Source organism: Thalassophryne amazonica, chromosome 22 (genome assembly GCF_902500255.1).
Source record: "Thalassophryne amazonica chromosome 22, fThaAma1.1, whole genome shotgun sequence".
Lineage (NCBI taxonomy): Eukaryota > Metazoa > Chordata > Actinopteri > Batrachoidiformes > Batrachoididae > Thalassophryne > Thalassophryne amazonica.
Genome location: NC_047124.1, coordinates 1406898 through 1467845, shown reverse-complemented (window position 1 = coordinate 1467845; position 60948 = coordinate 1406898). Strand labels below are relative to the sequence as shown.

Below are 60948 nucleotides of genomic sequence, written 5' to 3'. Positions count from 1 at the left end.
AACTCTGGTTACAAATCATTAAAAAAAATAATTGTGACATTTGACACAGAAATAAGAAGTTTCAGTTTGTCTCCACTAGGAGGCAGTATTGTCAATCAGCAGCACATCATTCAGAACTCTCAGAAGTTTGGAGAATTTCGATTCATTTTAAGAAATGATCATCTTCATTTGTTTCCTCAAACAACAGAAAAGTGAAATCTGATGAACTGACGACCACAAACGCCTCACAGACGCACAGTGACATCACAGCTTTAGTGCTTGCTGCAAATTTACATTTTTTTTTTCCTCTACAAGTCAGAAGCTCCGCCTCTGAATTAAACACTATCTTCACTGGAACATCATCTAAACCCGAGGTTCCAAACGGGTGGGCCGGGGGCCAGAATGTGAGAAACACGTCTGAATAATCATAATTTTAACTTTAAATCTCAGGACGCTGATTTAATCAGCATCGACCGCGACATTAAAGAAACAAAATAATCAGGGATTTTCTAAATAAAATGTTTTCCCCACATTTTCTTTTGCTCCTCTCTTTCTTGTGATATTTTGTTCTTTAATGAGTCACCAGGTCACTGAGGTTAAGGCCGCACCATGCGCTAAGAGCAAATAAACGCCTGCAGGTCGACGGATGCCATATGTTTGGGCTGAAATAGTTGCCATGGCGACTTCTTCACACTTTCAGGCTACTTTTACAATTTATTCCACCAAAAACAATCATCTTCAATTCATCTCTGTCTCAACTTTGCTTATTCCAACCAACCAACCTCCAGAAAACACCCAAAGGTCAAAGGTCACAGCTAACCAAACACGTCATCATCCAACAGTTTGCCACTTTCTTCTTCACTTGTCTTTTTCCACCTGCTACATCCCAACAAATGCACACTTTGTCCCCACATCACATAAAACTTACACTTTCAGTTCTCTGTACTTTCGTCCATCATGTCCAGATTCCTGCAACTTTGAGGAAGCAAAATTTAAAATGGATAAAAGAAAAAGATTTTATTATTTGCTGTTCGTGTCGGCTCCAGTTCAAAGGTCACTTTGCGTCTGGCCATATTCTCATTTTAAACAAAGCTACAATTACAACAATAAGGCAATAACTGGAATTAAGTGGAGAAGAAAGTCATACTTTTACTTTTTTTTTTGCCTGGATGTGGATATTGAAAGAAAAAATGCTTCAGAAAAAAGTAATTTATGGCCAATTTGTGATCAATGAAGATAGGCCACTTGAAGCCTGCAAAATAATTTATATGTTGTGTTTACTTTCTGCATTCAAAATTACCACTTAAAAATATATACAAATTAATTTTCTTGGAGTTCTGTCTTTTCTCAGCTGAATGTTGGTGAATTTGTGATATTTGGGACAAACGATTCCGTTTCTGTGTCAGCAGTCAGAAAACACCTCCAATATAAGACTTTAGAAATGAAAATGCTTCACCCTCATAAATTAAGACAAAAATATTTACAGTCCTTAAAAAAAAAAATAAAACTTGATGTTTGGCCTGAAGTCGTTCAAAAGTTTAAATTGGGAAAAAAAACAGACAGCAAGACAGAGAGAAGGAAGAACCGATGAACAGATGAATATGGCACAGTGAGTGTATCTTTGGTTTGTGCAGAGACACGGCAGAGCAGGCGACACGTCTCTAATCCAGGACAAGTCCACGTCCACCTGAGTCTGGTTCTTTCAAAGGTTTTCAGTCTTCATCTCTCCTTCAGTTGGTTCGATCCTTCGCTTTGTCTAAAATTTATGGAAACAGTCTCCTGCAGAAAGAGAAATACCCAGCTGTCCCTCTAGGGGGAGGTAGTCCTATTTAAAGGAGGCCATTTCTCTAAGAAGGCCCTCTGATGTCCAACAGCGCCTCCTGCAGTTTCCTGCGGTAAGTGTTGTAGCGGCGAATGACGGCCTCAGTCTGCTCCTGCTCCTCCTTCTCCAGGATCCGCAGAAAGTTACACAGCTCAGGGATGGAGAAGGCGTCCCACTGAGGACGGGGACAAGAGGGCCAACATGAGGACAAATGAGACAAGCAGGGGGAAAGAGGGGGGCAGGAACAAGGGCAGAAAAAAAAGAACAAATTAGAGACAAATAATTGGCGCCGTTATTGTCCAACCAGACAGACAGACAGACAGACAGACAAAAACATTTCCGCTGTGAACAAACACCGTCCAGGAGGACTTTACAAAAGGAGGACAGACGGGTTCGTGTCCTGCCGTTTATTCCAGACGAGTCGCATCCTGAGACCATCGGTCTGTAACATCTCCAGCACGTTCTGGGTCCAGCCGAGGCTTCAGAGTTGACTGATTTAAAAAGTCCCCTCCACATGGAGGAGTCCAGTTTGAAGGTGTCCTCGTTAAGTTTAATAATTAACAGGTTCAGCCGCGTGTGCGAACTTAAAGCTACAGGACTTACAGCCTTCATAACCACGCGTGTGTTAGCGTTTAATTACCTGCAGCAACGAATCGTCATGTTTTCATAAATTTACAATCAGCCATTCATATCCAGGAGGAGGCGGGCCCCTCACGGAGGCCACCATGTTGGTACAGTAGCCCAAAAGGGACATAATTACTGTCATTTGCATTTTGCCTAAAGACTGAAGAAAAAAAAAAAAAAAAAAAAAAAACACTGAGCGGCTGCTCCTCGATACGCTGAGAGACTGGTTGACTGGTTGCTAGCGCAGGCTAAGATGTTTTAGAACCCTAATGTTTGCATACTGATGATCACAAGAGAAGGTGAAGAAACATGAATCCCCGTCGCTGAGGAAACAAAAACATGAAGGGAAACAAAATCCTGACAGACGACTGCAGCATACAATCTGTGTCCTCACCACTCAATCTTACACACTGTAGCTTTAATTTCACACATTGCCAACGCTGTTTTTAGGAAACTCCACCGCAGGTTTTAATAGCACAGAAACTATTTACGAGCTCGCAAACGCGCTGCGCTCTGTACCGTTTCACAGCGTGTTTGTTCTCAAAGGCCTTAAAAGAGAGAGTTGGCATTTTAGAGGACAGAGGCGGCGTTACCATGACGTCACCGGTCTGCTGCTCCCTCAGGACCAAGCTGAGCGTGTCGGGGTCGGGTCCCGCCACCAGGCGCAGGAACAGCGGCTGCTCTCCCTCGGCCAGCTTACACACATACACTGCAGAAAACACACACACGTTACACACGGGCTGCGGTTCCTGGTCTAATGACTGGGCGCATAAAGAGACCTGGCAGAAGATGGAAGGATGAGAAGATGATGACGACGGCATGGTTTCTGGACAGATGTTTGAACCAGTCTGATAGCAATGTCAAATTTCTTTTTTTAAGGATTTTTATGAAGAAACATTCACAGTACTTTGTAACATTTGGTTATTTTTCACCTGGGCTGCAGAATCACTGGTGAAAATAACCAAAAGTATCACACAGACGTCGACTCTGAACAATAAAACTAATTTTTTTTAAATTATTTCTCAGTTCAACACAAAATATTAACATTACATATTAATTAGGGATGCAGCAGCATCTTCAATCTTCTACGAGTACTCGGTCTGGAACAAAGTACACATTGTACACGAGTACACATACATTTGTGTACTCGTTCATACCGAGTACTGATACAAATACTTAATACCATTATAATTTTATGATGACTTTGAAAACATGTTTTATTCATCAACTGTTTCTGCTCCCAATATCATTAGCTTTGTTTTCCTTTACAAACTGCACTGCAAACATTTCACTTAAATCATGTTACTTCACTTTTTGTCTCCAACAAATTGGCCTTTAACATCAACTGTGTATTTCTTAAACATGACGCTGGCAGACATCCGACTGAAATGGAACCTGTAAAATATACACCACCAGGAACTGAAGTGAACCTGTCCATCAATAATTTTTTTTACTTTTTATTAAATACATACTGGTAACATACACCAATACGTAGTACCATAAATGCTGTTTTTTTTCCTGAATGGGGAACACTTAAATATTGGGGAGCAATTGGCATCGAACACACACACACACACACACACACACACACACGTGTCTCCACACGGAGGCAAAGCTGAGTAATTTTAACATTATTTTACTTCATTTTTTTTCTTTGTGCATCATGTCTGTATCATCTGATGGTAACTGAGACATTAATGAATGAGTCACGATGTGACTCTTTCAACTTGGTGCAAAGAGCGGCCAGTGGGTGGGGGGGTTCCACTCGCAGCACCACAGACGGACACCCAGCAAACGGATCACTGAAGCAAACCGAGTCGGTCTCGCATCGGCCTGGACGGTCTCATGAAGTGCTGCAACTCAGCAGCCTGACATGGACGAGCTCCGGTGCGTAACGATAATCTGATCATCAAACAACTGTCGTGCAAAGTGCGGTGTTACAGATCAGAACTTTTCTTCAGCAACATGAAGGAATTAAAGTATTTCAAATGTTGTTTTCCAAACTTTATGTGGATAATTGTTTTCTTCAGGATGAATTCCACTGAAACAAAAAGGTAATTAGACTTTATTTACTCTACATGAAGACTGCAGCTTTCAGCCAATGTCGCCGTGTGCAAAACATATGAAAAAAGTGCCATAGTGTTCAAAACATAAAAAGTTGCAGCTTATAGGCCGGAAACTACAGAGCGTGTGCATGAAAATCCCCCACTGAGAGGTTGAGGTCACGCTGCTGTAAAGTGGTATCAGATCAAGAAGTATCAGACTTTTTATGAGTACAAGTAAATGAATACTGGTATCGGGCTCAGGTACATCCCTAATATGAATATTAGAGTTGGTAATTTTATATGTTAGATTACAGTATTTTTAGGTGTCCTGCAGATATTGGAGTTGGGCTCTCAATCTGCAGACCCAGGTTTGATTCCTGCTCTGTCACGATTAAATGATGACTATTCTTGCTTTCTGTTCCATGGTCACAGAAATTGTGCTGTTAAGATCACACTAAGTGTGCGATGCTTTATTTAATCAGTAGACGTCAGTGGTCGCTGTAAAATGAGGGGTCTCCTAATGAAGCTTCTGTTGAAGCCTTTGGCTGGGGAACTTGTTCTTTGTTGTGTAATGTTTGTTAACATGAATTAATCATGAAAACATCCATCTTCTGAGAGATGCTACGAGCACACACACGTCATCAGCGGCTTGGCAAGTACAGAACCTGACTAATAGAGGACACCTGCTGTCTGAACAGCTTGTCCACTTTTCCTGGGCAACTGTACACGTGCTGATATCAAACCCTGCCTACAATCCCTCCGGACCTCAACCAGAGGCTTCAAGTACTTGAATAGCTGCAGCCAAGACGTGACATTTCTTGTGGGTAAAACCACGACTGTGTTTTTGTAACACCGGTGCCATCAGACAGTTGTCTAGACGCCATCTTTTATTAGCGTGCCAAGACTCAAACTTCTCCACCAGTAATGAGGGAAAACCAGACAACAACAGTAACACAGACCCCCACAAAACTCTGTCTTCAAACAAAAATGTCCCACAGATTCATTAAATCTACAATTAAGTCTTAAATTTCTCATAAAATAAACTTCAGTCGGTCTTTTGCTGACAGATAATATCTGACACCCAGCAGCAGCTGCTGCTTCACACACTGCCGTGCATGTGTCTGTGTGTGCGCACGCCTTCCTGGTGAAGTGACCCGTGGCATCCGAAAACCAGCTCTGCGAGGGCGAGGCGCCCAGACTGGACGGTGAAGGCAGATCCACAGACTGAAAACAATCAACTCAACGGAAGTTTGACATTAAACGTATGAGTATTTGTGAAGCAGGATTTATGAACACACAGATTCTGGATCTAGTCTATAAAAATCGTGATCAGATTGATGTCAGCGCCTTCTGTCAGGCTGGTGTCACCAATCAAACAGTACCACCCCCCACCCCCCCCCACCCTGTCTTCACTGCACATGCGTCATTTCTGAGCGTCAGCAGCGATTCACTGACTCTTCACCTCGTTTCTGCTTCAAACTGCCTCCAGTCATCATCTGTCTCAGCCACAGATATCTGCAGCTTTTCTACTACAATCATTTCCACATAAATTCAGCATTATTTCATCATAAAAGAAGGAGGAAGCGATCAGAGTGCCACGGCAGCACGTCTGAGTCCGACTCTCTGAGTCTGACTGTCTTCACCCAAAGCCATCAAAGGGATTAATGTGATGATTAACCATCAGATGACAAAGTAAAACCTCTTAAATCTCAAGTCAGCTTTAAATTGAATTTTTTTTTTTTTAGGGGGGACCGTTCAGTCAGTGACACCGGTTTACGCCCTTCCTGACGTAATCCCACATTTACAGGGAGAAGTGGCACACGAGGTCTTGAACCCGGAACCTTCCCTTCTGGAAACAAACGTGCGCCACTTGTGCCACTGCACTGCCTGCGAAAGGCAAAGTGCATTATGGGAAATGTAGTTTGTTTAGGACTGCAGCCATCACTGCCCACAGTAACCTTGTGATGCAAATAGGGAGGTGATGGTCTAGTGGTTAAGCGTTGGGCTTGAGACTAGAAGATCCTTGGTTCAAATCCCAGCCTGACTGGAAAATCACTAAGGGCCCTTGGGCAAGGTCCTTAATCCCCTAGTTGCTCCCGGTGTGTAGTGAATTCCTTGTATGGCAGCAGCCTGACATCAGTGTGTGAATGTGTTTGTGTGAATGGGTGAATGCGAGGCATCATTGTAAAGCGCTTTGAGCATCATCCATTTACCATTTGTAAAAAAAAAACAAAAAAAACAAAAAACAAAACCACACCAAACAGCTGAAGCTGAGAGTGAGGGGAGCGACATGGAAGCAGTGACGGGGAGGTGACAGTCTCGAGGTAAAAGCAGTGGACTCGTTACCTGAGAGTCCCCTGTTTGATTCCCCATCAGACATGAAAATCACGTAGATCCTTTGGACAGTCCCCAACTTAACCCCCAAGCTGTTCCCAGCGTGCATGTGAGCATCGTACATGAAGACGTCAGTGTGTGAGTGTGAATGTGAGTCCTCACTGTAAAGCACCCCATGTAGTTGTATCAGTCTTGAAACAATGACATTTTTCTGATCTCAGGTTGTATCCGGCTTGAAAGTGAGAAACAGTTTAGCATCAACTATTGTAATAATTACAACAGTGGCTTTATGTGAAATTTCACCCCTCCCCCCCCCCCCCCCCCCCACCCCTCCCCCTTTAGTGTGATTGAGTTGCCTCAATGCACTTCACACAAGTCAAGTCTAACCTTACCAACCCCCAGAGCAAAGTGGTAAGAAAAAACTCCCTCTGAGGAAGAAACCTCAAGCAGACCAGACTCAAAGGGGTGACCCTCTGCTTGGGCCATGATACAGACACAAATTACAGAACAATTTACAAAATGAATATACAGGAAATGTTGCTGGCACACAGGACAGGAGGGTTACACAAACAGACACCACACCCATCTCTGGATGGAGCTGCACCTCAAACAGAGAGAAAAAACAGAATCAGGCATCAGAAAGACAAGAAATACAATAATTTATCAGCATTAAACAAGAAAAACAGAAGAAATACTAAGGTGATCGCCGGCCACGAGCCCTAAACTTCACTAAAAGACCCAGACTTTAGATAAAGTTGAGGCCGCGACACGCTCCATTTACTAACAAAATGAATTAAAAGAGTAAAAAGTGTAAAACAAAACTGTACCAGTATGCTGCCATACGAAGGGGAAAATAAGTGCATCTTAAGTCTGGACTTGAAAGTCTCCACAGAATCTGACTGTTTTATTGACGCAGGGAGATCATTCTACAGAACAGGGGCACAATAAGAGAAAGCTCTGTGACCCGCAGACTTCTTATTCACCTTAGGGACACAAAGTAGTCCTGCACCCTGAGAACGTACAGCCTGGGCCGGTACGCAAGGTTTAATTAGGTCAGCTAGGTAGGGAGGTGCCAGTCCATGAATAATTTTATAGGTTAGTAGCAGAACCTTAAAATCTGATCTCACTGGGACAGGAAGCCAGTGAAGAGATGAGAAGAGATAGACTAACATTTAGCAGTCAGTTTACACCCACTAGTGTTGTAACTGTTATAATACAGGCCACATTTCCTGAGCTGTTTGTCCCAGCGTGGTAATAATTGTGATTAAACTGAGGACTTTTACAGCAGCAGTTGTAATAATAATTATGTTGTGTGTGGATTTGACGGGTTAAATAAGTAACTGAAGTCACACAGTCAATCTTTTTCCCCAAATACTTCATCTGTAAAGAAACAAGAGCTTGCAGAAGGATGATTCTGATTTAACATCACACACTCAGTTTTATTTAGACATAACGCAACAACGTCTTTCATCCCGCTTCCTGCTTGTCAAGTATATGATCTTACCCTGCTCCTCCCTGCGATAGCGCTTGTACAGCGCATACTTGGCGGGGTTATCGGCTACCGTGAACTTGTTCAACAGGGCGACGATCACCTGCACAAACAAAAGCAGAAAACACTCAAACATGAGCACGCTACAATAACTGATCAAAATCTGCCAATACATCTGTAACAATTAGCTAGCCAGCTTAGCAAGCCATTGTAGCGAGGGGCGCTAGCTCAGTCAACAATTCAAATTTATTAATTTATATAGCGCCAATTCACGACAAAATCGTCTCAAGGCACTTCACACAAAAAACAATTAAAAAATTAAAAACACACACACAAAAAAAACGACCATAAAAGAATACAAGAATAAAAACACTTCATAATACTAATGATGAAACAGAGAAAACAAATGTCTTTAAACGTGACTTAAAATTCCACTGAATCATTCACAGGCAACAATCTAGAGTAAATTTTTGAAGTTGTTTGTGGCAGGATTTTCTTAAATTGAATCACGCAGGTCAAATGATTGATGACGTTCTGTGCTGGAAAGGTGCTTTTTGATTGACATAATTGGATTTCACTGATCATCTACCACATCATCTTAGAAGGCTGTGCTTCAAGATGTCGTATCGGTGCAATGTTTGGTGGAAGCTTTATGTAGTATGAATGAAACCGGTGCGGTGCTCACCTGCCTGACCGTGTGAACAGAGCTGATGTGGAGGGTGTTTGTAGCTCCTTTCGGGAGATAAAATGCCTCCTCCACCACGGCTCCCCCTCGAGCCCCTCGCACCGTCACTGGCCTCCTCAAATCCAACTGGACCTTGATGAAACCAGTATACACACCGGAGGCCCCCTACAGACAGAGAGGTGTAAAGAAACAATAAAAAACAAACAAACAAACAAAGCTAAAAGAGCAACATAATGTATTTTTTGTGTTAAATTATGGTATTTACCAAATGTAACCTGCTGTCTGAATTCAGAAACCCAGATTTACTTCCCCCCCTACAGGCTGACTGAGGATCAATCCAGTTCACCCAGTTATCCCAGCGTGTCTGTCAGGACAGATGGCACCAGCCCGAGACACAGCGTTTTAATCTTATTACTCCATCCGGGGCCTGGAGGCCTGAGACCTGCCACGGGGGCCAGTCAGAAACACAACTCTCTTGCTTGCCTCTACTGGTGGTTGGCTCTCACTGCGGTATTGTATCACTTCCTGTTCCGGAGCACAGCGGTGTTTTTCTGTATCTGTTAGCTGTTTAATCTGCGCAGTTAGATTAATCTAGTTATCTAGATTATGATTTGTTTCCCAGTGTAATCTTTACGTGCCTTAACTAAAGCACTCCTTCTGCTGAATCACCTCTAAATTATTTACACATTATTCACTTTGTGTGTTTTTAGGAATCCGCTAGCTTAGCGCAGCTACTAGCTCTTAGCCGGTTTAGCATGGCGGCTTCTCCTGTCGCTCCCGCACTTTTCTGCTCTGGGTGTGAAATGTTTAGTTATTCCTCGGCCTCCTTTAGCAGTAATGGTACTTGTAATAAGTGTAGCTTATTCGTAGCTTTGGAGGCCAGGCTGGGCGAATTAGAGACTCGGCTCCGCACCGTGGAAAATTCTACAGCTAGCCAGGCCCCTGTAGTCGGTGCGGACCAAGGTAGCTTAGCCGCCGTTAGTTTCCCTCTGGCAGATCCCGAGCAGCCGGGAAAGCAGGCCGACTGGGTGACTGTGAGGAGGAAGCGTAGCCCTAAACAGAAGCCCTGTGTACACCGCCAACCCATTCACATTTCTAACCGTTTTTCCCCACTCAGCGACACACCCGCCGAGGATCAAACTCTGGTTATTGGCGACTCTGTTTTGAGAAATGTGAAGTTAGCGACACCAGCAACCATAGTCAATTGTCTTCCGGGGGCCAGAGCAGGTGACACTGAAGGAAATTTGAAACTGTTGGCTAAAAATTCTTCAAAAATTCTTGAAAGGGTAGTTGTAAAACAGCTAACTGATCATCTGCAGAGGAATGGTCTATTTGAAGAGTTTCAGTCAGGTTTTAGAATTCATCATAGTACAGAAACAGCATTAGTGAAGGTTACAAATGATCTTCTTATGGCCTCGGACAGTGGACTCATCTCTGTGCTTGTTCTGTTAGACCTCAGTGCTGCTTTTGATACTGTTGACCATAAAATTTTATTACAGAGATTAGAGCATGCCATAGGTATTAAAGGCACTGCGCTGCGGTGGTTTGAATCATATTTGTCTAATAGATTACAATTTGTTCATGTAAATGGGGAATCTTCTTCACAGACTAAAGTTAATTATGGAGTTCCACAAGGTTCTGTGCTAGGACCAATTTTATTCACTTTATATATGCTTCCCTTAGGCAGTATTATTAGACGGTATTGCTTAAATTTTCATTGTTACGCAGATGATACCCAGCTTTATCTATCCATGAAGCCAGACAACACACACCAATTAGCTAAACTGCAGGATTGTCTTACAGACATAAAGACATGGATGACCTCTAATTTCCTGCTTTTAAACTCAGATAAAACTGAAGTTATTGTACTTGGCCCCACAAATCTTAGAAACATGGTGTCTAACCAGATCCTTACTGTGGATGGCATTACCCTGACCTCTAGTAATACTGTGAGAAATCTTGGAGTCATTTTTGATCAGGATATGTCATTCAAAGTGCATATTAAACAAATATGTAGGACTGCTTTTTTGCATTTACGCAATATCTCTAAAATCAGAAAGGTCTTGTCTCAGAGTGATGCTGAAAAACTAATTCATGCATTTATTTCCTCTAGGCTGGACTATTGTAATTCATTATTATCAGGTTGTCCTAAAAGTTCCCTAAAAAGCCTTCAGTTAATTCAAAATGCTGCAGCTAGAGTACTGACGGGGACTAGAAGGAGAGAGCATATCTCACCCATATTGGCCTCTCTTCATTGGCTTCCTGTTAATTCTAGAATAGAATTTAAAATTCTTCTTCTTACTTATAAGGTTTTGAATAATCAGGTCCCATCTTATCTTAGGGACCTCGTAGTACCATATCACCCCAATAGAGCGCTTCGCTCTCAGACTGCAGGCTTACTTGTAGTTCCTAGGGTTTGTAAGAGTAGAATGGGAGGCAGAGCCTTCAGCTTTCAGGCTCCTCTCCTGTGGAACCAGCTCCCAATTCAGATCAGGGAGACAGACACCCTCTCTACTTTTAAGATTAGGCTTAAAACTTTCCTTTTTGCTAAAGCTTATAGTTAGGGCTGGATCAGGTGACCCTGAACCATCCCTTAGTTATGCTGCTATAGACGTAGACTGCTGGGGGGTTCCCATGATGCACTGTTTCTTTCTCTTTTTGCTCTGTATGCACCACTCTGCATTTAATCATTAGTGATCGATCTCTGCTCCCCTCCACAGCATGTCTTTTTCCTGGTTCTCTCCCTCAGCCCCAACCAGTCCCAGCAGAAGACTGCCCCTCCCTGAGCCTGGTTCTGCTGGAGGTTTCTTCCTGTTAAAAGGGAGTTTTTCCTTCCCACTGTAGCCAAGTGCTTGCTCACAGGGGGTCGTTTTGACCGTTGGGGTTTTACATAATTATTGTATGGCCTTGCCTTACAATATAAAGCGCCTTGGGGCAACTGTTTGTTGTGATTTGGCGCTATATAAAAAAAAAAATTGATTGATTGATTGATTAAGGCTAAGCGTAAATTTGGTAAGATTGTAATTCACGTCGGCAGTAATGACACCCGGTTACGCCAATCGGAGGTCACTAAAATTAACATTAAATCGGTGTGTAACTTTGCAAAAACAATGTCGGACTCTGTAATTTTCTCTGGGCCCCTCCCCAATCGGACAGGGAGTGACATGTTTAGCCACATGTTCTCCTTGAATTGCTGGCTGTCTGAGTGGTGTCCAAAAAATGAGGTGGGCTTCATAGATAATTGGCAAAGCTTCTGGGGAAAACCTGGTCTTGTTAGGAGAGACGGCATCCATCCCACTTTGGATGGAGCAGCTCTCATTTCTAGAAATCTGGCCAGTTTTCTTAAATCCTCCAAACCGTGACTACCCAGGGTTGGGACCAGGAAGCAGAGTTGTAGTCTTACACACCTCTCTGCAGCTTCTCTCCCCCTGCCATCCCCTCATTACCCCATCCCCGTAGAGACGGTGCCTGCTCCCAGACCACCAATAACCAGCAAAAATCTATTTAAGCATAAAAATTCAAAAAGAAAAAATAATATAGCACCTTCAACTGCACCACAGACTAAAACAGTTAATGTGGTCTATTAAACATTAGGTCTCTCTCTTCTAAGTCCCTGTTAGTAAATGATATAATAATTGATCAACATATTGATTTATTCTGCCTTACAGAAACCTGGTTACAGCAGGATGAATATGTTAGTTTAAATGAGTCAACACCCCCGAGTCACACTAACTGTCAGAATGCTCGTAGCACGGGCCGAGGAGGAGGATTAGCAGCAATCTTCCATTCCAGCTTATTAATTAATCAAAAACACAGACAGAGCTTTAATTCATTTGAAAGCTTGACTCTTAGTCTTGTCCATCCAAATTGGAAGTCCCAAAAAACAGTTTTATTTGTTATCTATCGTCCTCCTGGTCGTTACTTTGAGTTTCTCTGTGAATTTTCAGACCTTTTGTCTGACTTAGTGCTTAGCTTAGATAAGATAATTATACTGGGCGATTTTAACATCCACACAGATGCTGAGAATGACAGCCTCAACACTGCATTTAATCTATTATTAGACTTGACTGGCTTTGCTCAAAATGTAAATGAGTCCACCCACCACTTTAACCATACCTTAGATCTTGTTCTGACTTATGGTATGGAAATTGAAGACTTAACAGTATTCCCTGAAAACTCCCTTCTGTCTGATCATTTCTTAATAACATTTACATTTACTCTGATGGACTACCCAGCAGTGGGGAATAAGTTTCATTACACTAGAAGTCTTTCAGAAAGCACTGTAACTAGGTTTAAGGATATGATTCCTTCTTTATGTTCTCTAATGCCATATACCAACACAGTGCAGAGCAGCTACCTAAACTCTGTAAGTGAGATAGAGTATCTCGTCAATAGTTTTACATCCTCATTGAAGACAACTTTGGATGCTGTAGCTCCTCTGAAAAAGAGAGCTTTAAATCAGAAGTGCCTGACTCTGTGGTATAACTCACAAACCCGCAGCTTAAAGCAGATAACCCGTAAGTTGGAGAGGAAATGGCGTCTCACTAATTTAGAAGATCTTCACTTAGCCTGGAAAAAGAGTCTGTTGCTCTATAAAAAAAGCCCTCCGTAAAGCTAGGACATCTTACTACTCATCACTAATTGAAGAAAATAAGAACAACCCCAGGTTTCTTTTCAGCACTGTAGCCAGGTTGACAAAGAGTCAGAGTTCTATTGAGCCGAGTATTCCTTTAACTAGTAATGACTTTAAGACTTTTTTTGCTAATAACATTTTAACTACTAGAGAAAAAATTACTCATAACCATCCCAAAGACGTATCGTTATCTTTGGCTTTCAGTGATGCCGGTATTTGGTTAGACTCTTTCTCTCAGATTGTTCTGTCTGAGTTATTTTCATTAGTTACTTCATCCAAACCATCAACATGTCTATTAGACCCCATTCCTACCAGGCGCTTTATATTGTAAGGCAAAGCCATACAATAATTACGGAAAAACCCCAACGGTCAAAACGACCCCCTGTGAGCAAGCACTTGGCGACAGTGGGAAGGAAAAACTCCCTTTTAACAGGAAGAAACCTCCAGCAGAACCAGGCTCAGGGAGGGGCAGTCTTCTGCTGGGACTGGTTGGGGCTGAGGGAGAGAACCAGGAAAAAGACATGCTGTGGAGGGGAGCAGAGATCAATCACTAATGATTAAATGCAGTGGTGCATACAGAGCAAAAGAGAAAGAAACACTCAGTGCATCATGGGAACCCCCCAGCAGTCTAAGTCTATAGCAGCATAACTAAGGGATGGTTCAGGGTCACCTGATCCAGCCCTAACTATAAGCTTTAGCAGAAAGGAAAGTTTTAAGCCTAATCTTAAAAGTAGAGAGGGTGTCTGTCTCCCTGATCTGAATTGGGAGCTGGTTCCACAGGAGAGGAGCCTGAAAGCTGAAGGCTCTGCCTCCCATTCTACTCTTAAAAACCCTAGGAACTACAAGTAAGCCTGCAGTCTGAGAGCGAAGCGCTCTATTGGGGTGATATGGTACTATGAGGTCCCTAAGATAAGATGAGACCTGATTATTCAAAACCTTATAAGTAAGAAGAAGAATTTTAAATTCTATTCTAGAATTATCAGGAAGCCAATGAAGAGAAGCCAATATGGGTGAGATATGCTCTCTCCTTCTAGTCCCCGTCAGTACTCTAGCTGCAGCATTTTGAATTAACTGAAGGCTTTTCAGGGAACTTTTAGGACAACCTGATAATAATGAATTACAATAGTCCAGCCTAGAGGAAATAAATGCATGAATTAGTTTTTCAGCATCACTCTGAGACAAGACCTTTCTGATTTTAGAGATATTGCGTAAATGCAAAAAAGCAGTCCTACATATTTGTTTAATATAAGCTTTGAATGACATATCCTGATCAAAAATGACTCCAAGATTTCTCACAGTATTACTAGAGGTCAGGGTAATGCCATCCAGAGTAAGGATCTGGTTAGACACCATGTTTCTAAGATTTGTGGGGTCAAGTACAATAACTTCAGTTTTATCTGAGTTTAAAAGCAGGAAATTAGAGGTCATCCATGTCTTTATGTCTGTAAGACAATCCTGCAGTTTAGCTAATTGGTGTGTGTCCTCTGGCTTCATGGATAGATAAAGCTGGGTATCATTAATAATACTGCCTAAAGGAAGCATGTATAAAGTGAATAAAATTGGTCCTAGCACAGAACCTTGTGGAACGCCATAATTAACTTTAGTCTGTGAAGAAGATTCCCCATTTACATGAACAAATCTATTAGATAAATATGATTCAAACCTCTGCAGCGCAGTGCCTTTAATACCTATGGCATGCTCTAATCTCTGTAATAAAATTTTATGGTCAACAGTATCAAAAGCAGCACTGAGGTCTAACAGAACAAGCACAGAGATGAGTCCACTGTCTGAGGCCATAAGATCATTTGTAACCTTCACTAATGCTGTTTCTGTACTATGATGAATTCTAAAACCTGACTGAAACTCTTCAAATAGACCATTCCTCTTCAGATGATCAGTTAGCTGCTTTACAACTACCCTTTCAAGAATTTTTGAGAGAAAAGGAAGGTTAGAGATTGGCCTATAATTAGCTAAGATAGCTGGGTCAAGTAATGGCTTTTTAAGTAATGGTTTAATTACTGCCACCTTAAAAGCCTGTGGTACATAGCCAACTAATAAAGATAGATTGATCATATTTAAGATCGAAGCATTAATTAATGGTAGGGCTTCCTTGAGCAGCCTGGTAGGAATGGGGTCTAATAAACATGTTGATGGTTTGGAGGAAGTAACTAATGAAAATAACTCAGACAGAACAATCGGAGAGAAAGAGTCTAACCAAATACCGGCATCACTGAAAGCAGCCAAAGAGAACGATACGTCTTTGGGATGGTTATGAGTAATTTTTCTCTAATAGTTAAAATTTTGTTAGCAAAGAAAGTCATGAAGTCATTACTAGTTAAAGTTAAAGGAATACTCGGCTCAATAGAGCTCTGACTCTGTCAGCCTGGCTACAGTGCTGAAAAGAAACCTGGGGTTGTTCTTATTTTCTTTCTTTATAGTTAAATTTTCACAGTAGATGACTTTCTACATAGCTGGTGTGAACAATGATGTAATTATGTATCGTGATATATAATAAATTGTGATATGTATCATTCCATCCTCAGTGTATAGGACTTAAAAGCAGTCTTACTGAACCCAATAACACTTTAATATTTAAGTTACAAAAAACATTTGTGATATCATCTGGTGAAGTACAGTGAGGTGGTGGATTATTGTCTTGTGTAGAGTCTTTTCTCAGCTGGTGGATCGCTCACATCAAAGCAGCTTCACCTGAAACTCTGTGTCCCAGCCAACACCTTCCACACTGCCAAGGAAAGTATCGTGAGAGAAGAACAACATCAGATCAGAGTGACGCTAGTGCTGAGGAATGCAGGGAGCCGGAGGAGGAAGGCAGCACGGAGCCCTCAGATATTCACCTACAGACAGCCTTCAGCCGACGAAGCCGCCCATCAGAGTTCGACCTGCACTTAATTCTAATGACCTCTGCAAACTGACAGAGGTCTGGACCACGTACACAGCAAAAAGCTATCATTGTGGAGAGTCAAAGTTTTTCTTTCTTTCTGTTAACAAATTTCCTTTTATGTCTTTGCAGTTATTCCAATAAAAGGCCTTATGACATCACAAAAACCTTTACTTGTCCCTGGGAGACAGAGTCCTGCCTTCAGCCTTTAGTCTGCTGGACGTTGGTGAAGTCTTCACCGCAGTGTGCAGACAGTTGTGTTTGTTTGCTTTTATAGCTCACCACTGGGGGCACTCTCACGTACAGCAGAGAGCGACGTGAACTCAGAACATGGCACCATTTTGGTTCCAACAGCGCTGAACTACTGAATGAACCTTTAATGATTTCAACACTTTTTAAAACCATTTAACCACATACAGAAACACATCCAGGTACAGGTGCTATCAAAATAAATATTTAAAAAAATAGTTAAGCTATCAAATTTACAATTCATGATCATTTATTTAATTAATTTAAAGCCTGATTTATGCAGCTGCAGCTCTGTGACTCCGTTTCATGCAATGACGTGCATGACAGTTTGAAAGTTCTCCGTCTCTGGATTTTGCTTTATTCTGGATTAATTTGACCATCAACAAGCTTTTCTTTCTACAATCATCACCTCCAATTCAAAGATAAACTGTACAATTTCCTCTTTTACCGACTTTGTGCTGTAAATGTGCGGACTTTTCTGATCCATTTATCAGCGTGCGTGTTATATAACATGATAGCAGACAAAGGATTAAAACAGAAAAGTGTCAAATCACAGCCTTTTATGTCTGATTTAACAGGTGCACGTCAGGCTGCAGCTCTGAGTCTGAACATGGTTTGAAAAAAAATAAACGGTCGGACTTTTAATCATGGAAATATCTCCGGTCCCACTTTCCACAAATCAGTGAGTGTCAGAGCTGAACTTTAATTTGTACCTCTGTTACTGTGCACGTCCAGACTGCTCAGGGTTTTTAATGAAAATATATTGCAATCAGATGGGACATTTTATCTGATGCGAGTGAAAAATCCGCTGTACAAAATCTGCTATATACTGTGTTTATTACATGGAAACTTGGGACTTTTTTTGTCCGGTCACTATGAATATCTGGTTTATACAATGACGGCTTGAGTTTTACTCTACATGGGACTGAACAATAAATTTTCCTCTCAAAACTTTGATGATGAAGTTGCTTCCATCCCACACGGCTGACTTTACTTTCCAAAATGTTTCTTCTGTTTGGACCTGAAGGGAATCGGTACATCTGGAAGTCCTTGTTGTGCCTATTTGTGCCTCCAAAGGCACAACAACCTGACATTTTCAGAGAATAAATAAATAAAATAGCTGATTTACATACAGACAGATTAACAGCCAACACTATTTTGGACCCAACATGGCACCATGAGTCATGTGACCATTTTTTTTCCCCCCTGACTCGTCATATCGCCACTCTCTCGATCAAGGTGCACTGCAGCAGCAGAGAAAGCAGCGAAGAAGAAAAAGGAGCCAGTTAGCATAGCATCCTATCTTTCCCAATGATTTTTGGCAAACAAACAGATGACACCAGGATCTGATAAAACCCAGATTTCTCCTTTCCGTCCCGACCCTTACGTCCCCCCCACCAAATAGCTCAAGCCCACATTGAGCCAAATTTTCGCCGTATTATAAATGATTCATGATACTTATTTCTGCATTAAAATGACATCTTCACACGATACTTTCAAATCCATTTGACTTTCATTTTCAGGCCTCAGAAAATGGAAAATTTGGTTTAAAAGAAATCCAAGTAACTGATAATCCATAAATTCAAAGCTACATAACCAAAGGAACCAGAAGAAGACAGTGTGAAAGAAAAACCCCAAACAAACAAAAAGAGAGGATGATGTGGTTTTTGATTTTAATGAGGAGAAAGCAAACAGACAGGAAGTGATTTTCACTCACGAGTGTCATTTTCAGGTGGTCCTTTGTCATGGCGTTGTACTGCTCGATCTTCTGCCAGATCTCATCTCTGCTGAGCTCCGTCCGCACTTCTCTGTCCTTCTCCACATCCTGAGAGAGGAGGACAACAGGTCACTGTGAAGTCACGAGTGGACTAAAGGTTCAAGACCAGAGGATCAGCACCAGTCATCTGATCCACAACTGACTTGTGATTGGCTGATAATACTAAGCCTTCATAAGGATTAGACTACAAAAAAAAAAGTTGACAAGGTGTGAGAACTGAGCACAGTGTGACTGACTGAAAGGAACAGTGTGTTTAACACATGTAGTTACTTCCACCGCCACACGAGGCGCCACACGAGCCCCGACCAGTCAGCAGCTAAAGTTACAAACTCAGGGTCAAGTGACGCACCCCGGCTCCTCTTAATGAACTCCGGTGAGACAGAGCTCCAGCTGCAGCAAGACGCACCGAAAGCTGTAATTTAGGTCACATGACACGACCCAGCAGGTTGCATAACCAGCTGGAAAGAGCCGTTTAACTGACCTTTAAACCAATTACACCATGTTCAAACCACGGCACAAACACAGCAACATACACACACACACACACACACACACACACACACACACACACACACACACACACACACACACACACACGCTCGCTCACTCGCTCGCCGTACGGGATGACATCATCACATAAGAGCTAAGTAAGTGTGATGGAGCGAAGGTTTGCACATACATTTAAATTTCACTTGATAACGCCATGACAATTACATGCATGAATACCTGAGGAGAAAATATGTTAGAGGGAGAAAAAAAAGAGCTTTAAACACCATAAACTAAAAGAAAAATGGACTCAAGAAAACATTTTGCAGTTTAAAATGTTTTTCTGTGGTCAGTATATATTTTAATATTTTATATTACAGTTTGAAGGGTAACAATTGACTCCTGTTCATGTTAATAATAATAATAATAATCAATCAATCAATTTTTTTATATAGCGCCAAATCACAACAAACAGTTGCCCCAAGGCGCTTTATATTGTAAGGCAAGGCCATACAATAATTATGTAAAACCCCAACGGTCAAAACGACCCCCTGTGAGCAAGCACTTGGCTACAGTGGGAAGGAAAAACTCCCTTTTAACAGGAAGAAACCTCCAGCAGAACCAGGCTCAGGGAGGGGCAGTCTTCTGCTGGGACTGGTTGGGGCTGAGGGAGAGAACCAGGAAAAAGACATGCTGTGGAGGGGAGCAGAGATCGATCACTAATGATTAAATGCAGAGTGGTGCATACAGAGCAAAAAGAGAAAGAAACAGTGCATCATGGGAACCCCCCAGCAGTCTACGTCTATAGCAGCATAACTAAGGGATGGTTCAGGGTCACCTGATCCAGCCCTAACTATAAGCTTTAGGAAAGTTTTAAGCCTAATCTTAAAAGTAGAGAGGGTGTCTGTCTCCCTGATCTGAATTGGGAGCTGGTTCCACAGGAGAGGAGCCTGAAAGCTGAAGGCTCTGCCTCCCATTCTACTCTTACAAACCCTAGGAACTACAAGTAAGCCTGCAGTCTGAGAGCGAAGCGCTCTATTGGGGTGATATGGTACTACAAGGTCCCTAAGATAAGATGGGACCTGATTATTCAAAACCTTATAAGTAAGAAGAAGAATTTTAAATTCTATTCTAGAATTAACAGGAAGCCAATGAAGAGAGGCCAATATGGGTGAGATATGCTCTCTCCTTCTAGTCCCCGTCAGTACTCTAGCTGCAGCATTTTGAATTAACTGAAGGCTTTTTAGGGAACTTTTAGGACAACCTGATAATAATGAATTACAATAGTCCAGCCTAGAGGAAATAAATGCATGAATTAGTTTTTCAGCATCACTCTGAGACAAGACCTTTCTGATTTTAGAGATATTGCATAAATGCAAAAAAAGCAGTCCTACATATTTGTTTAATATGTGCTTTGAATGACATATCCTGATCAAAAATGACTCCAAGATTTCTCACAGTATTACTAGAGGTCAGGGTAATGCCATCCAGAGTAAGGATCTGGTTAGACACCATGTTTCTAAGATTTGTGGGGCCAAGTACAATAACTTCAGTTTTATCTGAGTTTAAAAGCAGGAAATTAGAGGTCATCCATGTCTTTATGTCTGTAAGACAATCCTGCAGTTTAGCTAATTGGTGTGTGTCCTCTGGCTTCATGGATAGATAAAGCTGGGTATCATCTGCGTAACAATGAAAATTTAAGCAATACCGTCTAATAATACTGCCTAAGGGAAGCATGTATAAAGTGAATAAAATTGGTCCTAGCACAGAACCTTGTGGAACTCCATAATTAACTTTAGTCTGTGAAGAAGATTTCCCCATTACATGAACAAATTGTAATCTATTAGACAATATGATTCAAACCACAGCAGCGCAGTGCCTTTAATACCTATGGCATGCTCTAATCTCTGTAATAAAATTTTATGGTCAACAGTATCGAAAGCAGCACTGAGGTCTAACAGAACAAGCACAGAGATGAGTCCACTGTCCGAGGCCATAAGAAGATCATTTGTAACCTTCACTAATGCTGTTTCTGTACTATGATGAATTCTAAAACCTGACTGAAACTCTTCAAATAGACCATTCCTCTGCAGATGATCAGTTAGCTGTTTTACAACTACCCTTTCAAGAATTTTTGAGAGAAAAGGAAGGTTGGAGATTGGCCTATAATTAGCTAAGATAGCTGGGTCAAGTGATGGCTTTTTAAGTAATGGTTTAATTACTGCCACCTTAAAAGCCTGTGGTACATAGTCAACTAACAAAGAAATACTGATCATATTTAAGATCGAAGCATTAAATAATGGTAGGGCTTCCTTGAGCAGCCTGGTAGGAATGGGGTCTAATAAACATGTTGATGGTTTGGATGAAGTAACTAATGAAAATAACTCAGACAGAACAATCGGAGAGAAAGAGTCTAACCAAATACCGGCATCACTGAAAGCAGCCAAAGATAACGATACGTCTTTGGGATGGTTATGAGTAATTTTTTCTCTAATAGTTAAAATTTTGTTAGCAAAGAAAGTCATGAAGTCATTACTAGTTAAAGTTAATGGAATACTCAGCTCAATAGAGCTCTGACTCTTTGTCAGCCTGGCTACAGTGCTGAAAAGAAACCTGGGGTTGTTCTTATTTTCTTCAATTAGTGATGAGTAGAAAGATGTCCTAGCTTTACGGAGGGCTTTTTTATAGAGCAACAGACTCTTTTTCCAGGCTAAGTGAAGATCTTCTAAATTAGTGAGACGCCATTTCCTCTCCAACTTACGGGTTATCTGCTTTAAGCTACGAGTTTGTGAGTTATACCACGGAGTCAGGCACTTCTGATTTAAAGCTCTCTTTTTTAGAGGAGCTACAGCATCCAAAGTTGTCTTCAATGAGGATGTAAAACTATTGACGAGATACTCTATCTCACTTACAGAATTTAGGTAGCTACTCTGCACTGTGTTGGTATATGGCATTAGAGAACATAAAGAAGGAATCATATCCTTAAACCTAGTTACAGCGCTTTCTGAAAGACTTCTAGTGTAATGAAACTTATTCCCCACTGCTGGGTAGTCCATCAGAGTAAATGTAAATGTTATTAAGAAATGATCAGACAGAAGGGAGTTTTCAGGGAATACTGTTAAGTCTTCTATTTCCATACCATGAGTCAGAACAAGATCTAAGATATGATTAAAGTGGTGGGTGGACTCATTTACTTTTTGAGCAAAGCCAATAGAGTCTAATAATAGATTAAATGCAGTGTTGAGGCTGTCATTCTCAGCATCTGTGTGGATGTTAAAATCGCCCACTATAATTATCTTATCTGAGCTAAGCACTAAGTCAGACAAAAGGTCTGAAAATTCACAGAGAAACTCACAGTAACGACCAGGTGGACGATAGATAATAACAAATAAAACTGGTTTTTGGGACTTCCAATTTGAATGGACAAGACTAAGAGTCAAGCTTTCAAATTAATTAAAGCTCTGTCTGTGTTTTTGATTAATTAATAAGCTGGAATGGAAGATTGCTGCTAATCCTCCGCCTCGGCCCGTGCTATGAGCATTCTGACAGTTAGTGTGACTCGGGGGTGTTGATTCATTTAAACTAACATATTCATCCTGCTGTAACCAGGTTCTCTAAGGCAGAATAAATCAATATGTTGATCAATTATTATATCATTTACTAACAGGGACTTAGAAGAGAGAGACCTAATGTTTAATAGACCACATTTAACTGTTTTAGTCTGTGGTGCAGTTGAAGGTGCTATATTAGTTTTTCTTTTTGAATTTTTATGCTTAAATAGATTTTGCTGGTTATTGGTGGTCTGGGAGCAGGCACCGTCTCTACGGGATGGGGTAATGAGGGGATGGCAGGGGGAGAGAAGCTGCAGAGAGGTGTGTAAGACTACAACTCTGCTTCCTGGTCCCAACCCTGGATAGTCACGGTTTGGAGGATTTAATAATAATAATAATAATAATAATAATTTTCAATATACAAGTCACACTGGAGTAAAGTCACAGGGCCTCCAAAACTATCTTATTAAAAAAAAAAAAAAAAAAAAAAAAAAAAAAAAACACACACACACACACAAACTGTGACTTACATACTCCTTAACATACAGTAAGAGACGTGTGGACAGCACAGGTCCAAATATTACACTTAAATTAAAAGCAACTGAGCCAGTTAGTTAACAAACACCAGCTACTCCAGTGGTTAGTCAGCATGTGACGAGACAAAGGTGGAGACTGTTGAGCTTCTTTCTGAGCAGTAACGTCTCCTGCTAACGTGTTCGCGGCTAACATCAGGTCCAGTCAGGCAAGCTGTATGTGTCGGGTGGATCTCTGGTCTCTTTGGTATCGTGATATTTGTTTGTGCAACACTGAACACTGATTTTTAGACTCCAGATTGATGATACCTCAGATTCTGTTGTTTCATTTTAGGCTTGTAGGTATGAAGACAGTGACGTTTTGGACACAGTCTGTATACATTAGTGCAGATTGTCTTCAGAGCAATCCCCCCCCCATCTGTGTGTGTGTGCTTACATGGGCATAGTGCAACGCTCCTCTACATCTATTAAAAACCACCGAGTGTAGAATCCAGGGAGGCTTTGAAGACACGTAAACCCTTATATGGGAAACACGCTGCTCCAAGACAGACAAGGTGCCAATAAAGCAAACACACACAAACACACACACACACACACACACAGTAGCTGTGCGCGTCTCCAACAGCAAGCCCGAGGTTTTATAGCTCTGAGAAAAAACAGAATGCCAGCGTGTGCCAACAACGGCAACCTGCTACTTTCACTCCCCACAAGGCTCCACATGCTCAGAGCAGATTAAAGAAATATTCTCCTCATTCCTTCACGGCAGCAGTGTGACTGAAACAACACAAGCTCAATTAAAGAAAGGCTGCAGATCTGAGGGGCGACCGTGGACCTCTGCACTGTGGAATCAGACCAGCTTCATAAGTGACTCGAACCCGAGTGCACCGGGAGTGAATCTGGCCGCTGCAGGTCCGTGTCTGAGTTAAGGTGACCAAAAGTCCAAAACCACTGCTTTAATGTTGAAAACAGACAAAACTCAGAACTTTACAGGTCCAGCAGTGGAGCCACCACATCGGCTTCGCGTCACGGCGGGACAGCTATGTGTTAGCAAAACATTAGGTCGTCGGATCCAATTAACTCCCACAAAAAAAGAAAAACACAGATCCCACAAGGTGAAGCAGAGTCAAACGAGCACCAATAGTACCACCTCTGAACTAAAATAACCAAATTCTAAGTGAATATTAAAAACAACATTGTGGTGTTCATCTGTCCAATAACGTTTATTATATTGCTTGCTCTTGGACGTAGCGTCTGGCTTTTAATATCATACTAATTGTGCTATACATTACTTGACAAATAATAAGTTATTTATAAAGCGCTTTACATTTGACAAGCAAATCTCAAAGCACTACTGTAAAAATACAAAGAATAAAACACATTTAATCTTTTACAAACAGATAAGTACGAGGTCTGTGAGAAAAGTATCCGACCTTTTTATTTTTTCAAAAACCATATGGATTTGAATCACGTGTGATTGCATCAGCCAAGCTTGAACCTTCGTGCGCATGCGTGAGTTTTTTCACGCCTGTCGGTTGCGTCATTCGCCTGTGAGCAGGCTTTGTGTGAGCACTGGTCCACCCCTCTCGTCGGATTTTTATTGCGAATAAATGTCTGAACGATTTGGAGCTTTGCTGCATCAATTTTTTTCCAGAAACTGTGAGAGACCTCCAGGTGGACACCGTTCGGAAAATTAATATGGCTTTCAGGAACGATTTTGTGGGGATTACACAGGTTAAGGAGTGTTACTGCCGCTTTAAGGACGGCCCACAACTGCTGAGAGCGCGCCGCGCTCCCAGCGCCGATCGACATGCTCAGACCCCGCTGAAACAACCAGATCATTTCCAACGTGAAGGCTTTGTTGAAACGGGACCTCATCTGACTTTCACAAAAAGGCAGGAGACGTGGACATCAGCACTTTTTTGGCACATTCCACTGTTACAGGAGTTTTTTTCATGGAAAGAAAAGCGGAGGGACGCGCCACTGAGCCGTTCATTACGCAGCACAAAACCACCGTGTTGGTCTCACAGGACGGCTTTCAGGTGGATTTCAGATGGATTCCAGTTGCTTTTCAGTCGTGTGGTTATCCGATTGTGATTGTGCATGAGTTGGACATGCCCCAACATGTCCTGGAAGGCTTCATCACAGTGTTGCTTTGCGCCGCGCAGTGGAGCCGCTTCTCTTTCCATGACAAAAACTCCTATAACAGTGGAATGTGCCGTTCATTTCTAAACTGGACGCTGTCTTGATCCGGTATGTCGTCTGACTAGCACAGGAATTGTGATAAGACGTGGACATCAGCACTTTTTTGGCACATTAAGACAGACGTGCAGAGGAGTTCCGCATGTCGCGGTGGAGCCGCATGGCGCAAAGCAACACCATGATGAAACCTTCCAGGACATGTTGGGGCATGTCCAGCTCATGCACAATCACAATCGGATAATCACATGACTGAAAAGCAACCGGAATCCATCTGAAATCCACCTGAAAGCCGTCTTGTGAGACCAACACGGAGGTGGTTTTGTGCTGCGTAATGAACGGCTCAGTGGCGCGTCCCTCTGCTTTTCTTTCCATGAAAAAAACTCCTGTAACAGTGGAATGTGCCGAAAAAGTGCTGATGTCCACGTCTCCTGCCTTTTTGTGAAAGTCAGATGAGGTCCCGTTTCAACAAAGCCTTCACGTTGGAAATGATCTGGTTGTTTCAGCGGGGTCTGAGCATGTCGATCGGCGCTGGGAGCACGGTGCGCTCTCAGCAGTTGTGAGCCGTCCTTAAAGCGGCAGTAACACTCCTTAATCTGTGTAATCCCCACAAAATCGTCCCTGAAAGCCATATTAATTTTCCGAACGGTGTCCACCTGGAGGTCTCTCACAGGTTCTGGGAAAAAATTGATGCAGCAAAGCTCCAAATCGTTCAGACATTTATTTGCAATAAAAATCCGACGAGAGGTGTGGACCAGTGCTCACACAAAGCCTGTTCACAGGCGACTCACGCAACCGACAGGCGTGAAAAAACTCTGGCACGTGCACAAAGGTTCAAGCTTGGCTGATGCAATCACACGTGATTCAAATCCATATGGTTTTTGAAAAAAAAATAAAAAGGTCCAATACTTTTCTCACAGACCTCGCATTTAAGTGTTTTTTAAAAGCTCCAGCAGACTGTGGTGCTCTTAGGTGGTTGGGAAGAGCATTCCACAGTCAGGGAGCAGCCGTCTGGAAGGCTCTATCCCCCATAGTGTGCAGTCTGGGCTTCAGGAGCTGGAGTTGGTTGCTGTCAGCAGAGTCGAGGTGGCGTGACGGATTATAAGAACTGATCAGATCTTTGAGGTGCACAGGTGGACATACTGACAGGTCTGGAGGCAGATCTTATATTCAAGCCTGAACCTAACAGGGAGCCAGTGGAGGTTTTTGAGGGTGGGTGTGATGTGCATGGACTTCCGCACCCTCATCAGAATCCTGGCGGCGCAGTTCTGAATATACTGCAGGCTTCTGCCAGGTATCTCAATGAGGAGTGCGTTGCAGTAGTCCAGCCTGGAGGAGACAAAAGCATGGACCAATTTCTCAGCATCAGGTAGGGAAAGAGAGGGACGGAGTTTGGTGATGTTCCGGAGATGAAAGAATGCAGTTTTGCAGAGGTGCTGGATGTGGGTGTGGAATGACAGGTGGGGATCAAACCGTACCCCGAGGTCAGAGACAGACGAACTGAGGGGAATGTTGATGTCAGCAGTCTCCAATATGATGTTAATAAATGATAAACCAAAAAATGAACACTTTGGGCTCGGAGGCTCAGTGTGTTGACACTTGCTATGGCTACTGCACGTCTTGTGTATTGTTCATTACTGACATTTTTGTGGCAAATTCCATTTTTCTTGAGTTGCTACGAGCCCACAGTCCATCTCCACTTTCATAAACACGCGTGAATCCATTTTTCTCCTTTGTCCACAGGAACAATGTGCCAAACATTCCCAAAGAAACCTGAACACAAAGTCGTGTTGGCCAGCAGTAAAACGTGACAAACACAACGGTGCTGATTGTTTAAATGGTTTCCATATTAAAAAAAATACAGGAAAAAATTATTTGCTTACTTTAAAATATAAATGTGCACTCATTTCTCTCAGACATTGTAACAGAATACCCCTGTTGTCCAAAGACCTTTTGTACTTATAATGGACAACTGGAGACATGTTAATCTTGAACCCTGACACAACAAACTACGGCATCTCGATCTTACCCCCCTCGACGGACTACTGACCTGAAGGGGGCGTACTCTGCTTCTAACGCTGTCTGTCCTGACACGGGTCCCTGTGTCTTGGTATAATTACCACTTACCACTAATTACCATTTCTGCTGCACTGTTTCACACGTGTGCTTAAAGCTATGCTCGATCAACACCATGCTGCCAGGTATCATAATCCATCTTCCTGTGATTAGGAAGCCTTTTAATACTGGTCCTAATGCCTAGTGACTATGAACACTTCCTCTGTCCAACACATGGCCCACTTACACTTTTGCTGACAACTGCATCTCTGTCATCATCCCTTCCTGTCTCTGTACGTGAAGAAAAAAAAAAAATAAACGTCCTGTATCTCCTACAGTCTGTGTAAGATGAAAGGGTCTGCAGCTGTCCGAGCAGACCATACGTGAGGACGTTTATGTCACGTGACCGTCGTGCACCTACAGACGTGTATCATTTGGCCATTAGTCAGCATCAGCCACCTGACAGACGCAGTGACTCATCAGGATTAATAAGACCTCAACAAGCTGCTCACACGAGGTGACTGTAAGATTACAGGTCATCTGAGGCAAAACACACTAACTACATCTGTCACCTCTCCAAAAATAGAAAGAGCAGTTTTTTATGGCTGTGATCCACAGATACAAACCAGACCTAAGGCCTGAGACTCTTTGGAGGATCCTTTGGTACTGCTGGAATGTCTTGATGTCAAACACACAGTTACTTTGTGACACTAAGATGAGGAGCATCACTTGCATTTTGGCCATGTGGTGTTTTTCCCTGCACCTCATCCAACATGCAGGTGACTCAGTATCCAGGACCCCAGCAGCTGGAAAGGTCCAAGAACATGCCAGCGTTTGCCAACTGGGTGGTTGCCATCCAGGACCCAATGCGGTTCTGCTGTGTGGTGGACCACGCATTTCACTCAGCTGCCATTAAGAGGTTTTCAGGGGAACAATCTCAGCAGCCTTCGAGAGAAAATTTAATTACACCAGATCCTCTTCATTTACTGTTCTTGAAGTCTTCATATATCCAACTGTGTATTTCAGGCCTGAAGTATAAATGACTTTTACAGTCCGACACCAGCTGTGGTGTAAAATCTACCACTTACAACTAATTCATCTTAAAAACAACAACAAAAAATGTCAAAGTTAAAAAACAAGAGTCACCACGAGAAAGGAAGCCCCACGGTGTCAGTTACATGGACAAAAACAGATCACCGCGGCGTGAGAGTGACCATGTCTGAGCCGAACACATGACCCACGAGAGGAACCAAATCCAGACAGACACCACGAGCAGAACACAGAACAATGAGGTCATGGTCCCATTTCAGACACAACCCTTCCTCCCACTCAAACTCTACATCTAAAGACCACAAGGAAAGTGGAGAGAAGAGAAGGTACCATCAGGAAAATGAATCCCACCACCTCTCCTGCTAACATCTGTTCCACCAGCATCACTATTTGGCTTCTTTCTCTAGTTCTTCTGAAAGGCTCCGTCACGTTCTCATTCTTGCAATGTGTTATTTTGGTTACACACGACCTCCTGAATGTGGACGCGAGTCCTACAAAAGCCCTGAGGCCCATCAGCACCAGTCCATCGCAGGTTGTAGCCCCAGCCAAGGCCGTCACCCTGTAGCAGACAGACGGGCGGCCCGAGGCAGACAGCCGAAATTAAAGCTCCGTCTATATCTTAATAGTCCACAGTGCCACCAGCTCCTGTTCCTAAATGTGTCAAAATCAACATGCTTTTATTGTGACACACAACTCTGGAAGGACTTCAGTGTACTTTAAGGGGGGGGAATGTCAGCATTGTTATTCAAAGTCTGCAAACACCAAATCCAGTTTTAGTGATGGTCTAGTGGTTAAGCGTTGGTCTTAAGACCAGAGGATCCTCAGTTCAAATCCCAGCCTGACCAGAAAATCACTAAGGGCCCTTGGGCAAAGTCCTTAATCCTCTAGTTGCTCCTGGTGTGTAGTGGGCACCTTGTGTGGCAGCAGCCTGCCATCAGGGTGAATGTGAGGCATTACTGTAAAGCGCTCTGTGCGTCTGATGCAGATGGAAAAGTGCTGTATAAATGCAGTCCATTTACCATTTTGTGATTTAATGGATTTGATAGTGGAACTGGAAACTTTTGTCACCTTCAGCAACTTTAGTTTAACAAATAAATAAATAAATAAATAAGAATGTGACAAATGTGATGGGCAGCACAGTGGTGTAGTGGTTAGCACTGTTGCCTCACAGCGAGAAGGTCATGGGACTGATTCCCACCTGTGTCCTTTCTGTGTGGAGTTTGCATGTTCTCCTTGTGTATGCATGTGACAGACTGGCGTCCTGTCCAGGGTGAACCCCATCTCACGCCCTGTGACTGCTAGGATAGGCTCCACCCAGTCCGTGAACCTTGATTGGACTAAGCCGTTGTAGATGAGTGAGTGAGTGTGTGAGACAAATTTGGCACGTTTTCTGACATGCATTCTAGTTAAACGGCCATGAGGCAGATTTTTTTTTATATGAGACAGACACACACACTTTCAGTGACCATCATGTGGGAAGGTGAATGGCCTAGACCTAGAAATTAGAGAGGTGGGTCTGTGACCACAGGATCCTCAGTTTGAATCCCTGTTAGAGTGGAAGAGTCCTCACAGGGGTACAGACGAGGACACACAGACGTTTAGTGTGCTACAACAGGTTTCGGGCATTTTTCAGCCTTTATTACATAGACAGACATGTAACAGGGAAACATGCAGCAAAGGTCACTGGGCCGGGATTCGAACCCAAGGACACTGAACTCTGTTGGAGCATACAGTACATGCTTTAACCCAAAGATGTAACAGAGTTTAAAAATGAAGTGTTGTCAGATTTTGCGACAGTTCAGACCTGTCACGTTCAGATGACAGGGGGTTATTAAATTTACTGTAAAACTTCCCGACTGCACCTCTGGAACCACTTAAGCTTGTCACAATAACCACATCTTGTTGGATGAAATATTGTGCGAACGTTGCTGCATTCTAAATGCACTCGCTCAGCAGGGCGGAAATCTCACTCGACTCCCTGCATGCGGGGAAAAGCATCAAGTGCATATATGTCCAAAACCCCCTGAGGAGCGGCTCTCTGGAGCACAGGCTGAGGACCCGATCCAAGACCAACGGCTCTCCTGATACGGATACTTTGGTTTACGATAACGCCAGGAAGCATCTGCTGAAAGATCTGCTGGGGAGAGAGAGCGAGCCGAGCGACCCCGAGACCTCAAGTCCAGCTGCCTCCAGTGCACCTCAAACCGTTTCTACACACCTGGAAAATACTGTGCTGTTTTCTTACGCTTGAACGTTTTCGATGAATGAAACGTTGCGATTTTATAGCACACTACAATTTGCCTGAGAACAAACACAATGAGCCATATAGAGGTCAGAGGAACTTTCAAGGTCATGTCCATATATTGTATTATAAATTTATATCATAACTCTTGTCACAGGACAAGAACTTAAAAAAAAAAAAAAAAAAAAAAAAAAAAACAACCAAAAACATCCTAGACCAGTTTTTCCACAATGTTTGCTGAATGTTATTTGTAATAAACAGCCCAATCTTATCATTCTGAATAATTGTTTCAAACACCCTCACTCACTCTTTAATGTAGACCTGCATTGAAATAATGCAGTCAGATCTTTGGACCAAAAAATGACATATTTACAGATAAGATCCTTCTGAATGTAGTAAAGTAAATCTGCAAACCCAGATCTGTCATTCAACGGAGAAATCTTCCTTTAAAAATGATAAATTTACAGCTAAAATTTGGCCCTCCACAAAACTGTCATCACATCCAGGACATTGCTGCGACATAAAGAGAGAAGACCCTATCCCAGCATGCATTGCACACGCTAACTGTAATTTGTGGATTTACGTCAGTTTGCATCTCTTACAAAAGCACCTTTTTATTGTCTTATACGGAAGGATCGACTTTTTTTAAAACTTCATATTGTCTTACATTTGGTGAGTATACATTTCTTTTATTTTTGCCAGAAAATTATTTTTGGGGACTTTTTCTTACTCCCATTTGATTGAGTGGTGTCGCATTGAAAATCTACTGTCTTTAGCTTCCTGCCGTTTCGAGGTTGTTTATGATTGTTTTGCCTTTAGACTAGGTCTATATTCGATCACGTTTCCCCATAAAAAACAATTTTCAGTGAGTTTTATATTATCTTGCTCTAAGACTGAACGTTTGTGGACTGCATAAAAATGATATTTTCTGGACTTTTTGCAGAGTAAGTAGGATCTGCATGATCAATGCAGCTGCAGTATGAGTGAACAGATGGAGGCACTCCATGTAAGACAATATTTTCTCACGAGGCAGGGCTGGGGTCGGGGTTACCGCGACGACCCGCTGGCACAGTAAGGGTCGGGGAAGAATGTCGCCCGGTGTCAATGTCGCCGCTGATTTGAGCATGCAGAGCTGTATCTCACATTCATTGCAGCTTACTTTTGGACGTTGAAACCAGGATGTGTATAACAGTAACATTACTAACAGATAAAATCAATTTCAATTGAGAAATAGCAAGCATTGCATTCACTCAACGCGCGGGATCGGACTGAAGGCACTAGTGCTCTGTCTTCTCCCTCACATCACAGCAATGTCCCGGATGTACAAACAGTTTTCGCGGAGGGCCAAATTTTAGCTGCAAGTTTGTCATTTTTAAACAAAGATTTCTCCACTGAATTACAAATTTGGGCTTGCAAATACATATCAGCTATTTCTTTCTGAGATCTGTCCACATTTATTTCAATGCAGGTCTACTTTAAGGTCATCTACCCTCAAACTGAACAGAAGTGTTGCTTCGACTTGCACAAACCTTTTAAATCCTTCATCAGGTCAAACATGAGTTTTTGTTTAAATGGTTACTGGAAAAGGTCCTTTCAGTTACTTTCAACATTTCTGAACCTGTCTGTAAAATTCCACAAATGAAGTCTAAAAAAATAAAAAAACGCTGCAGTATTTGATTCATTTTCTGTGATTGTTTAATTCTGTACTTTTCCTCCAAAATGATTACATGCCCATTCTCCAACTTCCACATGTTACATCCTGTGAAATCCATGAAGGAAGTAGAGATCGACCACACCTTTCCTTCCAGCATTCCTACACACACACACACACACACACACACACACCTCTCCCTTATAAATTCACTTTCTTTAAAATTCCAGGATCATTTTTGTCCCAAAAAAATATATTTTTGATCAATAAAGAGACAGACAGACCGACATTCCACTGGACTGTGTCACTGGCATTTTTTAATGGGTTTCTGTCACAATATGCACAATATTAACTTTTTAAACAATAAAGTCAAATTTGCAGTACGTGGGCTCTGAAATACAGTCATCAGTATCTGTTTCAGACATCGAGAAGTGTACAGGACAAAAAAATGAAACTGGAACTGCAACCAGGCTGCTGCAATCTGAGAAGTGAAACTTGTAGACTAAACGAACGCGACCACAGAGAGACAAGAGGCCAAACTCAACACGAGCACGTGGAACAGAACAAAGCTGTGAGCAGTCAGTGTGGCCGACTGTGTACAGCATGAGGGCACAGCGGCACGGTTCAAGTCCCAACAGGCGTCTGTGTAGAGACCACAAATTATTCAGTGGGACCACCCACCGTACAGTGCTACATCAGGACCGCTACAGACACCAACGGGCGGGAGCTGGACAGGAGACTGGGAAGTCGAGATGGGACGTGAGAAGATGGAAGAGGACAATAATCAGGATTAGAACGGGACAAAAGAAATACAAATGGGATGATGAAAAAAATGAAACGGAGGAAAAAAGTTGGAGGACTCAAAGTAATTTTTGATACCCACTAGTTGATATATCATCACAGCTGCACAGTTAAACCAGGTTACTTTGGAGGTAACATGTTAAGTCACTGGTGTCCCACCGTGCACGAAGTCGGTGCTCACTGGAGCGTGCATCCACACATGCACTTTAAATATAAGGGACTAATCTGCTGACTGTGAAGGTGGCGTCTTCAAACTGCAGGAATCCAACATCTAAAGTTATTCAACTGCTTTCCACCAACTGGTTAAAAGCAGCCAAACATCAACTCCTATTTAAAATGAATTTAAGATGACCCATATTAAACATGAACCGGGTATGACTGTGTGTCACTGACACACTGAAATCTGAGCTATTTAAAAAAATATATTCTACGTAAACCAAAAAATAAACAATTAGAATGACTACAGAGCCACAAGAAACTGTTGATTCTACTCCACACGGACAGATCCAACAGCCAACTACACAGCAGAGACAATCAAGACAATGACCAGCGTGCCCGTGGTCTTTGGCTCACATGTTAAAATTCCACCCTCATTTCTAACTGAAAACCACCGTTTGAGACCAATAAACAAATCTCTTACATTTCCTGAAAATATATGTGATGACGTTTGATTTGACAAAAAGCTTGTTACTACAGTTAAATGTCCACATTCTGTTTTCTCAAGGCTCATTTCTTATCAGGATACTCATCAAACAGGCAGCATAATTAAATTATATGCCGTGATTACTATCAATACAGGAAAAGTGATTTACTTGTTTTTTTTGTTTTTTTTGGTCATATGGCTCAGTCATAATTTAAATCCAGAACAAAATAAGACTAAAACATGTTTGAAGAGGTTTAAAAGGACCAGAGTGTTTGTGGTTTGGAGCGTCTTAAAACAAGCTTCACTCAAATAAAACAAAGAGAATTTTTATTTGAGAAGATGGAACAACTTTTCTTGATAAATTGGTGGGGGGAGGGAGGGTAAAATTCACATAACAGGAAGAATTGGGTAATAGAGAGGTGTGTGTGTGTGTTGAGTAATCATGTGTTACCTGATTATGAAACTTGGTGATTCAGACCTCAGAGTTAGATGATGAAGACATGACAACAGAACATGTGTATGTCAAAAGCAGCTGGAGCCACGTGTGAACATGCTGCCAGAATCACATGAATACAAACTTTATTTTGATCATCACACACTAAATACTTTAAAATATTTCAACAGTGAAAGCTGTTGAAATATTCTGATGACACAGACTGTGCATCTTATTTAATAGAGTTCAATGTAATTTGGGGAGACCTGTAACCCCGTTAAATGACGTATCTCCTCAGTCAGAGTGGTTCAGTGCAGACATCATCACGGGTCTGAACATGCTGCCATTATAAAAGCTCTCACATCTCATTATTCTTTGTCCTTTCCCAGAATGCCGGTTGTAAAGCTGCACAACACATCACCTTTGTAAAGTGTGGATGTGCCACAGTCACATCACAGCATGTAGAATGTAAAGCAAAGCACATTTAACCAAACAGCCTTCAAATGTTTGATTTAAAAAAACTGTCACAGCTCTCCTCTATGTGAGAACTGTGTATAACATCATTTGAGGGTTTTTGAATGTACAAATTCTTTCAGAAAAATTGACTAGTTGACTCCTGGTTTGTGCCTCTCAGTATTACATTCTAAGGAAACATGACCTTCTGTGCCAACCATCGCACAGAGCAGACCTCAAAAATCTAACATTGTTAACTATTTGACCACACGTTGCTTAACAAAATGCTCCGAGGTTAAGTGTGTTCCCTCTGGTATTTATATTTGTACTTTTATTGTGAAATGCCAGAACAGAATGGCAAAGTTCAGAATGGTGCAAAGTTATAAAGATTCACCCTCATCACTGCAGAATTACTTACTCTTTCTAAACGCAGCTATTCAAGTTATACCATGTAAATACCTGCGTTTTTTTTCATATCATAATATATACTGCAGACAAATATAATATCATGCAGCCCAGTGGTATGCTGGAGACGTGAACAGAGGAAGGTTTTGCTCCAAGGTTTTTGTTTTAGCAGATGGGACTAAAAGAGAAACGTGATCTGACAGTACTACGAGTCACTGCTGGGATACAAAGACAGGTGTGTCCACGTCACACAATGACAAAAGGACGCAGGTGAAGTAATACCTGTGAGCTGTTCCTCTGAGTGATGACGACAACTGTCCCTCCAACCAAACGAACCTGTTCACATCAGCTCCAGTGGAAAATCCCCAAACCTCCCACCACACATCCACTCCACCAAAACAAAGATATTTGAGCACTGGGGGCCAAACCGTAGGGTTCAAACCCACAGCCATCAGAGCATACAGCCAACACCACAGCTTTCAAATTCTACTCAACACAGCAAAACTGACACGTGAGCCTGTGCGGGTACGAGTACGTAGAGTTACGTGTCAGCTGAAGAACATACATGTTATTGGGTGATGAGTGGAAAAGCTTTTTCTCCTTACTGAAGACGCTACATTTACTTTGATTCTTTTATACCAACACATTACTTTAATCATTTTCACATTAATATCCAAAATAACTGCAGACCATAGGACTGATTTTCTTACTTTTGACCACAAATAAAGAAATTAATAATAAAAAAAACAACAACCACCTCAGGCATTTGGAAATTTCTTTGACATTTTACAGAGAGCTACTTAATGAACAGAAGCATTAGCTTCAGTCATGGAAACAATATATTTTTCCAGACTCAGGTGTGCAGATAAACAGACCTGGATGACAGAATAACCTCAGGAGCAAACCGATGAGTTTCTCAATTAGTTGTTAGGCCCATAAAATATCAGAAAACTGTGGAAAAACATCACCGGTGGTATCCCAATGTCTTATTTTGTACACGACTTAAATACATTAATTTTACTGGCAGACCGGAGTAAAGAAACTCCTATAATACACCAGAAAGTAAGAAGATGAAATCAGAGAATTTGAGAGATAAAACAGATGTCCATTAATTTAATAATGATTAATAATCATTCAATGGTTGCAGCTTTACCCTAAAGAGAGTTCTCAATGAAAAAAAAACACACAAAACTTTTAATCCTTTAAACATCTTGTGTCAGAATCACAGCTAAAAGGTTCAGGTTTAAACGCTGCATTACATTAAGATGTCGGTCATGAATCACATTCATTCTGTCATTCCTTCACTCAAACACAACTTTGGTTTGTTATCATTTAAACTCCACTTTCTCCTTTGTACATCAAAGCGACACAAACCCACAGAATCCAGTATGAGGACGTAACTGGAGAGCGATACAACAAGTCACCAGCCAGCGTACTGACAGTGACGAGTTCTCCACCAGAACCAGAACACAGACTCAGATGTGAACATAAAGGTCAGAACAGAAGCTTCTGTCACAGAATGATCATTTTTCTACCTTCATTTCTAGTTACCCATACATAGATCTTGCTATCAGATCACTGGGAGCAGTCCCCACAAGAAAAGATGAAACGTGAGGACAGGCAGGCTTCTAAAATTAGACATGTTCACTCAGTGACCTAAAGATTTTCATAAGTCTGGACTAGGGATGGGTATTGCTAAGATTTTATTGATATCGATGCCATTATCGAGTCTGCTTATCAATCCGATTCCTTATCGATTCCCTTATCGATACCTCGTGAATTTTGTACTACAAGTAGGCTTTACAGGTTTTCTATGTATTTCCTTGAGTCTTAAAGTAAATAAATATGAAATTAGTCACTGTATCCTTGATCTCTGGACATAAATAAAAATAAGCAAAAAGGTGTTTCACTTTGAAGTTATTAATTCCGACTGAATTCTATCGTTCCATCTTGACTCGTCAGAGAGCCGCACAGCGTTTGGAGCTGTGTGAACAGAACGGAGGACAATTCTCATTTCTTTCTCGCAACGAGACAGAAGTCCCAGTTAGTAACTTTAATCCACACAAAAGTGAATCAACTCATATTCAGGGATGAAAGTGGTGAAAAACAAAAAAAAGCTGAAACCCAAAATTACCCCCCAACACCACCTGCAGGAAAATGTTTGAATTCTAGAAGCTGTGAAATGCAATCTGGGACTATTCCAGACGATAAACTGGAGTGAGTGCAGCATCCACTTAGTGAGAAAAAAAAAAAATACAACTTTCCTTATTCAAATTCATTCCAGTAGTATTCTGCTCTTACTAGGATGCAGCAGTTTTCTAGTTTGTCAGATAGTTCTGGAGGAAATCACTGAAAAAATTAACAAACTGAAAATATGGTTTGACCGAAACAAACTGTCATTAAACTTAAATAAGACAGGGATGAAATGGAGTGTGAGAGTCACTAGGTGTTCACAGGAAACATTTATTTATTTCTGTATGTATTTATTTATTTATGTTCATTGTTAGTTGCTATTATATATTTTCTGTTGTGTTTCTATTCAGGTTCTTTTTGTCTCTTTCTCTAAAATTGTATATTAATAATCATTAGATTATTAATATACAAGCAAAAATAAATTTAAGGAATATTACAATTTGAAAACAAATGCACCTGAACGTAATGACAGCTGCAAATGTGTAATGCTAACTTTTAACATTGAAAATGCCATAGACATGCTAACGCGTTAGCATCGCTCCCGTTGTTAAGTTATAAAATATATCTATCAACTGTTTCAGAAGACCATAACAGGTCGGTTTAACATAGAAAAGGTAAATAATACTCAGACGTATGCTCTTTAGGGTTTTAGCGGGGGAAAATTAAGCGAAAGAAAGAAATAAACGAAGCAATCGATCGAAGCATTGCTTCAATCTGTGAACCACTGCTTCGATTGGTTCAAGGTTCAAAGCAAAGCCGCGCTGCAGAAAAGTTGATTAAGGACCCGCTGCAGGTTCTGTAATCAATGTAGAGAAATGATCATTTTCCTGACAAACACCAGCCAAAACAACGGCCACTCTGAAGGACCGATAACAGAATTGTTAAGCACTAAGCTTATTGATGTCGGTGGATCGAATCATTTCTTAACGATACCCGAAAGGAACCGGTTCTCGATACCCATCCCTAGTCTGGACAGAAGCTCATCACAGGAAAAGCACAACATTCCAACTAGGGCTGAAACGATTAGTTGAGTAACTCAAATAATTCAATTACAAAAAAAAAAAAAATGTTTGAGGCAAATTCTGTGCTTTGAAGCTCTGTTTCACGTTGTAGTACATATGCCAGGCCTGTGTGTGGCGCCGTAACGTCCCCAGAAAAAAAACCAGAAGACTAGAGCATGTGCCTACTGAGTAAGCACTAATCCATTTACAACCCCTGGCAATAATTATGGAATCACCGGCCTCAGAGGATGTTCATTCAGTTGTTTAATTTTGTAGAAAAAAAAGCAGATCACAGACATGACACAAAACTAAAGTAATTTCAAATGGCAACTTTCTGGCTTTAAGAAACACTATAAGAAATCAGGAAAAATAATTGTGGCAGTCAGTAACGGTTACTTTTTTAGACCAAGCAGAGGGAAAAAAATATGGACTCACTCAATTCTGAGGAAAAAATTATGGAATCACCCTGTAAATTTTCATCCCCAAAACTAACACCTGCATCAAATCAGATCTGCTTGTTACTCTGCATCTAAAAAGGAGTGATCACACCTTGGAGAGCTGTTGCACCAAGTGGACTGACATGAATCATGGCTCCAACACAAGAGATGTCAATTGAAACAAAGGAGAGGATTATCAAACTCTTAAAAGAGGGTAAATCATCACGCAATGTTGCAAAAGATGTTGGTTGTTCACAGTCAGCTGTGTCTAAACTCTGGACCAAATACAAACAACATGGGAAGGTTGTTAAAGGCAAACATACTGGTAGACCAAGGAAGACATCAAAGCGTCAAGACAGAAAACTTAAAGCAATATGTCTCAAAAATCGAAAAATGCACAACAAAACAAATGAACGAATGGGAGGAAACTGGAGTCAACGTCTGTGACCGAACTGTAAGAAACCGCCTAAAGGAAATTAGATTTACATACAGAAAAGCTAAACGAAAGCCATCATTAACACCTAAACAGAAAAAAACAAGGTTACAATGGGCTAAGGAAAAGCAATCGTGGACTGTGGATGACTGGATGAAAGTCATATTCAGTGATGAATCTCGACTCTGCATTGGGCAAGGTGATGATGCTGGAACTTTTGTTTGGTGCCGTTCCAATGAGATTTCTAAAGATGACTGCCTGAAGAGAACATGTAAATTTCCACAGTCATTGATGATATGGGGCTGCATGTCAGGTAAAGGCACTGGGGAGATGGCTGTCATTACATCATCAATAAATGCACAAGTTTACGTTGATATTTTGGACACTTTTCTTATCCTATCAATTGAAAGGATGTTTGGGGATGATGAAATCATTTTTCAAGATGATAATGCATCTTGCCATAGAGCAAAAACTGTGAAAGCATTCCTTGCAAAAAGACACATAGGGTCAATGTCATGGCCTGCAAATAGTCCAGATCTTAATCCAATTGAAAATCTTTGGTGGAAGTTGAAGAAAATGGTCCATGACAAGGCTCCAACCTGCAAAGCTGATCTGGCAACAGCAATCAGAGAAAGTTGGAGCCAGATTGATGAAGAGTACTGTTTGTCACTCATTAAGTCCATGCCTCAGAGACTGCAAGCTGTTAGAAAAGCCAGAGGTGGTGCAACAAAATACTAGTGATGTGTTGGAGCGTTCTTTTGTTTTTCATGATTCCATCATTTTTTCCTCAGAATTGAGTGATTCCATATTTTTTTCCCTCTGCTTGGTCTAAAAAAGTAACCGTTACTGACTGCCACAATTTTTCCTGATTTCTTATAGTGTTTCTTAAAGCCAGAAAGTTGCCATTTGAAATGACTTTAGTTTTGTGTCATGTCTGTGATCTGCTTTTTTTCTACAAAATTAAACAACTGAATGAACATCCTCCGAGGCCGGTGATTCCATAATTTTTTCCAGGGGTTGTAGCACCAAAAGCTACAGCTTTCCAATGCGACACACAGAGTAAGAGAAAGTCCACACTGATCATCTGAAATAGACTGAGTGCACATTTAAAGAGAAGCAGTGTGTTTGTCTATTTTTTTAAAAACACATGGTCCGCTCTATGTGGGGAGTGGCTGTTCACAACTTAACTATACACTACATGGAACGGCCGTCACGGCTGAGCGAGTGAAGCCGAGCCGCTGCATTGTCGGCCATCTTGCTTCTCCCAAAAGGCGCAAAGGCTGCACAGTGGAATCACGTCGATAATATCGGGTCAAACTCACCAATTTCTGCAGAATAAAGCCCTTCATTGAGTTGTTATGTAATATTATTAAGCTCTGTTAAGGCCATTTATAAGACTTGTACACGCAGTGTAGTTTTTGATAGATTACTAAGTAAATAGGAAAAAAAAACTTGTTAAATCTATGGACATTATAAGCTCTTACAATGCAACACTATTTGAATACTCTCTATCATATTATACGCTTGTGAACACGCACAAAGCCCCCCCCACACACACACACACAATGTTCATTTGACAACACACACACACGGTGCACATCAACCACAATCAAATGCACAAATACTTTTTAATGTCGTGCACACACACAGAAAGGCACACAAGTAATTGGTCAATCAGTTAAAGTAAATATTAGAATGTATTTTAGTTTTGCAGAAGTAGGAACATTGCAACAAATCACAATCACAGTTGATGTAAAGCAGTCAATCCATTCACACATGTTAATGTACACTATCAGATTGAAAATTAACTATGTGACAGCTTTAGTGTCTGAAACAACAAGATACAACTAGAGCAATGGCCCAATTTTAAATGAGTTGTTTACATTTTAAAACTTTACAGCATTTGATTAACACATTTTGAAAAATACCTTTTTATTAGGGGTGTCGGGGGGGGAATCGATTCAAGTCCGAATCGCGATTCAAATTTATTACAATTCTGAATCGATCCAAAATGTCCAAGAATCGATTTTTAAAAAGCATTTTCTTACTCGCTGTGTGTACTGTTTGTCAGGCAACGGCTTCCATATTACAGTGTCCCCGCGAGGCGGGGGTGGTCCGGCGTGCTTCAAACACTCATGAGCTGCAGAGTTCAGTGGCTGTAGCTTAGCATGGCAGACGAAGAGCTAATTCAGCCAGCACCGTCTTTGCTGAAGGCAAATGTTTTGGCGCATTTTGGATTTTATTATTTGCTGAGTAAGAAGGAGCCTGACATGACTTATGCAGTGTGCAAAATCTGCAAAATGAAAGTCAAGTACTTCGGAAACACTTCAAATCCACAAGTCCACATGCTACGCCATCACCCGGAGCTAAAAGAGCGGAGCAGCGGTCTCTGCCGACTACTGACCAGCGCTTCGCTAAACTCCCAGCCAACTCGGAACGAGCAAAGTAGATAAGTAAATTTACATCTAGAATCACTTGATTAACCTTGTAAAGCTGCATTTTCTTAAACAAACATTTTTAAGTAATATAACTATTTCTCAGAGCTCTTTGAATAGAAAATCGATTCTGAATCGAATCGTCACCCCAAGAATCTGAATCAAATTGAATCGTGAGTTGTTGTACGATTCACATCCCTACTTTTTATGTATGTACAGATCGTGTACTCACTTTCATCTTCAGATGGAGCAGCATTTTATTTGGATCCAAAATTAAAAAAATAGTATAGTAATATTATTTGATAATGCTCTATAGAAGTTGACATTTTCAAAGAAGCCGGACCAAGGTACAGACTGAAAATTTCAAGATGTATATTACATGTATTATTAATATAAATATATATTATATCATATTACATATATTATATATTATTATATTTTACTGTATAATATATGTATTATATGTATATTACTGAATAATGTATATTACTGAATCTGGCCTGACAACTTCATGGAAAACTCATAATAATAAAGCAAAACTGAAAATCCTGAAAGTCCTCTCCCACGATTTTTACAAGTATCATGATTCGTGCAATTAATTGCAGCGCAAGACAGCATTTTGCGGCTCAAACAAAGCTAAATTAAATCAAACAAAGCCACATCGGCGATTATTAATCTAAATTGTGCGTGTGCGATGAGCGTCTTTTTTATAAAATCAGCGTTCGAAGTTCGGGGGGCACAAGATGGCGTTTTCTGTACTTCTGCCGGCTTCACGCATCAGAGGCCAATCAAGGTACAGTGCTCAATCGGGCCCATTCCACATAGTGTATAGTTCAGTGCTGTTCACCCGGTGGCCGGCTGCTGTCTCTCTCTTTCTTGGGAACAAACAAAAACAGAATGCCATATCCCATTGCCGTTTCAGCAAAATATCAAGAGTTTGGCCTGACTTTGGCTGAGCTCCTGACACCGGGAAAGATCCAAAACTTATCAAGATGTGAAAAAATAAATAATTACCCAGGAAAACAGAAAGGGATACACTAAATTTGACAATCTGGGTGCTGGCACAGCAACATTGTGCCATTGCTTAGGGAGAGCGCTGGACTGTTGTTGTTTAAAAATGCAAAAGTACTTTTTATCCGATTACTCGATTAATCACCAGAATAATCAATAGAACACTCGATGACTAAAATAATCGATAGATGCGGCCCTAACTCCAACGCTTTACAGGTTTGAGTGTATCATCCATCTGTAGGCCTTTAGCCATGTAGTATTACGCACCAGGTGGACGCAGAGGCCCGACAGGGTTTAAGAACCACTTAAACACCTGTTCTGCGACTCTGGGTCAGAGGACTGGAGCAGAACATGTGTTTGGAGCAGCTGCTCATGTCATTCATCACCCTCAACAAAGTTCCCGAGCTGTGTAAACACACACTGTGAGACCGGGATCTTCAACAGATAACTAAGCACATCGTATGCTGAGATGACAGTGAGGGAGATCAGTATTTCTAAATTTTAGAATGTCACAGCTCACTTTGAAACCACACCAGTGATGAGATCAAACAGCGTGACACTGTAAAACTAAACTCACGCTTTGTTTTATTACATTTAAAAGGTAAGTCTGGGAGCAGCTGCCATAAGTCTAGTGTCATCCATCACCACATCCAGCTCACTACAGAACCAACTTGGGTCCTGGATGGCAATCACCCAGAAAGACAACCAGTCCATCCTCACCTCCCACAAATAGCCATCTATCTGTTGCAGCCAGGTGAACTATGGGCGTGTCCTTGCCCTTCTCTAGCTGCTGCTACATGCTAGATAACACAGAGAGATGTGCCACACGGTTAAAACGTTCCCTCACAATGCAACCAAAACTTAATCTAAGTCTCCCAAAGTAACCACTCATTTGACACAAAGTCATTCCAGTTATACTCCACAGAGACCTGGTAGAAAACACATCCGATCACTGCTTCAGGTCACTGCTTCGTGTTAAGTCTCAAAACCACACAGTTAGACAACAACATCAGCAGTAACTTCATGACCCACCCATGGGTAGCGGCCCACATTTTGTGAATCCCTGTAAAATATGACTGAAAATTGGCTGAAATTTAACTACACTGTCCACTAACAGTGCACCTTTTTCAGCAGCAGAATGCTCCTGGTATCAGTTGGCTGGAGGATCCCCATTTCACACCACAGAGGACATTCACAGATCTGCAAGGAGTTCTCAGGCCTGAAAATATCACATTAACTTAACATTTTCCTTCTTCTTTTATGATATTAGAACTGTGTGCAGACATTTTTGAGTTCTCTGTGCTTCTAGCTATAAGTACGAGGTGCAGGATTTGCAGATGCAGTGAAAAGCTAAAGATCAACTTTATTTATCCTGAAGGTAATTATTTTGCCAGAGTACAGAAACAGTGAATAATGGTCAGTTAAATACACAATTACAGAACCTGTTACTATTAAATAGAAACTAATCAAAAAATTTTGAGCCCATATCAGGTTAAAAAAAACTGTTTGGGGTTCAGAGGAATAAATTAAGCAGCAGCAATATGTGTTTTAAGACATCATGAAATGCACACACTAATAATTACATTACACAAACTTAAAGCTCAGACAAACGTGGAGTTGAGTTTGAGTCCTGGTTCCATTTTCTCTCCCACACTCAGTTCTTATAAACAGCTCACAGGCTCCGTGACGCAGGCGGCCGCTGTCAAAAGCCGATTGATATCAGCGTACAGCACAATCCATGACGCCGTGCACGACCTGTGTGCGCTTCAAAACATAAAAGACCGCTGGTTCTGCTCGACAGGATAGCGAGGGCCGCGCAGCTAAGAACAATTCCACTTGTGTTTCCTTTGGAAACCAAGAGGTGGAGCGAAGGGAAGAGTCTCATAAACAGCCTTATGTAACCTGCAGAGGCTGAAGCTCAAATCACCAGACGGCAGTCAGGATTTATGACCTTCATGTGAGCACGTTACAGGTCGGCCTGATGCCCTGTCGCGCTGCTGTTCTGGGAATCAGTACAGCTTCATTTGCTCACAACAACACAACATCTGGTGCCGCTGTCAGTGTTGCAAGAACAGGATAGACAGATGAGGACAGACAGGAACAGACTTACAATAGAGGATAAGCTGAGGAGGGGGGATGAGGTGGGAGGAGAGACAGTGGAAGGAAATGTAGAGAAGGATACTTCATGCCTTTTTCACACGTCCACCAGTGTCTTCTCCCAACCTTGTCATGATGCAACCGGAGAGGATCACCCTCACTTGCGATGTAACACCAGCATTACGGAGAACAGCAGCACAACAAAACTCCACCGAGTTCCTGCCGGCTTTAATCGGTGATTTCTGGACTGACACGTGAAGCTTCACAGCGCTGGTGTCCTAAGTATTTCAGAAAGGGCCAAGAGCGATGAGTTCATCAGTGAAATCACCTGCTGGAGTCAGTGGCTGCATGAAAACCTGCCCCCCCCAGTGGCCCTTTCTGGAATACTTTGGACACCAGTGATCCATAGAGCCACCTTCTGTTGAACTTACTGTCCCGCCGCCATCACGTTTCTGAACTACTGAACTAACCTCAGGCACACGGCTTGAAGGCAGCTTATTCAAATGATGGATCACTTTCTGATTTAGTGGTGACACTAAATTATACTTTATTTTTGTGTGAGAAAACAAACAAATCTATGAAAATCAACTGACCACAGGTGCAGGTTTGGTCCTGCGTTTGCAGAGGTAAATGCCAGAGTAAAGTCCTACAGCTTCACTGGTCATCTGTGCGTAGTCCTCTGGACCAAAGGGGATTTTGTGGTTGGAAATCCACCACACTGCTCCGAAGAACATAGTTTCCCATTTCAAAAGTCCAGCACTGCTGACTGAGTGTGTGTGAGAGAGAGAAAGAGAGAGTGAAGAGGGTGTGTGTATCCGTCTAACAGCTACTCTGTCTATCAGTTGCCCTTGGAGACATAAAACACACCATAACGGACTTTTCCCGGTCCAAGAGATAAGAAAGCTGAAAGCTTTACAGGAGAGAATGATCTCACTTCAACTGGGATGCCAATGAAATCCTTGTGAAAACTTTTGGATCCATTTCAAACCTTGAATTAAAGTTACTGTGCGATGCAGAAGTTGGCCTAACCTGAACCCTGACAACATAAAGAAAAGAAGCCAAAAACAATGTAAACAAGCTGACAAACGCAATGAGAGACACGTTGGGCGGGGCTGCTGGGTGGGGCCAGATAAAATCCATCAACACAGGGAGATGAACAACAAACAACGTCTCCAAGCTTCCTGTTATCACCCACTCACACAGCATCTGGCTCCACTGATCAATAACCTCTTCAGTCCCGTTCAAGTTAACTCTGATTAAATTGTGACTTTGATTAATTGGCTTGTTAGCATTTCCATAAATTCAGATTTCAACAATAAGCACATTCACCCACTTATCCTCCTTTAATGTGCTGTAGAAAAAAAGGACTTGATCAGCACAGCGACGAGACAAATCAACATTTGAATTAACATAATGCAATTATCAGTTTATGTGGGGGAATAAAACAACATCAGTGCTCCACTTATTCATGTAGCGGTGAAGGAAGTCCTGGAATCATGGCAAAGGAAAAAAAAGAGGCAAGGGGCATGAAACGTGACTGTTAAAGTGAATTCACTTCATCCTCTAAAGCTGAGGAAACTACAGACAAAAAGGCAAATCCTTCTGAGGGCCAGTGTTACTCTGATTCTTACACCAAAATAATACATAAATTGATATAGAAGACTTGCAGCTCCTGTCCTGACCTTTCACAATAAAAGACAGACATGCACTGCAACTACAACAGGAATAAGAATAGTAATAATAATAATAATAATAATAATAGCAGCCTTTTGTTTGTGCAGCATCTTTAACTTTAAAGTGCTTCCCAAAATAAAACAATGAAATGAGAACTTTCAACAAATTAACCATCTATAACCACATAATCCAATTAAGGGTCGCAGGGAAACCGGAGCCTATCCCAGTGTCATAGGGTGTGACCCTCGCAGGGCCGCATACAGACAGACAAACATGTTCACGGAAAACCTAAACGTCTCCAGTCCATCTAACCTGCGGGTCTTTGGATGTGGAACAAAGCCGAAGCACACAGAGGAAACCCACGGAAACACAGGGAGAACATGCAAACTCCACACAGACAGGACCAGGGGGAAGCGATCCCACCACCTTCTAGTTGTGAGCCAGCATTGTTAACTGCTAAACCACTGTGCCACTCATGAACCCTCTAGTTTATTCCATTTTCAGTCATTATCAAAATATTCTTCAAACCAGTGGCGGCATTATTAAATTATAGATGATGATGATAAGTATTGATTGGTCAGAGGGGATTTGTTTCTCCTCAGTATCACCCTCATTCCAAGTTTCTTTGAACAGTATCAGGTCTGAAAAAGGTTGGATTCCTACATTTTAAACTATTGTCTCCACTGGTTATTATCGACATTCTTCTCCTACTGCCATCTTCAGGTTAATCCGTTACAGCTGCGTGTCTTAATATAAACAAAAATGTTTCCATGACAGAACTAGTCATTTCGTATTGCACGGCCACTCATTTTTCCTAAACGACATGCTGCTCCTGACTGTAATCACCGCTGGCATGAGAGGAACCACCGGTCAGCAGCCAGCTGCCCATTTGAGGCCCTAAGCCACAGTTTGAGACACCACAGGTCACAACCTCTGCTGCAGCGCTGTATGGTTATACTGTGCACCCACGCCGCAGTACCACAAGGACTGTAGACTGGGGTTCTGGACTCGTTCCGGAAAAATGAAGGGTCACACTGCAGAATCAAACACAGTAAGTAGGCATCAAAGAAGAATCGCCTGATTCATGTACAGTGTGCCGAGTCCCGACAAAAACAGCAGTGTTTGCAAATATGTGTGTGGGAGAGAAGGAGAGAAGACTGGCATGAGAGCCACTTCAACCCACCAACATGTAGTCGAGGAACTGAGATGTGACCTAGTTCTGGAAGTTCCAGACAAGACAATGCCACAGCTCACCAATTAAATCTCAAGGTCAATCTACAACTAATGAATTCAATTTGGGTTTGTTGTCATGTTATAATCATCTCACTCTGCATTCTCAAACTAGGTCCACAGAACCAAGACAGCAACTGGCCATCCAGCTTGTATTTACACCAACTTAAAATAGAACTGCTACACAGCTACAAGGCACATCACAGTTTCTACTTTTTTGAGGGTTACAAATGACCAGTTCTCACTTTAAGTCTTGGCATTTTTTTTAGGGTTACAAACAGGAACTTTTAGGCCAAGCAGTTCTGGGGACTAACCACCAAAGAATGAATTTGGCCCCAACACAGAAGAGCAATGAAGCTTCATCCAAGTGATGAACCCTCCCAACAATTGTTTCACTAAATGGTTCGTGATCTGAAACCTCATTTAACAGCTCATTAGAGACCACAAACATCTAGTAGTTGTCAGATCATTTACAGCGGCTGACATTACAAGCTTCAGTCCGCACAGTGTAATTTCTGTGGACACGTAACAGTCCGCGATAAGTTTTTCCATATTAACAGAGAACTTTATTATTATTTTAATTAGAGATATTTGGATACTGCACTCTGTTATTTATTCACTGTTGTCGGACAAGTCCTTTGTTTCTCTCTTCAATCTTTTGTCATTACCCATAATTCATTATATCGCTACACAACAACGCATCAAATCATGGGAAGAGTTCTGGCTTGGGGTCAAGCTCTTTACTGCGTGTTACCTGTGTTCTTTCCTTGAGTATTCAAGTAAAACCGGTGTGCACAAGTCTAACCCTAACCCTACATTTTGAGCTTGAAATTTGTTAACTGCCTCCTGTACAGCTTCAACACCATGATTTTATTTTCATCTTTATGTCGTGATAATCATGGCAGATCCTGGATGCTGTATGTAGAGGCGGGTTAATTAGAAAGTCCAGGTTTACACTTGACAAGGACTGAACAGAGATCAGTATCTGTACTGGAGTCGATGCAGGTATCGATCATGCGGTCACAACTATATGCTAACATGCCAACACGATGCACCAGACATCACTGAAAAAACCGTCAGTTTAATGATTTCTTAGCTACAGTAAAGTCGTGTCAGGGGCAGAACACATAAATTCACAAGTTTATGAAACATGACGATCTTCTTGTATATTCGGCAGCAAAAAAATAAATAAATAAAAATAACAGATGAACTGGCGTTTATTTAAAGACCTCTTTTAGCAAACTTGTAATCACCTGCAGGTGTTGAGTTTTAAATGGCACGTGCACTGGACGCAACCAATTAAATATCGACTTTCATAAAGGAGGTTCTGTTCTGCGTATTACGGTTTACTCTGAGGTTGAACTGGGGTATTTTTTGAGTAGGTACCTTGGTTTCTGAGGGCTTTGCTGAGGGTTTCTTGAAGAATGAAGTCCTGGCAGTGAAGAAGTATTCCTCAGAGTCTTCTTCCAAACTGCTGTAGCCGCTGCTCATCGTGCTAGTCCACGTCATGGGCCGAGAAAACTCCACTCAAAACACCAACAACTCATCAAGAAACGAACTCAACGCCAAATGAGAACCGTCAACCGAGAACCCGGTCTGTGTGGATCCACGCTCCGGACTCGGCTCTTCGCTTACGCTGCTTCCTCACGACAGCGTGGGCATAAAACTACAACTTAAAGCCTTTCATTCAAAAAATAAAACGACACAAGTGTAATTAATCTTTAAAACAAAAACAGATTAAACAGTTTACTACGCAAGTTTCTAAAGGATAAAGATGAAAAAGAAAACGCACCTCCAGCGGAACGACGTTACCGACAACTTTTTGACTGACAGCCAGACAACAGTAAACGTCCCGCCCACTGACTCAACCACGAGAACTGCAGCTGACCAATCACCTGTCTGACAGTGACGCACGCTCCACCCACTCATGACGACAACAAAGATAAAAAAAAAATTCATTATATTTTTTAAGGCACTCAGTACAGAGTGGGAAAAAATCTTTACGATTACATCATGTCTTTTAAAATTTTTCTAAATTATAATTTTAGTAAACATCAGCCTGAGTTCATACTAATAATCTCTGCACGATGAAACTAGCAAAGTTTGTAACTAACTGCTTTGTACAACTTAATTTTTGTAACTGATTTTCCTGCAGTAATTGTTGGAAAATAAGTATTTGAACAACCTGCGATTTTGCAAGTTCTCCCACTTAGAAATCATGGAGGGATCTGAAATTTTCATCTTAGGTGCATGTCCACTGTGAGAGACATAATCTAAAAAATAAATAAATAAAAAATCCAGAAATCACAATGTATGATTTTTTTAAATAATTTATTTGTATGTTACTGCTGCAAATAAGTATTTGAACACCTACCAACCAGCAAGAATTCTGTCTCTCACAGACCTGTTAATTTTTCTTTAAGAAGCCCTCTTATTCTGCACTCTTTACCTGTATTAGTTGCACCTGTTTGAACTTGTTACCTGTATAAAAGACACCTGTTCACACACTCAATCAATCACACTCCAACCTGTCGACCATAGCCAAGACCAAAGAGCTGTCTAAGGACACCAGGGACAAAACTGTAGACCTGCACAAGGCTGGGATGGACTACAGGACAACAGGCAAGCAGCTTGGTAGAAGACAACAACTGTTATGATTATTTATTAGAAAGTGGACGAAACACAAGATGACTGTCAATCTCCCTCGGTCTGGGATTCCATGCAAGATCTGACTTTGTGGGGTAAGGATGATTCTGAGAAAGCTCAGAACTACACAGGAGAACCTGGTCAATGACCTGAAGAGAGCTGGGACCACAGTCACAAAGATTACATTAGTAACACATGATGCTGTCATGGTTTAAAATCCTGCAGGGCAGCAAGGTCCCCCTGCTCAAGCCAGCACATGTCCAGGCCCGTCTGAAGTTCACCAGTGACCATCTGGATGATCCAGAGGAGGCATGGGAGAAGGTCATGTGGTCAGATGAGACCAGAATAGAGCTTTTTGGAATCAACTCCACTTACCATGTTTAGAGGATGAGAACAACCCCAAGAAAACCATCCCAACCGTGAAGCATGGGGGTGGAAACATCATACTCTGGGGGTGCTCTTCTGCAAAGGGGACAGGACGACTGCACCGTATTGAAGGGAGGATGGATGGGGTCATGTATTGTGAGATTTTGGCAAACAACCTCCTTCCCTCAGTAAGAGCATTGAAGATGGGTCATGGCTGGGTCTTCAGCATGACAGTGACCCCAAACACACAGTCAGGGCAACTAAGGAGGGGCTCCGTAAGAAGCATTTCAAGGTCCTGGAGTGGCCTGGCCAGTCTCCAGACCTGAACTCAATAGAAAATCTTTGGAGGGAGCTGAAACTCCAAACCTGAAAGATCTAGAGATCTGTATGGAGGAGTGGACCAAAATCTCTGCTGCAGTGTGTGAAAACCTGGTGAAAAACTACAGGAAATGTTTGACCTCTGTAATTGCAAACAAAGGCTACTGTACCAAATATTAACATTGATTTTCACAGGTGTTCAAATACGTATTTGCAGCAGTAACATTCAAATAAATTATTAAAAAAAATCATACATTGTGATTTCCAGATTTATTTTTTTTTTTTTTTTAGATTATGTCTCTCACAGTGGACATGCACCTAAGATGAAAATTTCAGACCCCTCCATGATTTCTAAGTGGGAGAACTTGCAAAACTGCAGGGTGTTCAAATACTTATTTTCCTCACTGTATATGACTGCAGTAGTCATACTAGCTGCCCCCCACCACCTTTTTCTTTTTAAATATATAAATAGAACCACAATGGAAATTTTATAATCAATTAATGCCTTCAGAAAAGCTCAAAACACTCTAAACTGCAATGTAAAAAAGTCATGCAATGTAAATGTAAACTATAGGTTTTCCCTTTATGTTTATATCTCAAGGTATATTTGATTTTCACCTATAACATGACATTTGTCCAGAGTTTGTCATTATACATGCGTTTATGTTATGAATTATGAATTGATATTGTCAGCAGGACCTGCAGCGACCTTTGAGGGGTCACACATAAACCAATAAGTTTGTTCTTTAATTATATGTGACTTCATGTTGTGACTTCATCATGAAGTCACTTATACCAATCGGTCACAGATATATTACTGATCAATATGAGCTTTTGTTTAAATATCTAAGCAGAGATATTATGGTAAACTTATATTTTGTGGAATGTTTTTTTTCCCCCAAACTTTATTTTACAGTTTTCAGTTAACAAACACAAACACTGAACAACATGAAAACCCACCCCATAAGGCTCATGAAAAAATGAACAAAAAATGAAATGGAATGAACAAGATCCAGTGCAAAAATTGCCAGGCAGGAACCTCTCTTAGTATATTAGCTGAGTTGGTGTTATATCTATATTAAAGTTAGAATATTTTCAACTATCCAGTGCAACGGATGTTAAAGTACATCAGCGGAAGGAAAAACCTTCTACAAACTCTATGAAGGGAATCCAGGTCAAAGTGAAGTTTTTACGGGCTTTACGTATCTTGTATCTCAGCTTTTCCAAGGGTAGAAAGGATAGTACCTCCCTCAACCACTGCAGAAATGACAGGGCTGAATTTGATTTCCAATTAAAAAGTATAAAGGGCCTTTCACACTGAATACTTTAGGCCAATCCGTCAACACATCCGACGCATGACGTCAGACGCGTCGCTTCGGAAGCGGCAAGGGGGCGGAGATTGCCACGTCACACTCTGGCTGTTTCCACAACCTGAAAAAAGTTCAGCGATCACCATTTGAATTTGCGTCGCCTGAACCACAAAAAAGCTTTAAAAAACAGCAGTAGAACGATTCTCCCATCATCCTGCTGGGAGAAGCTTTTTTCAGCTACTTTTCGGAGTGACACCGACCAAGGGAGGACTGACGACTTGGTGGGATATCGATCGAACCACGACAGCGGGCCGACCCGCACGGGGAAGCTGGCCTTCAAGTATCATCTTCTAGATTGGACTACTGCAATGCTCTATTTTCTGGTTTACCGCAGTCCAGCATTAGGGGTCTCCAATTGGTTCAAAATGCTGCAGCCAGACTTTTGACACGAAGCAGAAAGTTCGACCACATTACACCCATTTTGGCGTCTCTTCACTGGCTTCCTGTCCCAGTGAGATCAGATTTTAGGGTTCTGCTACTAACCTATAAAATTATTCATGGACTGGCACCTCCCTACCTAGCTGACCTAATTAAACCTTACGTACCGGCCCGGGCTTTACGTTCTCAGGGTGCAGGACTATTTTGTGTCCCTAAGGTGAATAAGAAGTCTGCGGGTCACAGAGCTTTCTCTTATTGTGCCCCTGTTCTGTGGAATGATCTCCCTGCGTCAATAAAACAGTCAGATTCTGTGGAGACTTTCAAGTCCAGACTTAAGACGCACTTATTTTCCCTTTCATATGGCTAGCATACTGGTACAGTTTTGTTTTACGCTTTTTACTCTTTTAATTCATTTATTAGTAATTGGAGTGTGCCGCGGCCTCAGCTTTACCTAAATTCTGGGTCTTTTAGTGAAGTTTAGGGCTAGTGGCCGGCGATCACCTTAGTATTTCTCTGTTTTTCTTGTTGTTTAATGCTGACAAATTATACAGTTTTTTTTTGTTTTTTTTGTCTTTCTGATGCCTGATTCTTTTTTTTCTCTCTGTTTAAGGTGCAGCTCCATCCAGAGATGGGAGTCGTGTTCGTGTGGGTGATTTTCCTGTCCTGTGCGCCAATAGCATTTCTTGTATATTTGTCTGTGAATTGTTCTGTAATTTATGTTTTGTATCATGGCCCAAGCAGAGGGACACCCCTTTGAGTCTGGTCTGCTTGAGGTTTCTTCCTCAGAGGGAGTTTTTCCTTACCACTGTTGCTCTGGGGGTTGGTAAGGTTAGACCTTACCTGTGTGAAGCGCTTTGAGGCAACTCTGTTGTGATGTGGCGCTATATAAATGAAAATAAATTGAAATTGAAAATCATCACTGGTCAGACCGAGGCAGGCAGCCAGGGTGATGGAGCAAACCCACTCAGTCCGAAATCTCCCACTTTTTGGATATATGTGAAGTCCCAGTTTGACCAGAGGAGTTTAGTTCTGCAGCTTTATCGAGGTGAGAATAAAATAAAAGTAAAACGTGACGTTTACTGAACTGCTGTGAAGGTTTAATGATCGGCTAACGTTAGCGTAGCCTTTTAGCACAGATGATCTGAGTGAACACTTTAATTTGTAGATGGTTCAGTCTTTTTTTATTTTTACCAAATAAAGCTACAGCTTTTTTCAGACACCACAAAAGCTCAACTTTAAATAACTTATTTTTTCGGGCATTTTTTTTTTCCATCGTTTTTTTTTTTTTTTTTTCCATTTTTTCCCCTTTTTTAGATATGAACTGTTTAGTGTTTCTTTATTTTTAAAGAAATATTTTTATTTGTCCCAATCAGGAACATTTGCTGTGCAGACAACCAAACTTCCATTGATGAGCTGAACACCACGAAGTCCAGTCAAAAGAAAACATCTCTGCTCTTCAAAATAGGGCAAAATGTCTTCAGCAACACCACCAGAGGTCAAAGCTGCAGAAGAGACCTTCATCTGGTCCAGAGAATCCAGCATAACATCACCTGCTTCTAAATAAAGGCTCTTTCAACAGCAACTATTTTATTATTTTTTAAAAAGCTGTTTCATTTTATATTTTAACAATAAATGAACGGATCATTAAAAATGTCCACAAAATCAAAGTCAAAAGACATTTGCACAAGTAGAAGCTCTCTACTTATTCTGCTCAAATTCATATTTTAGAAATGACTCTGTCCTGATCACAACATTAAAGGCAATTACATATTTTGGTGAAATTACAAGTTGAAATGACCATTAAAAAAAATTCATCATGAGGTTTATGTCACAGAAATCCTACTTTACAATCACACTGCAGTCATTGTTAAATTATTTTCTGTTGCATTTGTAATAAACATTTGTATTTATTTACAGTGTCTTTCTGGTTGAAATGAGATATAAATAATCTACCAGACTAAAAAAAATGTATAAATTTCCATGTTATTTTATCTAAAAATAAATGTCTGAGGTTCCTTATGTTAAACAAGAAATTATCTAATCTGAAATAACAGGTGGTTTTAATTTACAGATGAAAGAAAGTTTTCTAAAGAACCATTTATTGATTTATTTAGCTATTGTAATTACAAGTGTTCTAAACTTTTTTTTAACAGTAATCAGAAATTCTGAGGTAACAAACAACAACGAAAAATATTTCGAAAAACATTTTCTTCAGAAAACTGCTCCATAAATGAGAAGTCCTGTGACACGTATGTTTTGTAGAGATCAGTGGTTTCTGCACCGATCCGCTTTGTAGAGAACAGTGCTTTCTGCACCAATCCGTTTTGTAGAGATCAGTGGTTTGTTTCTACACCGATCCGTTTTGTAGAGATCAGTGGTTTCTGCACCGATCTGTTTTGTACAGATCAGTGGTTTGTTTCTACACCGATCTGTTTTGTACAGATCAGTGCTTTCTGCACCGATCCGTTTTGTAGAGATCAGTGGTTTCTGCACCGATCCGTTTTGTAGAGATCAGTGGTTTGTTTCTACACCAATGTGTTTTGTACAGATCAGTGCTTTCTGCACCGATCCGTTTTGTAGAGATCAGTGGTTTCTGCACCGATCTGTTTTGTACAGATCAGTGGTTTGTTTCTACACCGATCTGTTTTGTACAGATCAGTGCTTTCTGCACCGATCCATTTTGTAGAGATCAGTGGTTTCTGCACCGATCCGTTTTGTAGAGATCAGTGGTTTGTTTCTACACCAATGTGTTTTGTACAGATCAGTGCTTTCTGCACCGATCCGTTTTGTAGAGAGCAGTGGTTTCTGCACTGAGCCGTTTTGTAGAGATCAGTGGTTTGTTTCTACACCGATCTGTTTTGTACAGATCAGTGGTTTCTGCACTGATCCGTTTTGTAGAGATCAGTGGTTTCTGCCACTAGTCTTCTGTGTTTTGGCCCGATGTGTCATTCCTATTTGACAACGCAAAGGTACGTCATAGCTCAGAGCATCGAAAGTTGGATTGGATTGAACTTTGACCGCGTCAGCCTGCCGACAAGCGGCAATGCGCGCTCCCGTCAGAAGCGTCGGTTTAGCTCGGCTTTTGACGCGACTCATGTGACGCATCTAAAAAGCAACGCGTCTCATTGAAAATAATGCTTTTTAGAACGATTTTTGACGCATTTGACGCATCTGACGTATTCAGTGTGAAAGGCCCATAAGTCTGCGTGCAAGTAAAGAGGAAATGCCAAGGCAGATTAGAAACTTTGTGGTCTGGAGGTGGTATGCCAAAAATGGATGTATGATAGTCAGGTGTTATAGTCTGGCCACAAATTTTAGAAAATACTTCAAATATCTGTCTCCAATAGTCGTTGAGGGAGGCACATGACCAGAACATATGTCCTATTGTAGGGGGTACATGACTTGTGAAATGTTTTCAACCTGAGCTGCCACCAGTCTGTTGGGAAAAGTCATCATCTGGACAAACTAAATCCCAGCGGTATTCCAACCATGTTGTGTGGGCCGCCAGAAGAGGAGGTACTGCTGGCCCACCACCAGAGGGCGCCCTGCCTGAAGTGCAGGCTTCAGGCACGAGAGGGCGCTGCCGCCACGGACACAGCCGGGAGTGACAGCTGTCACTCATTATTTCCTGACAGCTGTCACTCATTCATGCCTCATCATCTCACTCCATAAAACCCAGACGTCATCTCCACCTCATCGCCGAGATATCGTACTTCTATGGAGGTAACCTTCTCAGCCTGCAGATTCAGATAAGTGGTTACACAGACGCTGCACAAGTGTGTGTTAGAGGTGGAGGTGGCATTCCCACCGTTGTTGTTACGGGGTGTACACACACCCACACCTGACTGTCTTTGCTCTTCGCCAGCAGTACCAGATCCGACAGCCGGGGACGGTGATCACCTGGGAATTCGGGACTTGGTGGCTCCAGTATTCACCGGGTTCGGTGGCGGCGGAAATCGTGTGGTTCTGGCTCTTCTCAGGACAGACGTCTTCTATCCTCGAGCCTGCCCACACGTCACCTTTGTGGATTGACTGTTATCAGATTCTGAGATTGTCTGTATATTCGTTGTGCACCTTCACAACATTAAATTGTTACTTTTTGGCTCATCTATTGACCGTTCATTTGCGCCCCCTGTTGTGGGGTCCGTGTCACTACACTTTCCCCACAGGATATCTCGGCCAGCGTCATGGATCCCGAGGTGCGTCACCCATCTGTTGGACAGCCAATGGAAGAGCAGGGTGCACAGGCGTCTGCAGGAGGCGTGCTCGGTGAGGTTGCAGCAAATCCTCACCGCCTTTACTGCTCGGCTGGATTTGATGTCCGAGCAAAACGTCATCCTTAATCGCAGGATGGAGGCTCTCACCGCACAGGTGAAGCGCGCGATCAGAGCGCTGCTGCGGCTCCTCCTCCTGCCGACCCGTGTCGGATATTAACATTCCACTGGTCGTTCAACGAACCCCCCCACCATCCCCTGAAGCATACATAAGTCCCCCAGAGCCGTACGGGGGTTGTGTGGAAACGTGGCGCGGACTTTCTGATGCAGTGTTCGCATCGTCTTTGCACAACGACCCGTGATGTACGCGTCTGACGCCAGCAAGGTGGCTTATGTTATTAACTTGCTTCGGGGTAAGGCACGCGCCTGGGCTACGGCGCTCTGGGAACAGAACTCACGGTATTTATCAGCATACACTGGGTTTGTGAGGGAGTTCAGAACAGTGTTTGACCACCCTAACAGAGGAGAGACCGCTTCAACAGTGCTGCTGTCAATGCGACAGGGGCGCCGGTGCGCAGCCGAATATGCAGTCGACTTCCGCATCGCGGCTGTGAGGTCCGGCTGGAATAACGTTGCGCTCCGCGCCGCCTTCATAAACGGACTGTCATCGGTCCTGAAGGAGCATCTGGTAGCTAAGGAAGAACCGCGGGATTTAGATGGGCTTATCGATCTCGTTATACGGTTAGACAATCGGTTGGAGGAACGCCGTCAGGAGCGAGGCGAAGGACGTGGCCGGGTACGCGCCGTCCCTCTCCCGTCCGGGTTCGAAAAGGTTCCGCCCTCCCCACGCTCCACAGCCGCAGCACTCCGTGGGGCAACAGCTCCCCCTGTTGACGTTGCTAGGGAGACGCACAGGGCCAAAATGAGAACAGATGACAGAAGGAGGAGGCTGGTCCGCGGGGAGTGTTTTCTCTGCAGCTCGAAAGAGCACATACAGAAAAAACTGCCCCAAACGGCCACAACGACAACAACCGCCCTTAGAGACTGGGCTAAGGGGGGGTCATAACATTCACGTGGGACACACACATATTGCCACACGACTCCCAGTTACAATCCTGAGCGGGGATTTAACCCTTCAAGCCCCAGCACTGGTGGACACGGGGTCAGAAGGGAATCTGCTAGACAGCAGATGGGCAAGGGAGGTAGGGCTCCCTCTGGTGGCGCTTCCTTCGCCATTGCAGGTGCGGGCACTAGATGGCACCCTTCTCCCTTTAATCACACACAAGACACAACCAGTAACTCTGGTGGTGTCTGGAAACCATCGGGAGGAGATCGAGTTTTTTGTAACTCCTTCTACCTCCCGCGTGATTTTGGGCTTCCCATGGATGTTGAAACACAATCCCCAGATTGATTGGCCGTCTGGGGTAGTGGTTCAGTGGAGCGAAACCTGCCATCGGGTGTGTTTAGGATCCTCGGTTCCTCCCGGTTTACATGCTAAGGAGGAGGTCAAAGTCCCTCCCAATCTGACAGCAGTGCCGGTTGAGTACCACGATCTTGCTGATGTCTTCAGCAAGGATCTGGCACTCACCCTTCCCCGGCACCGTCCGTACGATTGTGCCATTGATTTGGTTCCAGGCGTTGAGTTCCCGTCCAGCAGGCTGTACAACCTCTCACGACCTGAGCGCGAATCAATGGAGACCTACATCCGGGACTCATTAGCTGCCGGGCTGATCCGGAACTCCACCTCCCCGATGGGTGCAGGTTTCTTTTTTGTGGGCAAGAAAGATGGCGGACTCCCTTGATGCATTGATTACAGGGGGCTGAATGAGATTACGGTTCGCAACCGATACCCGTTGCCGTTGTTAGATTCTGTGTTCACCCCCCTGCATGGAGCAAAAATCTTTACTAAGCTGGATCTTAGGAATGCGTATCACCTGGTTCGGATCCGGAAGGGAGACGAATGGAGACGGCATTTAAACACCCCCGTTAGGTCACTTTGAGTACCTGGTCATGCCGTTCGGCCTCACCAACGCCCCCGCGACGTTCCAAGCCTTGGTTAACGACGTCTTGCGGGACTTCCTGCACCGATTCGTCTTCGTATATCTGGACGATATTCTCATCTTTCTCCGGATCCTGAGACCCATGTCCAGCATGTACGTCAGGGTCCTGCAGCAGTTGTTAGAGAACCGACTGTTTGTGAAGGGCGAGAAGTGCGAGTTTCACCGCACGTCTTTGTCCTTCCTGGGGTTTATCATCTCCTCTAACTCCGTTGCCCCTGATCCAGCCAAGGTTGTGGCGGTGAGAGACTGGCCCCAACCAACAAGCCGCAGGAAGCTGCAACAGTTCCTCGGCTTCGCTAATTTCTATAGAGGGTCATTAAAGGGCTACAGTCAGGTAGTTAGCCCCTGACAGCCCTGACCTCTCCAAAAGTCCCCTTCACCTGGTCGATCGGTGCGAAGCCGCGTTCAAGGAGTTGAAACGACGGTTCTCTACTGCGCCAGTTTTGGTGCAGCCCGACCCTAGCCGCCAGTTCGTGGTTGAAGTGGACGCCTCTGACTCAGGGATAGGAGCCGTGCTATCCCAGAGCGGAGAGACCGATAAGGTTCTTCACCCTGTGCCTACTTTTCCTCGCAGGTTGACCCCGGCTGAACGGAACTAGGACGTCGGCAATCGAGAACTCCTTGCGGTGAAAGAGGCTCTTGAGGAGTGGAGACACCTGTTGGGAGGGAGCGTCTGTGCCATTCGCGGTTTTCACTGACATCGGAACCTGGAGTATATCAGGACCCGCCAAGCGGCTGAACCCCAGGCAAGCCCGCTGTCACTGTTCTTCGGGCGTTTTGACTTCCGGATCACCTATCGCCCCGGGACCAAGAACCAGAGGTCGGATGCCTTGTCCCGGGTACACGAAGAGGAGGTCAAAAACTGCGCTGGTCGGATCCACGGAGCCCATCCTGCCTGAGTCCACTATCGTGGCCACCCTCACCTGGACGTGGAGAAGATCGGGAGGCCCTGGCACGAAGCCCGGACCCGGGAACTGGACCAAAAGACAAACTATAACGTCCCACCAGAGGCCAGGGCTGCGGTCCTAGACTTCTGTCACGGTTCAAGCTCGCCGGTCATCCGGGGGTGCGAAGGACCATGGCAGTTGTCCGGCAGCGCTTCTGGTGGCGTCTATGGAGGCCGACGTCCGGGAGTACATCCAGGCCTGCACCACCTGTGCCAGGGCAAGGCTGACCACAGGAAGTCCCAAGGTCTGCTCCAAACCGCTTCCTGTGCCTCATCGCCCCTGGTCCCACATCAGCCTGGATTTTGTCACGGGTCTCCCACCGTCCCAGGGCAACACCACCATCCTCACGATAGTGGAGACCGATTCTCTAGGCGGCCCACTTCGTGGCCCTCCCGAAGCTCCCTACGGCCCAGGAAACAGCGGACCTCCTGGTCCACCACGTCGTCAGTCTGCATGGGATCCCTACTGACGTAGTCTCGGATCGTGGTCCCCAGTTTTCCTCTCACGTCTGGAGGAGTTTCTGCAGGGAACTGGGGGCCACCGTGAGCCTCTCGTCCGGGTACCATCCACAGACGAACGGACAGGCAGAGCGGGCCAAACAGGAGTTGGAACAGACCCTCCGCTGTGTGACATCCGCGCACCCGACGGCCTGGAGCAACCACCTGGCCTGGATCGAGTATGCGCATAACAGCCAGGTGCCTTCTGCTACCGGCCTCTCCCCATTTGAGGTGTGTTTGGGGTACCAGCCCCATTATTTCCGTGGTGGAGGGAGAGGTCGGTGTGCCCTTGGTCCGGGCCCACCTTCGGAGGTGCCGTCGGGTGTGGCGCACCGCCCGTTCTGCCTTGTTGAAGGCCCGGACGAGGGCCAAGACCCATGCAGACCGCCGGCGGTCCCCTGCCCCTGCATACCAGCCCGGGCAGGAGGTGTGGTTGGCGACGAAGGACATCCCGCTTCAGGTACAATCACCGAAACTGATGGACAGGTTCATCGGACCCTTCCGCATCCTCAAGGTCCTCAGCCCTGCCGCAGTGAAGCTGGGAGCTGGAGCTTCACTGCGGATCCACCCGGTGTTCCACATCTCCAAAATCAAACCGCACCACAC

At 42.7% G+C, this 60948-nt stretch overlaps 1 protein-coding gene across 1 annotated transcript; it reads right to left on the bottom strand.

Annotated features, from left to right (window-relative positions):
• Nucleotides 1-281: 281 nt before the first annotated feature.
• Nucleotides 282-49385, bottom strand: rassf3 (Ras association domain family member 3). The gene is made up of 6 exons (XM_034163173.1): nt 48933-49385; nt 18477-18584; nt 8979-9143; nt 8309-8396; nt 3019-3134; nt 282-1976 (listed from the first exon to the last, which is right to left on the bottom strand). The coding sequence occupies exons 1-6, from the start codon at nt 49053-49055 to the stop codon at nt 1827-1829; spliced, it is 750 nt and encodes a 249-aa protein (XP_034019064.1). The 5' UTR covers nt 49056-49385; the 3' UTR covers nt 282-1826.
• Between the last annotated feature and the right edge of the window lie 11563 nt (nt 49386-60948).

Coding starts and splice junctions, on each gene's coding strand:
- rassf3 (XM_034163173.1), bottom strand. CDS start 49,055: ATGACGTGGACTAGCACGATGAGCAGCGGCTACAGCAGTTTGGAAGAA. Junction 18,585..48,932: donor CAAAGCCCTCAGAAACCAAG/GTACCTACTCAA, acceptor CTCCTCTCTCAG/GATGTGGAGAAGGACAGAGA. Junction 9,144..18,476: donor ACCACCTGAAAATGACACTC/GTGAGTGAAAAT, acceptor CTCTGTCTGTAG/GGGGCCTCCGGTGTGTATAC.